At 29.8% G+C, this 71,860-nt stretch overlaps 8 protein-coding genes across 12 annotated transcripts in view; 5 read left to right on the forward strand and 3 right to left on the reverse strand.

Moving 5' to 3' along the window:
• Positions 1-5,177: 5,177 nt before the first annotated feature.
• LOC101503601 (BEL1-like homeodomain protein 1) lies at positions 5,178-10,467 on the forward strand. 2 transcript variants are annotated; one of them, XM_004494194.4, is made up of 6 exons: positions 5,178-5,398; positions 5,886-5,933; positions 6,373-7,217; positions 8,619-8,992; positions 9,088-9,148; positions 9,275-10,467. In XM_004494194.4, the coding sequence occupies exons 3-6, from the start codon at positions 6,417-6,419 to the stop codon at positions 10,097-10,099; spliced, it is 2,061 nt and encodes a 686-aa protein (XP_004494251.1). In that variant the 5' UTR covers positions 5,178-5,398; positions 5,886-5,933; positions 6,373-6,416; the 3' UTR covers positions 10,100-10,467. The 2 variants fall into 2 exon arrangements, with proteins under 2 accessions (XP_004494251.1, XP_012569592.1); XM_012714138.3 differs by lacking the exon at positions 5,178-5,398 and adding an exon at positions 5,487-5,655.
• A 1,028-nt stretch (positions 10,468-11,495) lies between these two features.
• Positions 11,496-13,497, reverse strand: LOC101503925 (BTB/POZ domain-containing protein At3g05675). Of its 2 annotated transcripts, none has more exons than XM_004494195.3 (3): positions 13,431-13,497; positions 13,228-13,279; positions 11,496-13,124 (listed from the first exon to the last, which is right to left on the reverse strand). In XM_004494195.3, the coding sequence occupies exons 2-3, from the start codon at positions 13,237-13,239 to the stop codon at positions 11,811-11,813; spliced, it is 1,326 nt and encodes a 441-aa protein (XP_004494252.1). In that variant the 5' UTR covers positions 13,240-13,279; positions 13,431-13,497; the 3' UTR covers positions 11,496-11,810. The 2 variants fall into 2 exon arrangements, with proteins under 2 accessions (XP_004494252.1, XP_073222306.1); XM_073366205.1 differs by having other exon boundaries at positions 11,496-12,326; positions 12,471-13,124; positions 13,228-13,484.
• A 13,765-nt stretch (positions 13,498-27,262) lies between these two features.
• LOC101504462 (E3 ubiquitin-protein ligase PUB22) lies at positions 27,263-28,854 on the forward strand. The gene has a single exon (XM_004494197.4). The coding sequence runs from the start codon at positions 27,341-27,343 to the stop codon at positions 28,598-28,600; it is 1,260 nt and encodes a 419-aa protein (XP_004494254.1). The 5' UTR covers positions 27,263-27,340; the 3' UTR covers positions 28,601-28,854.
• A 7,414-nt stretch (positions 28,855-36,268) lies between these two features.
• On the forward strand, positions 36,269-55,036 carry LOC101504782 (uncharacterized). Of its 2 annotated transcripts, none has more exons than XM_012714146.3 (27): positions 36,269-36,671; positions 36,748-36,842; positions 36,993-37,092; positions 37,651-37,755; positions 37,917-38,079; positions 38,929-39,052; positions 39,216-39,278; positions 39,376-39,456; positions 39,564-39,658; positions 39,771-39,921; positions 42,112-42,198; positions 42,307-42,426; positions 42,510-42,638; positions 43,165-43,262; positions 43,358-43,481; positions 43,662-43,769; positions 46,884-47,025; positions 48,238-48,348; positions 48,469-48,593; positions 49,383-49,568; positions 49,815-49,925; positions 50,653-50,817; positions 50,906-51,064; positions 51,237-51,470; positions 52,090-52,260; positions 53,440-53,558; positions 53,669-55,036. In XM_012714146.3, exons 1-27 carry the CDS (start codon positions 36,512-36,514, stop codon positions 54,201-54,203), a joined length of 3,861 nt encoding a protein of 1,286 aa, XP_012569600.1. In that variant the 5' UTR covers positions 36,269-36,511; the 3' UTR covers positions 54,204-55,036. The 2 variants fall into 2 exon arrangements, with proteins under 2 accessions (XP_012569600.1, XP_004494255.1); XM_004494198.4 differs by having other exon boundaries at positions 36,270-36,671; positions 38,932-39,052.
• A 2,709-nt stretch (positions 55,037-57,745) lies between these two features.
• On the forward strand, positions 57,746-59,908 carry LOC101505099 (syntaxin-121-like). Its single transcript, XM_004494199.4, has 2 exons — positions 57,746-58,412; positions 59,418-59,908. The coding sequence occupies exons 1-2, from the start codon at positions 57,887-57,889 to the stop codon at positions 59,768-59,770; spliced, it is 879 nt and encodes a 292-aa protein (XP_004494256.1). The 5' UTR covers positions 57,746-57,886; the 3' UTR covers positions 59,771-59,908.
• Positions 59,909-62,124: 2,216 nt separating this feature from the next.
• Positions 62,125-66,051, forward strand: LOC101505421 (uncharacterized). The gene is made up of 12 exons (XM_004494200.4): positions 62,125-62,266; positions 62,355-62,375; positions 62,457-62,557; positions 62,663-62,720; positions 62,869-62,912; positions 63,006-63,086; positions 63,511-63,581; positions 63,710-63,820; positions 64,332-64,414; positions 64,814-65,030; positions 65,231-65,314; positions 65,508-66,051. The coding sequence occupies exons 1-12, from the start codon at positions 62,245-62,247 to the stop codon at positions 65,572-65,574; spliced, it is 960 nt and encodes a 319-aa protein (XP_004494257.1). The 5' UTR covers positions 62,125-62,244; the 3' UTR covers positions 65,575-66,051.
• A 359-nt stretch (positions 66,052-66,410) lies between these two features.
• Positions 66,411-69,354, reverse strand: LOC101505756 (33 kDa ribonucleoprotein, chloroplastic). The gene is made up of 4 exons (XM_004494201.4): positions 68,405-69,354; positions 68,136-68,237; positions 66,907-67,215; positions 66,411-66,799 (listed from the first exon to the last, which is right to left on the reverse strand). Exons 1-4 carry the CDS (start codon positions 68,816-68,818, stop codon positions 66,668-66,670), a joined length of 957 nt encoding a protein of 318 aa, XP_004494258.1. The 5' UTR covers positions 68,819-69,354; the 3' UTR covers positions 66,411-66,667.
• A 213-nt stretch (positions 69,355-69,567) lies between these two features.
• LOC101506076 (nuclear transcription factor Y subunit A-10-like) overlaps positions 69,568-71,860 on the reverse strand; it is a 4,533-nt gene continuing 2,240 nt past the window's right edge. For both annotated transcript variants that reach the window (XM_004494202.4, XM_027333099.2), the window contains exons 4-7: positions 71,341-71,450; positions 71,171-71,239; positions 70,898-71,038; positions 69,568-70,452 (exon numbers count right to left, since the gene is read on the reverse strand). In XM_004494202.4, the coding sequence (XP_004494259.1) occupies positions 70,045-70,452; positions 70,898-71,038; positions 71,171-71,239; positions 71,341-71,450 (728 nt within the window). In that variant the 3' untranslated portion in view covers positions 69,568-70,044. The remainder of the gene's footprint in view (positions 70,453-70,897; positions 71,039-71,170; positions 71,240-71,340; positions 71,451-71,860) is intronic.

Raw genomic sequence — 71,860 nt, forward strand, 5'->3', positions numbered from 1 at the left:
GTAAATAAATGACTTTCTAACTCTTACTGGAAAATGATTATTTTCTATATTAGTTGGATTGATTTAATGTGTCACCATTTTTTTTTCTATGCATGAGAGTATATTTGAAAGAAGAAAAAAATAAAAAGTTACAATATTAAATAAAGCTCATTAAATTTAATATTTTTTTTATTCAAGAGATAAAATGAGTAACATAAACCACCGTCCCTAAATCCAAAAGATAAATTTGAACAATGTACCATTTTTATCCCCTTTACTTTTGTAATAATTAATGAGACACACACTCAATTAAGCTCATGCATATAAGTATGAGGACATTAATTTCCTTGAGAGAATGAAAATTTTATGTGAAAGCGAGAGAGAATCTTATTAGCATTTGAATCAAATATGAGAATAATTAAGAAGATCATTTTAATTAATTAGAAGTGTTACATTCAAGTTAATATCAAAAAAATTATAAATTGATAAAAAAAAAATTAAAAACTATACAAAACAGAATATTATTATATATATTTAGATTTTTTTTGTGAAAATCGTCCAAATCAGATTTCATATTCATTACTAAAAATGGAATCAAACCGCATATAATTTTTTTTATTAATATCAGATATTGTATTAAATTATTATTTATTATTTTTAGTTATTTTTTATTAATACTTATTTGTTTAATTTGATATATTTTTATTATTATTACGTATATTTCAAACACTATTAATAAATATTATTATGTAATATTAATTTTTAATAATATTATATATAATATATTGCTTCAAATTATTAATATTAATACTAAAATAATATATTATATATTGTAATTTAGATTAAATCAAATTTTTATTTAATTGTCGTCTAAATTGAACTACAACTAATTTCATTTTTAGATCGATGAATTTTTTCCTTACAGCGGGTCGAAATTACACCGCAAACAAGGTTAATTTTAATAAGTTCATGTGCCACTGTTTCCTCTTCCTAATTATTATAGAACTTAACAACAATGATATCAACCGCCACCCTTAGCATCGTTAAAGACTGTTTTCCAATCCATTCCTTGTGACCCATTGATGGTTCACAATTACAGTTGCATAGGAACCCTATTGCACACTTCACTGGGATTCCAACCGGATTCTTTCCATTTTTCATCTTTTTTATTTCTTTTTTTTCTCTATAATTTTTATCATATAAGTAAATATAAATGCCTACATTTTGAAAATATATATATAACATTAATTAGATATTCATACATCAAACTTATATTAATGAAGATTATCTCTACTCATCAACCAGCCTTATAGTTGCAACCAACTCCATTCATCTATTTCTGCACTACAGCTGTTTTAATAAATCAGAGTAACATTAGGTTAAACAGGAATAAGAAGAATTGAATTAGTGGTCATGTTATATTTCAAAATTTGTCCCTCATTTTGCCACTAATTCAATTTTTTTTATATATAACATGAGATTAAATTCTATTTTTAGATATGGCAGTGATCTTTGTAAAAAAATCTAACTTTTGATGATATTTAATTTAATTTTTTTTTTTATAATAATATATTTAAATTTTTCAAAAATAATATAAATTAACATGTTTAAATTGTATAAAATAATAATAAAATTTATGACTTAACAGAGAGTGAAAAATGGAATTTAATACTAATATCGCAACAAAATATATATTTAATTGAGTATGCCAATTTAAAAGACTTATAAAATTTATGATGTATCTCCTGCCCATTTAAATTAAATAGGCTTCTAAAGAAAACAAAATCATGTCAGTAAAATAAATAAATAAAAACAACAGGAAAAGAAGTACATTCAAGACGATCCAATTCAACTTGACCAAAGTTTGGTTTGTATTTGCTTATTTTGATCAGAGTCTGAACTAACTCGGCCATATCCAGTGATTTAGTTTAAGTAACAAGTTTATAATTCCAAACTAATCCGACTATATCCAGTTATTTAAATCAAGTAACAAGTTAATGATTTCAAAACCCTATTGACACAAAATTGTAAATTTAATTTGTTATTTCTGTTGATGTTGAAAATTTTTGTGAGCACAATCTAAAAGTTATTTAATTTACTTGAAGTGTTAAAATTTAATCTAAATCTTGAATAATTTTTATGGAGAGTAAATTAAATTTTTGTTATGGTTTAAAATACGTTTGTGTCTTTTTCATTTCCGTCTTTGTAATTTTTTTTCCATTTAAATCATATAAGTTTAATTTAGTTTTAAAATCATTTATGTCGTTAGTTGTTGTGGCAGTCTGACGCTAGTAGAAGAATAAATTAAATTATTAAAAGAATAAAATTAAGTAATTAAATTGATTAGATAATTAAAATGAAATTAAGTGATTCAAAAAAGAAATAAAGGAAAATTGAAGGGATTATATTTTAATCCCTCCATTCAAAATCACAAATAACTAAGTTTTGGGATCAGATTATCTCTTTATTTTTCTATCATTGTATCACTATTATCAAATCACCAACATTGAATCATCATCTTCAAATCAATACTGTTATTGTTGAAGCATTAACATAAACATTTTGCAAAGCTGATTTTGAATTTGTTCTATGTCAGAGTTGAACAAATCTAAGACCAATATCGAGTTCATCATCCCATACAAACAATTGAAAACTATAATGGTCTTCAAACAAAAACAAAAAGTTAAACATTAAACTAAGTTTGTTGCACACGAAGTAACACCATACTTATACGAAGAAGAAGCAGATAAAGATTAGAACATGTATCTAGTCCGCACAGATAAATAAATTAAACAGATAAAGATTACAACCAATAAATAAATAAATTCCTAAAAAAATAATAAGACAACAAAAATGTAATAATACATGACAAACAAATATAAACAACAAATAAATAAACCTTAAAAGAAGAAACGGACACTCGACCCCCCACAAACAAAGACATAAAATGAGGAACAAAAATTATCTTCAGCCTCTCCTTCGCAACCTTCTTTCCTTCAGTCGTATTTAGAATATGGTGATTTGATGTTGATAATATAATAAAGGTGATGCGATGATATAAAAAAGAGAAGAAAACCCTAATTACAAAGCTTATTTTTGAGTTTGAATGAAATAGTAAAACATAACAGCTCAATTTTCCTTAATTTTAATTTTTTAACTATTTAATTTATTGATCTGCTGTGTCACTCATCGATTTACCACATACATTTTTTTTATTAGATTAAATAATTTTAAAACTAAATTGAATTGATTTTGAATTAAAAAATACATAGACAGAAAAAACGTAAATTTACATAAACAAATAAAATATTTAAAGTTTTTTTATTATTTAAAATGTAACATGTCTCATAATCTAATGATTCACCTAGAACCAATCTATTAATCATCAAGTTGGAGTAATTTATGTCATTTTTTTTCTTTATTAAAATGAGTAATTAATCAAAATCGATCCGACTCAATCTGTCTACTCTCTAACTATCAATACTTCATAAACTCACCCTTTTAAAAAAACACATCATAATTCATAGTAAGTATTTTAATAAGTACATTAATAAAATTAATTTAGAAAAAAGTATAATAGTAATATTGTGAACATAAAAAAACAATAGTACACAGTAGTAAGTAGTAACTATCAAAGGGTTCTGACAAATGAATATTCACGAGTAAGTGATGAGCATAACCTTTTACTCTCGTTTTTATAGTGTCAGTTTGTTAGAGATCCAATGTGCTTTTACTAGGTGTGAAAAACTGATTAAGAACAAAAAGTTGAAACAAGTTTTGATGAAAGAATCCAAAGGATAATATATATATATATATGAAAATAAATTGACATTGATCTGAATGAGAATGACAGGTTGAGTATAAAAATCACCATATTAATAGAAACCATCTCACTATACTATATTAAATAGCGCCTACCATTGTATATTGCTTTCTTGATGGATAATAATACCCTAGCTACATGAAGAATGTCCCTCACTTCCAAATTTTTAGTCCTATTAACATCACTCGTCTAAAATTTGTCACTGTTCATTCTTACACAATAATAGTTACTGATGGTGATTGAAAACTTATTTTTTGGATATGTAGAAAATTGTCGTTGCATTTTTCAATTTCTTTTTAATTAATATTAAATTATACTATCACGTCTTTCCATGCAAATGATGGGATTACCTCAAACAACCTTCAAAGGGTTCATTTATTATTATTATTTATTAATTTATTACTTATTCAGTGGGGTATTTCCTTAATTGTATTTTTTTTCCTACTCTATGGTTATTCTATTTTATTTTCACACAAATGATAGTTAAGTAAGTTATCCTTTCGGTGTTGTCAAAAATTAATTAGTAGATAAGATTTTGAAATTAGGAGTTTTTTTAGGATAAGAAAACAAGAGAAAGAATAAGTAGAAATATTAATAATATAAGCAAATTTCTTGACCCACAATTTTTTAATTTTCATTGATCATTATGCTCTGCTGATGTCTGCAAGTATAATAGGTCTGATGCATGAGAGCCAAAGTGGGGACCACTTATTTAGGGGCTCATGAGTCATAATTCATATACACATCATACATGCACTTGCATGATTGGGACCCCTTGCTTTTGAAAAATAAACCCTCTTTTCCTTTTCTCTTTTTGAAATTTCACTTTTAATTCATTTATCTCTTTAATTCTATAGTACCATAGTAAATTTCAGTAAAACAAATATAAAATTAATAAGATTGGTGTACCAAAAAAACAAAAAGAGATAATCATTACAAAAAATATTATATACTTCTTCTATATATAATATTTTTTTTTCTTTCTGGTGGGAGTATATATATATATATAAAAGTGATAATATCAAAGGAAATAATTTGGACAAATATATTTAGAGTTATGAAAGCATTAAAGTTGGTGTTACGGTGGTTGGTTCTGTATTCCTTAGCAATTTAATTGCTTTATCTTCAAACTCAGGCATCCAACCACAAAAAATTCCCAAATAAGTTAATAAAGAAAAAAATAAAATGGAAAATTGAGAAAACGACAAAAAGATATTTAATGGAGAATTGAGCAATGAGATCCCTCCACCCGTTTTCTTGTCTATCATCATCTTAGCTACTTTTTAATTTTTTCTTTCTTTCTTTTTTTCTTATTAAACAAAAATAAATTAATTAAGCATTGTAGAAGGAGACGTTTCCTCGTTTTTCAGCTGTTTGTATCTTCTGACACACTTTGATTGCATTTTTTCATTATATATTTTTATTTTTATAGATTTCTCAGCACAACAAAACCTCTCTCTCTCTCTCTCTCACTCTTTTTCCTTCAAAAGTTCTCTGTTGCTCATCTAAGTTTTCTTATGCTTGGCTTGCATCAAATGATTTGAAAAGAAAAGGGTCAAATCAAATTAAGTTCTTCTCTACTCATCTTATTCACAGGTACAATTTTCTCATTAAAACAAAAAGAAAAAAGATAAATCTCACTCACTGAATCAACTAAACTTCATTGTTTCCACAAAATTCTCCTACCCCATAATTTATATATTTAAAAAATTGTTTTTTTCTTCAAAAAATGTGTAGATAATGAGATGAATAAAGATGGGTTTCTTTTTCCCAACTCTTTCTTTTTTTTCTTTCTGAGTTTGGGTTGAAAATTGCAGAGATTTGAGTCTGACATAGAGGTTTTCTCTTAATTTGTAAGTGGTGAACTTAATTCCAAATATAGTTATATAGATTCCATATACATGTTGACATGTGAGTTTGATTCATCTAATATACATATATCTTCCTTTTGATTTGATGTGTTCTTATTTCTAAGTATATTATTTTGGTAGTTGAGACTAACTGTGCGTGCGTGTGCTTTGTCTATGTTTAATTCTCTGTATCCAAAATCTATTCTAATTGAAAATTCTTCTTTCCTTTGCAGTTACAAAGATCATGATACACGTGCACCCTCCAATATCATTCACACAAGGTATATATACATAATATATCATTTCGTATAAACTATATAATATATAATTATCTCCTTTTCTTTCTTGTCTCAATCTATATCTTTCTTTCCATCACTATTTTTTATATATCTCTTCTCTTTCTTTATTTGTTTCATCTCTTCTTCCAATTTTGAACTTTTCATGAAAAACCATGCACAAAAAAGAAACCAATATATTCAGATTCATCATCAATTATTGGGAGTTTAGTTGTTTAATGAGTTGATCCACAAATTACATACTCAGATTTATCGTACGGTGTTAGTTGTATACACAATTGCATGTGTTTTTGAGCTACTTGTTTTTTTTTTTTTTTTTTTTATGTTGTGTTGGAAACATGTGGTTGTGTTGTGTTGGATGTGAAATATGAAAGGTTATTGTAACTAATTATTAACGTACTTGTTTCTCTTTTCATCTTTTCAGTGAAGTAACAAAAACAAAAACATATTTTTACTCAAAAATAACCGATGGCGACGTACTTTCATGGTAATAATAATTCCGACCAAAGTGGCGGCGCCGACGGACTCCAAACACTTGTTCTAATGAATCCAACCTATATTCAATATTCCGACACTACACAACAACCACCACCACCATCTCACTCCTCCACGGGTAACCTTGTTTTTCTCAACTCCACAACCACCAACAACAACTCCTATTCACCTCACGCGCCGCCTTCTCACACTCAACAATTCGTCGGCATCCCTCTCACAACAAATTCACAAGACATCAACAACCAACACTCTATTCACGCGCACCATGACGTTCCTTCCTTGCATGGCTTCCTCCCCCACATGCAGTACAATCAGTGGAACTCAATTGACACCAACGCGGCGGCGCGTGAAACACCACGCGCTCAGCAAGGATTGTCTTTAACCTTATCTTCACAGCCAGCAAGGTTCGTTTCTTTTCGGGAGGGTGGTGCTATGCCTGGTGGTGGGTCGCCTTCACCGTCGCCGGGTTCGGGTGTTACTAATAATAATAATGGCGGCAGCAATTCAGGGATTCATAGTGTGGTGGTGAGTTCGAAGTATTTGAGAGCTGCACATGAGCTTCTAGAAGAGGTTGTGAATGTGAATAGTGGAATTGAATTGGGAAAGAAGAGTGTTGGTAGAGAGAAGAACAAGGTGATTGGAGAGTCATCGGGAGGAGATGGATCAATTATTGGTGGTGGTGAGGGAAGTGGGAAGCGTAGCATTGAGCTATCAACATCTGAAAGACAAGAAATTCAGATGAAAAAAGCAAAGCTAATCAACATGCTTGATGAGGTATTATAATTAATCTCTTCACTTTACTAACATCATTTTTGTTATTTGCACGAGTTAATAATTAGTTAAGACTATGGCATTATTTCTTTCTTTTGTTTTTGTTTTTGTTTTTATGTCTTATACTATGGCATTATTTCTATGTGGAGCAAGAATGGTTACACGTATCATGCTTTCATTGATTTATCATGCAATGGGATGATTGAAAATTAAGTGCTACTAAAATCATCTCCAATGCAATTTTTCTTATTTGAGTATTTAAGTGGATTTCATCACTTGTCCACACATCACTCTCTCTCTTTTATTTTTCCAATTTCTTTTTCATGGGAAATGTTATTATTTTAATTAGTACTCTTGATGTCTTAATATACTTAAAAAGTTAAATATAAATAATTTTTTACTTATAAATTTTTATGTTGTGATGTGAATAAAACCTTAATCCTTGATTACTCTATTCCTTAACTATGTTATTTCAACTTTAAGCCAATCTTGTATCACATATATAAGGTTATTATATCCCACAAATCAATTCCGTCGATATAACTTTAGTATGATAACTCGATCAACATCTAATTCGGTACCTCAAATGGAGGCTCAATTTGATGGATACATAATTCATACTTAATCTCAAGAATACCTATAGAGATAACATATCTCTTATCTTCATCGAGTATCAACAATGATATTTGTATTTCTATAACTTTTCTATATATTCAACATTTCATTTTCTTTTTCTTTCTAATTCTTTTCACATCACCAACATATTATCACATCACTCTTTTTATTTCTATGTCTCTTAAGGTATACACAAGATGTATGGGTGTACTATCAATATTTTTTCTATAGCATTTATGGATTATAATTGGGACAAAGTCTGAAGGGACCATTAATAGTTAAAAATTGTATAAAATTTCAATGATAACAAACATATTTCATACAAGTAGAAGTTTATGATTCTCTCCATTTTCAAAGTTGAGAAAATGACTTTCGAATATGTATCGATCCATCAAATTAAACTCGTCTTATTGACATCAATTAGGTCATTGTTTCAAATGTAAAGATGGAGATTGTCGTGAACTTCTACTTTTCAAAAATATTGTCAATCGTTGTTAAAATTTCGAGTAATTTTTAAACAATAGTCCATATTAGACCATGTGTAGTGGTTGTCCTCGAAAGAACTCAATTATAAATTATAATTGGATATTGGGTTATTAGTGATATTAATTTAGTATATTTTTTGGAGGTGGTTCTTGATGTTCTCCTGTACTAACATACTTATAGACACTTTTGTTGCTGTGTACTTTGGTTGATGATAATCTCTACATATTGATATAAATTATTGTGTGAATTGAGTGTGATGTAATCTTAGTGGTTAAAGATTTGGAGTAATTGATTTGATTGAAGGTGGAACAAAGGTACAGACAGTACCACCATCAAATGGAGGTTGTGGTTTCATCATTCGAACAAGTTGCAGGGATTGGTTCCGCAAGGACATACACTGCCCTTGCACTACAAACAATCTCCAAGCAATTTAGGTGTTTGAAAGATGCCATAGCTGGACAAATTCGTGCTACAAATAAGAGTTTGGGAGAAGATGATTGCTTTGGAGTTAAAATTGAAGGTTCAAGGCTTAAATATGTAGATCATCAATTACGTCAACAACGTGCTCTTCAACAGTTGGGAATGATCCAGCATAATGCTTGGAGACCCCAAAGAGGATTGCCTGAAAGATCTGTTTCTGTTCTTCGCGCTTGGCTCTTTGAACACTTCCTTCACCCGTAAGGAACACTTGTTTATATTTTGTTATAGAGGGAGTATAATGTATATTTCAATAATGAATTCTATGCTCATATATTACTGAATTTGGTTTCAGTTATCCCAAGGATTCAGATAAGCTCATGCTTGCAAAACAAACAGGACTTACTAGGAGTCAGGTAATCAATAGCTCTTAATGCATTCATCTTATGAACAATTTTTCTTCTTATTTTGGAACTTTTAAAATGTTAATAAAATTTGGTTGAATTAGTTACTTTATGTGACTAATATTGTATCTAATACAGGTTTCAAATTGGTTTATAAATGCTCGAGTTCGGCTTTGGAAGCCCATGGTGGAAGAGATGTACTTAGAGGAGATGAAGGAGAATGAACTAAATGGGTCAGAGGATAAATCAAGCAAGAGCAATGAAGATTCCTCTATGAAAATAGCTTCACCTCAAGACAAAGTTCTTACTTCTGAAACAGATGTTAAAGGTTACAATTCCACACAAGAAGTTTCCATAAGCCAAGACACTAGTCCAATAATTTCAGTTTCTAAAAGACAACAAACATCACCACTTGGTGGAAATGTTAGAAACCAATCAGGATTCAGCTTCATTGGGTCATCAGAACTAGAAGGAATAGCACAAGGAAGTCCTAAAAAATCAAGGAACCATGAACTTATGCATTCTTCAAATAGTTTCCCTTTAGTTAACATGGATGTTAAACACAATGAGGGAAATAATGAGGAAATTTCAATGAAATTTGGTGATGAGAGGCATAGTAGAGATGGTTATTCTTTTATGGGAAACCAAACAAACTTCATTGGTGGATTTGGACAATACCCAATTGGTGATATTGGTAGGTTTGACTCAGAACAATTCACAACACCAAGGTTTTCAAGTAATGGTGTTTCACTCACTCTTGGTCTTGATTCAATACAAGGAACTCATCAAACATTTCTACCAAACCAAAACATTCAACTAGGAAGAAGCCTTGACATAAGTGAACAAAATGAGTTTGGTTCCATAAACACTTCTTCTCCTCATTCTACAGGTCCTTTTGAGAGTATCAACATGCAAAACCCAAAAAGGTTTGCTGCACAGTTGTTACCAGACTTTGTGTCCTAAAAATAAAGACATTTGAAGGGGTGAGCAATGTGGTTGGTTGCACACTAGCAGCACTCACTGTTTCTGGCTTGCTCAAATTTCTTTCTTTTTATCTCTGTATGATGACAGGGAGTATTGAAAAATTGTAGTGTAAAGAGAAAGAAGGAATTTTACTTTAGTATAGGTTTATACCCTACATAGAACCATTTGAATTCTTAGATTTATAGCTTAGGATTTGATGGTATATGGTTGAGGTTGTATATTATTTTTGTAAGTTCTATAGGTGGGATGAGATAGATATGGGTTGATGGTGATGTCATAAATTTTTATTTGGTAAAGATACAAATATATCTTTGAATTGGGAATATATGTTGTGGTGTTGTGCAATATCCTCTGCTGTCTATTGAAGAAATAAGAACCAATTAATTGCCATTTACATTTTTAAGAACTATCAGCCTGTTGTAGTGGCTAATTGGGGATGAAGATACAAGAATATAAATGAAAATAAATAATTGAACTATTTGTATTTACAAGGAGAAGGCTACAAATATATACAGTCGAAGATTACGTTTTGAATAATAGAACTATGAGCCTACAAATTGTCCCATGGCAGTGCTCAGCAGTGCGCCATTTGTTTGAGACATTGCAATGTCCTTCAATTTGGCTCGTTGTTTTGCGACATACCTTCATAAAAACTGATATATTATTGCGGAAACGTTTGTGTCATACAGTTTTACATATACTAAGCTTGCGGTAGTGACATGCATGTTGCAAAAGTGTAGCTCAGTTTTAATCTCACACGAATGGGTTAAGCTATACAATATTCATTATGAGGTTGCAAGTTAAGTTAAGAACATAAAAACATACAAGCTCCACTCAACTGCATTTTGGGGATAGTGAAGAAAGTCGACCTATAGGGGTTAAGTTACTATTTATAAATGAAGGAGTAACACACTTTCTCATACGTACAGCTTCTTAATGTTTTTCTACCAGAAACGTCTTATTGATATCCACCCTCTTTCTCTGCTATATACAGAAGCAATTCAACAACTTTACTAAAGTTCCAAAAAATACTTCGGGTCATGCCAGCTACATAAATTATCTTGCATGTTACTTTACATTGTGACACAAATTTAAACTTCTTTCTTAGCAATTCAAAAACTTTGCACCACTATCTCACACAAGCAAATATCAGCTTCTATTTTATCTTTAACCTTCATATGATGCTCATTAGAACCAAGGAAAGTGTTTCTTTGATTTGTAGTTTCACCTTTCTCCATACCTGTCAAAAGTAAAGTTGAACTGTCTTTTTTAGATGTAAATAATAAACACCATAGGACATCATTCGTATGCATAATTTTGTGTTGGGCAGTTAGCAAACCATGCAACACTCTCCTATTCGAGCGACATCTCCATGTAATTCAAATAGCCCAAGCAAATTCATCAATTAGTATAAGTCAGCTATGCATTCTTTTGCTTACCGCCTTTCTCTGAAATCAATCATTTCAAAAATACATTCTTTACGGTTCACAGTTAGAACTACAATTTTTTGCATACTCTTCAAAGCAATTTACATTGATTTAATGTGAATGGAGAAAATTTAATTTAGACGCCTCTACAAAAATACTCCATTCACGTGCAAAAAAGAGACGCTGTTCTCTTTTAAATGCCTTCACTAGGCAGGAATTTTAGATTGCTACTCTAATCTTAAGGAACAGAATTTGGGAATGCATCAAATTGAGTGTGTGATGACATCCTCTTCCTCTAGCAATGATAGTCTTCTCCTAGCAACCTTTGACCTGTAACACCATACTTCAAATGCCTCGGTTAGGTCTGGATACCGGATATGCTCATTTCCTAACCATTCTGTCAAAAGCTCTGCCTGATCCCCTGATGGCAACGCAAGAATGATAGAGACAAACGAGGATTCAAGGGATTGCCACATTTCACCGTCCATTTTAAGCAACACAGCACTCTCACAGTTCATCATGGTGGAATCAATCATTGGTTTTGCAACCCTCACAAATGGAAGCCACATTTTCAAAACCTGAAGACGTTTTGCAGTTGGTAATATAACAGTACCATAAGCAATTGCCTCTAAAACCTTTGATGCTACCTCAATGGCTCTCAACTTTATCTCAACGACTTCAGTTGTAGAACCTCCTTGTTCAAGTACTTTGACAATCTTTTCTGATGCATCAAACCAACATTCAACAAAATCTCTCATTATTTCCAACTTACTCAATATCTGACAAACCCAAGACAAATCAGTCAAATAGGATTGAAACAGCGGGATGTTCCCTGCCTCAGAAAGTGATTCTGTGGAACCACAGAATAAATGTATCAATGAGTTGTTAAACCCGGAAAATAGTCTGTTTACACATTGTTTTACCTCAAGTTTAATTTCATCATCAGCGATCAACAAAGGGGCATCATCGTCCTCAGTTAGCATGTACTCAAGTTGCTCTTGTGCAGAAGATTTGAGATCATTCATCGACGGTGGAGGGGACGAAGTAGCAAAGCGGATGGCTGAGAGAAAGATGTTTTTGATAGCGGACTGGTTAACGGGTTGAAGTCTAGCTAGGATAGGCTCTGCTTGTAAACCCATGGGAGGTACAATTTTCAATATCTCCTCCTCTTCAGTCTCTTCCCATGTAACTGCTTCTAAGTAATTGACAGAAGCAGCAACAATTTTGGGGCATTGGAGGTGAACAGCGACTTGGAGAATGCCCAAGGCATTTGTAACACCATGCCAGAAATCATCGAGCGAAGCATCAATGACAATGTAGAGAAGGCGAATAAAATTAACATGGTAATCAAAATCTGATTCTTGGCAATAAATATCAACACAGTTGCGTGAACCTAGGATCTGACATGTTGGCCAGTTATCAGAAAGACGGTCAGCAAAATACTTGCAATTTTTCACAAGTATCTCGGAGTGACAGTAAAGCCAATCATCTCGACCTTCCTGAGTGCGTAGCCTCACCACAACATCGCTACTTGATCGATCACCAATTACACAGGTAACATCCTTATCTTCTTTATCCTTGATTAAAAAGGATAATAATATAATTACTAATTACTAATTACTAATTACTAATTAGAGAGAGTCTAAGACCATAAATATAGGAGTGGAAAAGGAAACTTACAGTAGGGTCCATTGAAATCAAGATGAAGCAAAAGTAGTAGACATGAGAAAACCTGAAATTAGAAAAGAAGAATTAGAGTTAGTTGAAGAGAAAGGGAAAAGCGAATGGATCTTGGAGAGGTTAGGTTAGATGGAAGTATGAAATGCAGTTGAAGGAAAGATGGTTAGAGAATAGAGTGAGTGGAAGAAGAAGAAAGAGGAAACCCTGAGACTGAGGGAGTCACTGAGGATGAAAGGTAGCTAACCGATCCTATATTGGAAACCCATTTGCTATTTATATTTATTATTATTTATTATTATTATTTGCCAACTTGTTGCCATACATAATCCTAGATAATCCCTCAATTCATTACCACCTCGACTTGTTTCGTTGCACTCAATTTCTTTTTTTTTAATTCAAAGATAACATTTATTATTGTGTGAGATAAAATTAACTAAAACACCTGCACTCAAATGCTATTATATTTAAAAATAATAATTAAAACAATATTTGTAATTTTAATTACTCGTTAAATCAAATATATATATAATTTTCAAACTATACAAAACTCACATATAAATAAAATTAATCTATATATTTTAAATTATTTTTAACATCAAATTAATTCTTTTAAATCTTACTTGATTAATAAAATAATTTATTACAAAATTTAAAATTTTGTATTATATTTTTCTTTAAACTTCTTACTTTAATGTCGAATCATATATTTAGACATGTCAACTGAATGATGATTATTTTAATATTTAGATTAGATATATATACTTCATAATTATTTAAATTGCACCACAAACATCATTCCTATTTGATACTAGATTGTATTGAAGACAAAGTTACTTCAAACACCGTGGAACTTTTTATAGTATTGTCATTGAACTTGAATTTAAAGATCTATTACTTTAGTCTTTTTTTAAGAATTGAAAAAGTGACACGATTAATATCGCTTTGATAAAAACAACAAAAAAATAAATATGGATCTTTTAAAATTAAATTTGTCAAATCGACACTAACTAGATCACAATCTAAATCATAAGAACAAGGAGGATCGTAAACTTTTATTTTTCAAAAATATTATCACTCGTTGATAGAATTTTAAATAATTTTTAAATACTAATTCAGAATGAATCATATTATGTTGTGTGTGTCTACCAAAATACTCGTTAGAGATTAGTTAAAAGATAAAGGATAAAAATTTAATTGTTGGATAAAAATAAAGAAACTTTTATGATACATTCACAATTAAAAGGATTTTGGTATATTCGCTCTATAAATTAATAAATAAAAGACAATTTTTATGAATTAAAGATTTATTTGTTGACTTTTCTATCTTAAAAATATTATTTCGTAAGAAAACACATTTTATTATTTATATAATTTTATGGTAAAAATATTCAATATTTACTATTAAGAATAATAAAAATTAAAAAAAAAATATTACATTGATACTTTAATAAATAATATTTAATTATTATAATTATAAATTAATAAAAAATATAATTAAAAATTTATTTAACTTTTAATTTAAAAATTAAATATATAAATATATGTCGATTGGACTCTAAAGGAGGGGTGCGCAATCGGAATAGGTGTATGTGCTATAAATTCTGCAAGGGAGAGCCCAAAGCAGGGGGCGTATGTGAAGAAGCTACCCACTATAAATCTTCAAACAAATACACTTATTATAATGTTATTCCCTTTTGACCAAAAAATATATTATAATGTTGTTCCTTAGAAGGTGGGATTGGAAATGTAATATTTCTATTACTATATGTTAGCTTCAAGTTTTGAAAAATTATTCATAGGTAGGTATTCTTTATTCTAAGGAATGTTAGTTACACAAATTTTTGTATCTTGTTATTCCCCGATTAGAGTGTGGAAACTAACATTCCCATGAGAATAAAACTTAAATAACTATAAGTTTCCACTACCACTCACTTTTTAAATAAATTTCTTTATAATTTACCAAGTTTTAAAAACATTATTAAGAAATCAAAATTCTTACCAAACACATAAATTGGAATGTTGTTCCTAAAATAACCGTTGTAAGGAATATATATCTGAAAAAATCTTTGACGTTAACACACCGACTATACATCTTAAAAAGAAAAAGAAAAAAATAGATATAATCATATAATAGATTTTATATATTAATAATGTGACAAAAAAATAGAAAAAATAAAATATTAAATAATTATATACAAAATTAAATATACAAGTATCATTACTCTATAATTTGATACCTTGAAACAACCACACCATGTGAAAGTGCATAAATTTATAGTAACTTAAAGTTTTTGTTTTTATATTTTGACTAGAAAGTAGGCTTCTAATATTTGTATGCAATGTCAAAACTAAACTTCTAATTGAGTTTTTTTGTGTGGATGGGCTATAGTACCCCTTTTCTTAAATGGTTATGACGATCTCGAGATGAGTGCATAGCAAGCTAACTTGTATCATATAAATTATTGATTACTTCATTTTTAAGTGTAAAGTGAGCTATAGAGTATTATCTACCTTAAATTGATATATCATCCTTTTGTTTTAAATTTATCATAACAAAAAAAAATTGTGGATTAAGTATGTCACTCTAACATACTACATTAAAGATGATCTTAAATCGACGTTGAACATTCCATACTAAAATCTGTTACTGTGAGATGATCACGAGAACTGATTACTTTTCATCATATGCATATTTTTCCTTTACTTTTAGTCTTATTTATCTTTAATCATTAGTTAATTTGAAGAGTTATTTGATATATTTTGTTGATTTTAGTTCTTGAATTTAATGAAATGTTTATGTTCTTATTTACTTGATTAAGTAGAGATTTTTTCGTAGTTTTGTGTTGTTTATTTGTTTTAATGCAATGATGAATTTTGATGAGAAATCAACATGACCTATATGAAATATTTCAGCCATGTCTCGAGTTGTAGATGTTCAATTGGAGTCAAATCAAATACAAATGAAAGTTAATATTTATAGCTACAACTTTAATAAAGACACCAGAATCTAATTTGGACTCAAAAGAGGAGAAAAATGCCGTATGCGTAAGACAAAATAGATTTTGCATTTTGCGTCTGAAGCGCAAAATGTACACCTATGGTGCATTTCCGCATCACTAACTCTGTCAAATTGCACGTCAAGCACAAATCTCGTACCTGGAGCGTGTGGCACGCGACTTAATGTATAAAAATACGTTTTTTTCTCTTCGCTTTTTAGGTATCTTTTGACTATTGGGAAGTTGGAAACTTGTATTCTAACAGAGAAACTTATATACGACTTTTTCTAACACAATTCGAGAAGTTTTATCAAGAATCATTCATGAATCTTTCTTATAATTCTTCTTTAATGTCTATCTTTTGTATCTTTGTCTTGAGTAACCAAACCTTATTTGTTAGGGATGAGTGAAACAAGATGAAACCCTTCGAGTTATATGAACAAGTTTTATTGAATTGTTTTTCTCATATATGTGCTTAATGTTTTTTCTTGTTTGATCACCTTTAAAATGTTTTACGATTCGTATTTTGAAACAGAAGTGGACTTTACGAATGCTTGAGATGAGAAATTCATGATATTGTATTATAGGGATAGATGCATGTCATGAAACCAAGTGAATTAATTGCAGATGCAATAGTTTAATAAGAGAATTTTTGTAGTGTAAAACTTAATTTTGATCTTAAATTCACTAAGAAATTAAGGGTTACTTTGGAATTAAAGGTTCTGTCACTAAGACATTAGAGTTACAATAATAAAGAGAATTCCATAATAGTTCAATAAAGGAATTTAGTAACTATGATCAAATTAGAAACCAATGTTGGATTCGAAGTGAAACTTACCCATAACATTTTTGTTATTATAAAACTTCAATTATATTACTCTTGTTAATTTTAAATATTATTTCAATCAATTCAAAAACTTTTTGTTCAATTTTAGTAATTAAAAATGGCTCGATAGTAAAATGTAATCATTGAATTCGACACTCAGTACTATCGTTTTATTATTAATTGTAATGATTGAGTAAACATATTGAAACACTCTTAAGAACGAACAAGACAATAATGTTGGAAAAAATTATACTTCGAGAACACCACAATATTGTGATAGACTCCCTTTGGTATCAAACTTATTTGACACATTGGCCCTAGTTACTCTTACCTAATGAATACAAATTCAGAATATCCCATTAGGTTAGATTAACTTTGGCCACCACTTCACCCGGTAGATGACAATAATCTTTCTGCAGTATTTTCTCAACCATAAAGGTTATGGACACTGGCAACCATGAAAGGTACACAATCATTAATTTTCGTGTCAAATACTATGAACAATACCTTCAATTTTATCAAATCCCACAAAATATAAAAAAAAAACACAAAAAATAAATAAATAAATAAATAAATAAATAGACACAACTAAAATTGAGTATATATCTAAACATTTTAAGATTTACTATTTGTAAGCATCAAGCCATAAGATTGCATTTAGAATCCTTAAAATATGAGGAATTTTATTGTCTATGTTATGAAAATTTATTCGAAGAATTAAAAGTTATAAAATTGTTTTTAATCGTTGAATCAAAATCAAGTTTTATAATACTTAGGATTTCGTACTTTGTAGACAACAACAAATTTTATCCCACTAAATAGAGTGGACTAAGTGAGTCAAACAACAACATAACGTTTTATCATATACTAGCAAGAAACTCATGATATTGCACGGATGACACATTGTTGATATTTTACATGTGTATCGTGTAGATTTAAACAAAAAATCTTATTTTATTTATGAATGACAAATATTTATTCAATATTTTATATATTAGAGAAAAATATTTATTATTGGCAATATTTTTTTTGTGTATTAGAGAAAAATATTTATCCAATATTTTGATTGTATTTATCAATGACAACGATTTATCCCGTACTTTTTTAATATTTGTCTCGTACTTTTTTAGGTATTAGTAGCAAATACTTAAACTAAAATTTTTATATTTAACACTCACTATATTTGTTTTGTGTAATTTTTTATAGCTATCACTAACAAATATTTGTTTCATGTTTTTTTAATAGTGTTTGAAATTGAAAGAAAGAAGAAGAAAAAAAACCAACAAACATTTATCATGTCATTTTTTATACTTATTAGTCATGTAATTTTATTAAAAATACAATATTTTTTTATATTTATTATTAATAAATATTTATCCTATATTTTTTAATAGCGTGCAAAATTGAAAGAATGAGGAAAAAAATAAAAAATAAAAGATTATTAAATATTTTTCTCGCGAAACTATTATCATTTTTTTGTGTAATTATGTTATTGTCCTGTTATTTTGTAGCAGTTTTATATTTTTTTTTTCAGCTTTTTTGTGCAGTTTTTTTTTATGTGTGCTAGATTTGTTTTACAGTTTTATTTTTGCAGTTACTTACATGCAGTTTTTTTTTTAACAGTAACCCTTAAAATATATTATTATTTAATACTTAAATAAAACAAAAAGACCAAAATTTGAATATACAACATTCTATAAGTTTATTTATTTTCAGCTCATTAATCTATAAGTTTTTTTTAATAGTTTCTTTTATATCGTTCTAAATCTTCTTCTACCTCTAGCAATTTTAGCAATTTGACTATCTTCATAATTTACAAATCTCCTCTCCAATTACATAAACATATTAAATTGAATTTCTTCCATCTTTTTTATATAAGTGTTATCTTAACTCTCTCTCTCTCAAGTGATCATGAAATATTTTATCTTGTCTAATTTTTCAATACATCAAATACAACATTTATCTCTACTACCTTTATTTTATCTTTATGTTGATTTTTACGGTGGAACACTATCTCATATAACATTGTGGATCTTAAAGATATGTTGTAAGTTCCCTATCTCATATAACATTGTGTATCTTTTATAGTTGTGTTGGAAGTTCCCTGACAATTGATACTACATACTTTGCAGACATTTACTTATTTTTCTTATGTATAGCTTATAGAATAACAATACTATTAACTACTTTTGGTATTGTCGTATACGTAGAGATGTGTTTTCTAAATTAAAATTAATGAAATTTTATTTGCCTATTTGTTAAAAAAAATTATTTTGATTTTTATCGAGAATGATTATTTTATTGATTTTTATAGATTACTTATTAATGATTAAAAGGCCATGGGCATAATTTATTATATATAAAAAAGACAGTATCATTTTTCTCATTTACACACACGAGACATCTTAGAGACCACCCTCCTTCTCATAGACCTCTAATTGTCCAGCACCACCATGCTACTTTTAGAAAAAGGGCGTTGCTAATATATGTTTTAAATCAAAGAATTTAAAAATAAATAAAATTATTTTTTTTTAATATATTCTTAGAGCAAATGTTAGCAATTTACCTGAAAAGAATACCAAGAGTAGACTTTGCAAAAGGATTAAACCGGACAGTAAAATTGTTTGTTGGAATTATAAATTGTCTGTTTTTTTTTTTTTTTTTTTGAGAGAGAGGAATTATAGATTGTCTTTGAGAAAAGTACAAACTCATACCAAAATTTGACTCTTTATGATTTAATAGCGCTTTATCACAATCTAAGGCCTGCACTTGTTAGTTTTTGGGTTTATATTTTAAAATTTTAAAGAATGAAATTTGGTTTTGAGTTTTGTGTTTCATTTTTCAATTGAGTTTTAATACTTTTGGTTAAACCACTATTTTTTTATCTAGTGTTGTTATAAACTCATCCAATTTAAAAAATTATTAGCATAATAAAAATTACAACAAAAATAATAATTAAACCTAAACATATAATAAAAATATCAATTTTGATGTCACATACTTATGAGCTTATTCATAATTTTAATTGTTGACAAATGTTGTCCATTAGTTCCATAAACTACAGACAATTAAGATCTCCATAAACTCGTCATGTACCATTATTTAAGTATCACAAATTGAGTCATGGACTATCATCTATCACACTAATGAACTTAGAAAATGCAACGAAATATCAAAGAATAAATAAAATAAAGACAGATTTAAAACGTAAGAAGATATGTTGTCCTTAATTATTTATTTACCAAAGATAAAAATATAATTATTCAACAAGCTCTTTCAAAATAATTTTATATTACGTAACTATGAGAATATTATTATTGTTAACCCGTTAAAATAAATAAAAAAGGAAAAAGATAATTTGTTTATAAAAATCGATTAACATTGTTTTTAGAATCAAAACCGAGTTCTTATTTCTCACTATGTAACATGGTACAACCACTAATATATATATATATATATATATATATATATATATATATATATATATATATATTAGTGGTTATAAGGGGGTTGAGATGAGCAATCGACTAAAATTCTAATTTTTTTACGGCACTAAATCTTTTAACTTTAGTAATGATAGTTAAAACATATATAGATATTAAAGTACAATAAAATACTTAATTAAAATTATATTCAAATAATTTCTTTTACAATATCTCCTTGAATTAAAATAAAATAATATAATACTGAGTCAGTTGAAGATATTTATTTATTTTTTAATGTATTTACATCTTATAGAATAATATAAAAGTTTATTTAAATTAAAATTATTAAAATATTATTTGAAATCTAATAATTCATATGATAAATTAAATAGTCTTGTTTTAATTTTTATTTTTTTAGTAAAAAGATTGAAATAATTTTTCTAGAAAAATCTTAATTACAATTGAATTATTAATAATTTTTAAAAAAATAATATTTAAATAATTACAAAAGCATAATTTTTTTATTCTATAAAAATACTTAAATAGGAGATCGAAATTATGATCAACTATTAGATGGAATTAAAGTAGTGCTGATCTACAATGTCAAATTAGTGATCGATGACCTTCAAAAATATGTGTTAGTTTGAAAAAAAATATAAGTTTATTTTTGTGATTTTGACTTTTTAAAACTTAAGTAAAAATATATTTTAAAAATAAATAAATAAACAATTTATAATCTTTATTTTACTTCGAAAAAAGTTTTATTCTCAAATGATAACTTTTATAATTGAAAACCAAAATTTTCAACCTTTTCCAAAAAGTACCTATGTGCATTAAATGTAGACACGACGGTCAACAAAAAGTGCCTATGTGCATTGAATGTGCATTAAAAGTGCCAATATTTTGATCATTTTGAATTATTAAATAAAGTAAAATCTACTAGATATCATATTTATTAAAGATTTAGAAGTTAGATAATATGTATTTCATTTTTGGATTCAAATACCTTTTTATTTTTATTTAAAGTGATAATAAATATTACAATTATTAAACATAATTAATTTTATATTTTTTATTAAAATTATTTTTATATGGAGATAAAATAGTAAAGAAATTTATACATAATTAACTATAAAAAATGTTATTAAGTTATAGCTTAACAATGTCGGCATTCGGGTAAAGTTAGATCTTACAAATATCTCTATTAAAATTCTACTCTTTTTTCTTTCAACAAAATGCAAAAGATTTAAAAAATGTGAGTTCCTAAGATGCATTCACAAATTCACAAATTTAAAGATTTTAGTACGTTGTTTCTTAAATGAATAAATTTTTGATTATTTTTATAAATCAAAACCTATTTATCAACTTTTTTATTTAAAAAAATATAATTTCATAAGAAAAAATAATGTTTTATCGTCAAATTTTAACATAAAAATATTTAATATTAACTATTATAAATATAAAAAAGTTAAATTTTATTTATCCGAGTTTTGTAAAATAATATTTAGTTATTATAAATTTTTAAATAATAGAAACTCTTAAAAAAATTATTTAATTGCTAATTAAAGGAAAATTGTAACAATTGTCTCAAAGCACTTATTAAGAGTTTAAATGTAGAAAAAATATATTAAAAATTGTATAATTTATATTTTAAAATTATAAAAAGTGTAATTTTTTTTTTTAGTTTCCTTAACAAAAAACTAATTAACATTACCTATATTATAAAAACCAAATATATTCGCGTATATATGAATTTCGAATGTAAAACAGAATTTGTTTAAAAAAATTATCTCCCCTTTCCTTTCATTTATTAAATTCTCTCTATTTTCTCGATAGTAACAAATTAACCCTTAATTAAATACACCTCTCTTATGCTCTTTGTACAGAATATAGTTTCTTCTTAAGAAAAAAGCAATTATTATTTTGACACAAATTTGTATAAACAAACGATTTTTAATTTTATTTAGTTTTCCTTTTTTCACATATCAAAAACGAGTTTTAAAAGTAATATATCTTTAAGTTTTTCTAGGGAGATAAGTCAATTATATATCTAAATTTATCTTTTTCAGCTCTTACATTAAATAAATCATTTCACACAAATTTTATTTTTTTTATATTTATAATTTTGCTGTCTCAAATTAACGTTTTTTATTTTATATTTTGATATAATATTTATTGAATTTTTTTATTTTATTGTAATATTCGTTTTATTTAAATTGATAAATTAATTTTAATTAATTATTAATTTAATCAATGACTAAATTGTTAACATTATATATCTAACAGTATAAATATTTTAATTATTTTGATTTTATTAAATTATTTATAAGTATTGTACGATTTATATTATTAATTTAGATTATATAAATATTCTTGTAGATTCATATTTTTTCAATTTTAGTGATATTAAACTTGTATATGATGTACTATGTGAATTTGAATGAATTAATATGTATATATCATAGTCCAACATTACAATATTGATTTTTTTTTATAAAAGAAAACCCTGTTAAAATAAAAACCAATTAAGCAATTTGGATAAGTATGAATTCCCCAGTATTGTATTGTAGCTGTAAGTTTTTTTTTATATAGTTACAACGTGCTATATTTCGTAGCCGACAATCACCAGCTGCGTGCGTCATTGTATTCATCATCACCGGTTTTCTTTTTATCTTCACTGCTTTTTTTTTTGTTCTTTCTATAAAGCAGTTTTATCTCCTTTTTGTTTCACACTCGTTTTCTATTAAATTATTTGCCACTCATTTTTTTCGTGTTAATTGTGCCATAAAATAAAAATAAAACACCAGCGTGTTCAAATTTAAGTTTTTATCTGTTTGATTATTATATATTCTCAATATAAAAGTACACCTTATGTAACACCGATCTAAGAATATTTCATATATTATTTGCTCAAATTCGAATTTTTAATACTCTTTCTCTATATTAATGTGTATTTCTTTTAAAATTAAAAAAGTTTAAGTTGTTCATACGTCCCAATCAAACACATGTCTGATTTAAAATAAGTCATAATAAAAAATATTTTTTTTATAATAAAACATGTAATTAATTTATAATATAAAAATTATTTATATTAAATATGTATACATACGCATTAAATATAACAAGTAACACACATCACTAATAAAATTAAAAGGATATATTTGTTCATAAATATAAGATTATATTTAAAAAAATTATCTATTTTCTTTTTATATGATGATGTTTGAATTAATTGCATTAATTATTTTTTGTTAAATGTTAAAAATAATGGTTAAATTCAAGAAAGAGATAAATTATTAGAGATAAAAATAAAATTTGAAATAATTATCGAAAGAATGTTACACAATTAGAATATGATGCGCTTTTAAATAGTGTTATTAATGTAACTTATCTAACAAATTTCACCTAACCATAAGGATCTTTTAACTACTTATAATAGTCTCCTGCAAGTTGAAAGTATGTAACAACATTTTCAATTTGGGATGAACAATACAAGAAAAAGTTAAATACAATAAAACTAATGAAAAAAAATTACAAGAAAAATAATACAAGTTGTAATCATATTGGCTAAACTACAAAATTAATTTAGAAAGTGGTAGCAGCCGAGATGCATAACTTTCGTCGAAAATTTCCGGTGTCTCTATGGCACTCACTCCAATATAAAATCTAGAATTCTAATATTAGATCTTCAAATGTCAAATTTGACCAACAAAGTTTAACAATCATATAATGGAAGCACAAGAAAAATTAGAAATATCTAATACCACATATAGGATAAATGAACAAAGAAAATTATATGATAATTAATTTACTACCATATGGTAGAAGCATAAAGAAAAAGCTAACAATGGTTAAAGATAATGAAATCATAGTAAAATATATCAATAAAGAAGAATGATTAATTAACAATTAAACTTTCAAATAATTGTTTCATAAATTACAAAACATCTTCAATCATGAATCTACAAATATTATACAACCAAATTGAGAAATAATAAAGAATCACAAATTTGTATTCAAAAGGAAGAAGAAAGCATAAAGAAAAATTGAAAAAAGAATATAACAAAATAATTATTATTGTTCCGATACCATGTTAAGAATTATGGTTGAATCTAAAAAAGAGATAAATAATTAAAGATAAAAGTAAAACTTGAAATAATTATTTGAAAAAACGTTACACAATTAAAGTATGATGCACTTTTATATAATACTATTGATATAATTAATCTAACAAATTTTACCTAATAAATATCTTTTAACTACCTCTAATATTAAATTCCCTTAATTTATATATTTTTCTACAATCAATAATAAATAATATAATACATAAATTAATTAATTATTTCTTTTTAAAAAATTGTAAAAATAATATTATTTATCAATAAATATAATATTACTATTAACTTTTATTAATTATCATAATGTGTATATATGAACATAAATAATATTAAATTACTCAATTTCAATTACTTATGTTACAGGAAATTATATATATTTTTTGAAAATTGTGAATAATATTTATATTAAAACAACATTTTTAAAATGAGATAAAAAGAGTAAATTAAATGTAATATATTTTTCACGTATTATTATTAATAAGAGGTTCGCATTATAACTTGAAATATTTAGATTATGTTTATCTTCTGAGCTGTTTGTGACGTATATTTATCTTTTGTCATCCCAACCAAATAGACTTTAAGAGGGCACATGACAGGACACGAAAGTGAGACAACTTGAGGCTCTAGGCGGCCTTTACCTTTGCGCAACATTAAAATTGAACCTTCTTCATCTTCCACATCCGATTTTGTTTCTATCTTCACACTTTACAGTTTACACACACATACATTAGTTACACAACACGGTCGAAATATTTTAGTCAATAAACATTTCACTTTGTCGACCAGCCGCCAAATACAAATACTACTACTATTTTAGATAAACTGCAACTTTTTCTAGTTAATGCTGGGATACAACTATTACTTACGGAAAAGTCAATTATTTTATTTTTCAAATATTTATTTTTTGTATTTAGTCTGATATGTACAAATAATTGGTGCACAAGCACAATAGAATATTTAAGGGGAAGCAAGGATGGTATTAGTGGCAGCGTTGAGAAGAGTGACGCTATTTCGATTCGGTGATGGTGGTGGTTGATTTTCTTGCATGTGTCATTTTGAGAGTGAATGAGGATAAATTCAATGCAAGAGGGTTTGTTTTAAAACTAGTGTAACTCTACTATCTAAAGGTGAAAAAAAAATGTTACTTACCCTACGCAATCTAGTTGACTTGTAGCTAGTAGTCACCGCCTTCTTTGGAGGCATTTTTCAACTATTTATTACATTTACACAAATATTATTAATGACTGCCACTCCACTTGATTTGTTTGGATCAATAGATTTGGAATGTGATTTTTGAAAAACGATAATTGTTTTTAATATTTATTTTATTATTAAATATAATTGATGATCAATGAAATTAAAAACCTAAATATATTTTTTGTCTTCTCGTAACTAATTTAAAATGGTAAGTGTAATCAAATTTACCTTTCAATTTATGTATGTTAATATAAGTTGGTCTTTTTCATTAATAGAATATTAATATCGTTAATAATCATATTTTTTTGTCCGAAAAAATTTAACTATCAAAATTCAGAAAAATCTAAAATTTCTATAAAAAATTCAATCTCAAACACAGAAAAATTCAAAATTATTTCAAAGTTAATTATTAAAGTTAATTATTTCAAAACACTCAAATATCCCATCTAAAAAATCAGGCTTATATTTCATTAATACCAAGTTGGTCTTTTATTATAGTTGTGAAAATCAAGGTTTTAAAGTTAATTTTCGTTGCCTAGTAAATTTGTATTTTTATTATCAAACAACTATATACTTTCATCATTAACTGTAGAATACAAGAAAAATACCAATAAATTTGTGTTTATTTTAAATTAGACTTAATTTTTTTTTATTATTATTCTTAGTGTGGTTGAACTGTGAATTTTTGTATTTGTTGATTATTGTTTCTCTATGTAATAAGTTTATTTGAGTAAAAAAAAACTATATATTAAGTTTATTAAATTGATTAGATATGAATTATAGCATGCAAGTTATAAACATTGGGCGAATGTTTAGAGTTTTTTGGAATAGCGATATTAGTGTTATATTGACGAAAATAACCAATATGTATTAGTAGTATATATAAATAAAAATTATAAGACAAACTGAACTTCTAAAATAAGATAAATAAGACTTCTTTAAATTATTCCTCATAAAAAATCTCTTTAAAGGAATATTTTTAAGCCTTCTTTACTTTTGAAGTGTGCCAAAACAATATATTTGTATAAAATTGCACAATTATCTTAAGTTAAAATGTGGAGCATCTTTTAATTAAAAAAAAAAAAAAAAAAAAGAAGAAGAAGTCATCTTTGGTAAAAAAAGGGAAAAAAAAAACACCAACGAAACAGTTGCATGTAAAAAGAACCATATAGAAGCTGTCAAACAGCATATCCCACATGTGCCTATTAATGAATGTTTGGTGTTTTTTCTTCGTTTTTGTTCTAGTTGGCGTTGACGAGCTAGTAAATGAATTAATTAAAGTTGTTATTAATTGAGCCATTCCAATATTTCAATCACCATGTTATGTTGAATAGTCATCGTGCACACTCTCTCTCTCTCTATTGAATGGAGGCTATCCAATAGTATCATTTTTCGCGTCTTTTGACTATATCCCATATGATCAATATTCCCACATTTATCACACGCTTTTTTCTATATATAACACCTTCACCCCCCTCTCTCATCTCTTCATTGCTAAACTATCAAACCATCTCATATTCATCATTCTATATTTTCCTTTCTCTTCAACACATGGATCAAGATCACGAGATTGAAGTTCCATCTTTCTTTGTCTGCCCAATATCATTAGAAATCATGAAGGATCCAGTCACTGTCTCCACAGGCATAACCTACGACAGAGAAAGCATCGAAAAATGGCTCTTTTCAAAGAAAAACATTACATGTCCTGTTACAAAACAACAACTACAAGATTCAACTGATCTAACACCAAATCACACACTTCGAAGATTAATCCAAGCATGGTGTACATTAAATGCTTCACAAGGCATTGAAAGGATTCCAACTCCAAAACCACCAATCAACAAAACACAAATCACAAAACTCATCAATGAAGCTTCTTCTCATAATTCATCACCTCTCATGCAAATTAAATCCCTCAAAAGACTTCGATCCATTGCTTCTGGCAGTGAAACAAATAAACGCATCATGGAAGATGCAGGTGTTGTTGAATTCTTAGCATCGGTTGTAATAGACAACATTGATCACAATTCTGCATCTTTATTAACAGAGAATAACCCTGTTGATGAATCATTAAGCATACTTCATAATCTTCATGTTTCTGAATCTGGGTTGAAAACTCTGTTATGTTTCAGAAACGGTGAATTCATTGAATCATTAACAAAAGTTATGCAGAAGGGTTTCTTTGAATCAAGAGCTTATGCAGTATTTTTACTGAAATCTATGACAGAAGTTGCAGAACCAGTGCAGTTACTACATCAAAAAACAGAACTTTTTATGGAATTAGTGCAAGTTTTGAAGGATCAAATATCAATCAAAGTATCAAAAGCAACACTTCAAACTTTGATTGTGCTTTGTCCATGGGGAAGAAACAGAATCAAAGGTGTTGAAGCAGGAACAGTTTCTGTTCTGATAGAACTTCTGTTAGATAACTGCAAAGACAGAAAACCAAATGAAATGATGTTGGTTTTGTTGGAGAATCTTTGTCAGTGTGCTGAAGGAAGAGCTGAACTTTTGAGACATGGAGCAGGGCTAGCTGTAGTATCGAAGAAGATTCTAAGGGTTTCGAGCGTGGCGAATGATCGAGGTGTGAGGATTCTGTTATCTGTTTCAAGGTTCTCTGCAACTCCAAATGTTGTTCAAGAAATGCTTAAACTTGGTGTTGTGGCTAAACTTTGTTTGGTTCTTCAAGTTGATTGTGGAAGTAAGACTAAAGAGAAAGCAAGTGAGATACTTAAGATGCATGCTAGGGTTTGGAGGAATTCTCCATGCATACCTAGTAATCTTCTTTCTTCATATCCCAATTATATATGAGATTAATTAATTAATTACTAGAATTTTCATAGATTCATTGGGCTAATTAGCTGGTTGTTCTCGATCTTAGACAAATTTAAATGATGTACAAAATTAGTTGAAAATTAAGACAATTAGGAGTGAGTTAGAGAGGCATCAACTATTGGCCATAAAAGGTATAGGTAATTTGGATAGGAATTTAATTTAATTCTGATGAATGCTTCTTGATAATTGAGTACACTATGCAACAAATTATTGACACAAGTTTTTGTTTTTAATAATTATTGTTATTAATATTATTATTATATGATTTTAAAGGTATATCAAACAATGTAAAATTGTTTTATAACATCATTCAATCATAATCATTCAATTAGCCACATTATATCGAACGATTTTTAAATTAAAAACAGGTTTTGAATATTTTGTCGACGTGACAAGTTATTTTTAGTTGTCAGTATAAAACAAGTTTACAGTGAGAATGTATGTCTTTTAAAGGTTCCACCATACTATATATGTTAGTTTTCATGCCAATTCATTTCTAAGGTGGGTCACTTTTATAAGTTGTTCATCGTTAATCTATACTTTGAATTTATTAAGATCTTTATCGGCTACTAACATTGTTTTATTGAAGTAAAAATTCATGTTTTTTATTTTTATTTTTAGAACAAGAAAGTGATCACTTGAACAATATTCATTATATATAGAAATAGGAGAACACGAATATATGTCATTTAAAATTGAACTTGTTTAAGGTCGTGAATTTCCCCTTTCAAATAGTATCTTTGATTTTCATTAAAATTGTCAACATTGATCCTAGTCCATATATTATGTTGGTTGACCAAATCACTTACACTTTATATGCTCATTTTACATTTAACTCTCAAATCCACTTAAGTTTATTTGATGAAATATTTTATAATTTTATTAATTTGAAAAAGAAAAACCAGTGATTCCTTCGTTTCTCCTCAAACATATCTTAAATTTAGTTAAATATATAATATTCAACATATGATTATTTAATATCATGTAATTTTTTTATATTTATTTAAACCTCCAAAGTACAAATAATTTACACGAAGTGTTTGTAGCGTACACTGTCGAGTGATTTTATTTTTCTTTAAAAAAATGCATAAATTATGCATGCATCTAGAAAATGAACTTTGTAGGTACGTAAGGAGCATAGCTGTTAATATAATATGATGTTCAAAGTCATAGACCAAACTAACTAGTCACTATACGAGACGCTGTTCAACCAGATTTTTTCATATAAATATTGAACTAAAATGAATCAATGCGGCATCCGAAAAATAATGGCGTAGAAATAAATGAGTTACGAACCCGCGCGGGACCTTGATAATTAAATGACCAACTTAGATTCTCTAGTGCAAAATACTTATCTCACCAAACTATGCAGGTTCACTTTCCAACACACAATAAATTTCTAATAGATTAAAATTCAATTTATTCATTTAATTAATAAGGGTGGTAAGTGAATCGTCCAAGATTCTTTTTGAAAATTCATTGGATGGTTTTTTTAATGAAATCCAGTCACTCATTGTTTTTTTTTAAATTGACGAATATTACATAACTATAAATTATTATAATTAATTTAAAATTCAGATATTTTTATTAATTTAAATATAAAATATGAGTAAGGTTAATGAAATATGTTTGATATAAAATAAAACACAAATATAATACTTTAATATCTTATAAAAAACAAAGCATAGTTCTTTTGTATTATTTGTTTTTTATTTTTTTTATCAAATTATGTATTCCAATAATATTACTCATAAAATATAATAGACTACCACAAACTTTAACAATCGACATGACTATCATTGGTTTTTATATGTTGTCTATTATTGTCGACCGTTAGTCATCGCCCCGACCACTAATTCCAATAATATTTATTGAAATTATTAATAAAATAATTATAATATTTTAAATATTTGTATTATTAAATAATAAAAGTATTTTTAGAAATAATAAAAATATTTTTAGAAATAATAAAAATTTGTTATTAATATCATTTTATTGATGGATTTGATTAATATATCCGTTGAATAAATGAGGGTGGATGGATGAAATGAATTTTATGAGTGGTAGATGTCTCGAATTGAATATTTTTAAATAGATTAGTATATTGTTTTCATTCATCCATTATAATTCAATCCATATATAATTAATTCATCCATTTTGTGATCACATTTGTGAAATAAAGTAGTTGAACTCAATATAAACTCAAATTCAAATTCTAACTAAAATAACTATTAATTAATATTTATTTATTTTTCTATAAAACTGAGTTGCTAAAATTTTGCTCAAGACAAGAAAAAAATTACCATATGCTATAGTATTAGTTAATGCATATCAATGTGCACATGCACAATCCCTCTAAGCTTCACAGTTTACAACCTTTGTACAACATGATTACAACAATCTCATAACGTGTGTAAGTAATTATTTTTCTCTTCTAATAATAAGACCAATTATGTTAGTATTGTTTCCTAGTAATCCATTTTTATTAAATTAAATTACACGTTTGTTGTGAGATCATGTGTTACAAATTTTTTTGTCGGTAACTGCTATCTTTCCAAATAGTTCGAGTTTGTCTTGTCTAAATTTTCAAACTTTGAATACACCCCCCTTTTCACCCCTCACCCCCTGCCCCCACCCAAAGTAAAATAATTGAGGAGTATGGTGCGGGTGCGGCCTGGTAGCTAGCTGCTATAAAACGTGTGGCTCATGAGTAATATTAAGTATTTGTTCGCTCAAGGTCAATATATTTTTTCTGTTGACATAAAATAATATACATTTGAATATAATTTTCTGACCGTATTAAGAGGAGAGACCATTCTGAGCACATGAATCGGCCATTGATCTCTGACTTTCTGCAACTTGGGTTAGGTCCAACCAGCTACTTCTGGATTTTAATTAATAATTTTGACAATTTAATTTGTTTGTACCCTTATGCTGACCTTTTGTATAAGTCTCATCTCAATAAAATAAACAAAAATATTTCATGGATCTATGCAACAATCAAAGAGAAAAAAAATATATAAAAAGAATAATGGGATATATGTAATATATTGGTGATATAATGAGCTGATATAAATAGTGAATAAATAAAATGTATAATTAACATAAAAATATTAAAGGTGTACAAATATCATAGTTAAAACATAAAATATAATTCTTTTTTCTAATAAGACTCACAATCTAGTTAATACTAAAAAAATCCAGCCGCCCTTCTCTCTCAATATTTCATATTGGTCTCTCTTCCTTCTTCATCTAACAAAGAAAGATTTATAGTCATTATTTCATTCGGAATGACATATATGCATAGTTTTAATCTTACTTTATCTAAATAAATTACTTTTTATATAGATGTGATTTTTCTTTTATATTTTTTATGATTGCTTTGTATGTGACGATGTTTTGTTTATTGTTTGATGTGATATTGTTTGATTAGTTTCTTGTCTTATTATAATGTTAATTTAATATATTAATTTTCATCTATTATAAATTTATTCAATTGTTTGATCACCAATGCTATAAATCTTAATATATGAGTATTAAGATTAATTTTATTTGATCATATTTATAGATATTTTATTATTTTATATATTATTAAGTTGAATATTATTAATTTCTTTGTATATTATTACTTTTCATTGTATTTTATCAATTTAAATGAATTAATCTTCTTTTTAGTAGTTAACATAAAGCCAATGATAGATCCAATACATTAAGAAATTGTAGGTTGTACGTCACATCTTTAATAACTAAGACTAAATTAACATAATTAATATACTTTATAGAATATTTATATGCTTTAAGAACTAACTTAAATAAAGTGTGATAATTTATGGACTAAGATAACGGTTTTATGTCTATATATTAGTTTAAAAAATTGTGAATTTGATTTTAAATTGGTTTTTAAAAATCAAACACAAAGATAATTTTGGTCTTTTATTTTTTATATTATATTTATTTTAATTATTTATCTTTTATAAATAGTGTAATTTGGTCTTTGTCACAGTCACAACAAAATTTATAGTAACGTCAGATCATCGAAATCTATTCTAATAATTATCAATATGTATCTAATATAATTTTTTTATAAATATAATTCAATAATAGGCTTGCACTTTAAGTTTTTTTTTTCCGCATGTTTTTAAATTTATGTAAACTATTTGAAACGAACGATATTTATCAGAGTTTACTGTAATTTCACCCAATCTTTATTAATATTATACATTTAACTTTATAACTGATCCAATATTTGATCTCAATAGTTCATGACAATAAATATACAGTTGTTTAAAAGAGTTATGATGAAAAAACAAAAATACACTATTTATAAAAGATAAAAGACAAAAAAAATGACCGAAATGAACAAAAACAAATATAAATGACAAAAATGAATATTACATAAAAGATAAATGATCAAAAGTATATTTAAGCCTACAAATTTAAAAATCGGCTATAAAATTCAAAACAAGTTATAAAATCAAAACTAATTATAAAACGGGTTATAGATATATCATATTTTATAATCAGTTTTGTGAAATTAAATCCAGTTATATGAACTAGTTATAAAAATTGAATACGACAAATGATATTTATATGGATGTTGATTATGTGGATAGAGTGTAGATGAACAACTCTAATCCAAAATATTAACGAATCTAAAGTTTAAGTCGAGGGCATATCAAAGCATCATGATCCTGAAGATTTTTAGAAAGAAAGGAGGAAGATGATGGATTATTAGATTTATGGTTTATTAGGGTAATGGTTTAACATCCTCTAGTTTTTATGTTTGTTTTTATTTTTATTTTTATTTTTATCTAGATTAATTTGTTTATCCCTTAAATAATTTAATAAATCATTAAGTTGAAGTGAGTTTCCATGTGGATGCCACACGATTTAAAAAGTCTACATGATATGTTCTAGTCAAACTTCTATTATCCTATTCAACAAAATGACGATAAATACGAATTTTAAAAATTATTATAATACGAATGACTTAAACACCAATTTAAATTTAATAGAGACTAAACTTAGACAATTATAATTTTATAAAGACTTCACATTTATTCAATCTTTCACACAAAAATACAGTTTAGTCACTCTATCTTATATGTCATAAAGAATGAGATTCCACTCTTCATGTATTTACTTTTACTTGTTTGCATGTGAATCTAAAATAAGTAAAATCTACATAAATAGATATGGAACCACCAAAAGCTAGTAAAAAAGTGACTACATTAAAACTTAATTTATTACTCCTTCCATCATAAAATAATTGACTCATTTGTAATAATTTGTCTCAAAATAATTGATCATTTTAATTTTCAATGCATTTCTCCCAATTATATTTTTTAATTAATATTACTTGTATCATTTTTAATGTAATATTTTCCACTATATATTTATGACATCGATAATGCATCAATACATAACAATTATAATCTGATAAAATCATATTTTTTTTCTTTCATTTATATACTTTTCTTACTATGTATAAAATGATCAAGTGACTTAATTATTATGAGACGAAGAAAATATTTTCCAACATCTTATGCTAATTATGTTGTGACATCTTATTTATATCCATCTTACATCAATTAATTAATTATAATTTACAAAATATCTCTAACCTTTTATTTATTTTTCAAAGTTCATATTTTGTTTTCCCAAATTATATTCTTTACTAACAAAATAACTGCCTCAAACTATTAATGAGCTTCAATTGAAGACAAATTATTTAGGATAACTCATATTTAAATTATAGCCGAAATAATTATTAGTTATATTTTATTTTTCTTTCAATTATACTTTAGATTATTAAACTATGTTTTCCGAGAAAGAAATGGTTTAAACCCCACAAAAAAATCTCATGTACTATATCTCTCTCGTACCATCTTTAAGTAAGAAAACTTTATCAAAAGTTATTTGTATTTGCAATCATTCTTTTGAGTGTTTTTTTTTATATTTTTATTTTTCTCTTGCTCGTGAAAATTATGCATAAATGTAGACTAAATACACGAACTAGTTTGACATACTCACAAAAACTCAATTTACCTAAAAGTACTTAGAACCAACTAATATATATGTTAGTTTTTATTTGGGTGTTACTGTGAGTAATTATTTTGTTAATTAATAATAATATATTTTAAATGTCAAAATGTGTGTAGCAATAAATTAAGGGGGTGTAAGTAGCAAATTTCTTCCCAACTCGTCGCATAACAAACCCAACACTATACATTTTTTTTGTTAAACCCAACACCATACTTTATTTTTTGAAAAGAAAACCCAATACATACGGCATCTTCAAACCCATGCTACGATACCTTTTAGTTGTATTTTATGTTACATGTTTTTTTTTTATCGACACAATTTTATACCAGACGTTAGATCTATATTTAACCACACTAGTCTTGAAAATGTATTTGTTAGGGCTCGATCTGAAAGTTTTTTTGGCTTTAAATCGTTTTGAATTTCACTTCTACTATCACATTATATTTAAAAATATAACACATTAATTACAAAATTAATTAATATTAATGATAAAATTATAAATGATAATATTAGAAAGAATTGAGGTAACACCTATGAATAATAAGTTTGAGCATATGAGAATGAAACGTGGATATTTTGTAGTGAAAATAGTAAATTATATTGAGAATAATCAAATAGTTAAAAGCATAAAAAAAATTACTAAAATTATAAAAGAAATTATTAGAAAAGAATCTAAAAGTTAACGAGCTGAAATAAAATATATTATATAATTCTAACGCTATGAGATTAAACGTTGTTTAATTTATATAGTTGTCATGTGAGGATTTAATCATCTAGTTGATAAATAATAATAAACATTCTTTAAATATTTTTTCTTTGGAGATTTTATCTAGACTTATTTGTAAAAGCCTCGTATATGCACCGTAGTTGGAAAATGCAAGTATACGTAGGGATACGTGCTTGAACGATGGATTCTTCACTTATAAATAATTAATTTAAAGTGTGAGAGTTTACTTACGATACTATTGAAAAAAATTGTAATTTTTTTTTTTATAATAAAATAAAGTTAAATTTTGAAATAGAATTTGACCAAAAACTATATAAGTTAATTTATTATATTTTTTTTAACTATCTTATTCTCAATCATTATATTATTATTTTATTTAAATAAGTAATTTTTATATAAATTTATATTTTTTTTTGTAATTTTTTTTGTTATTTCGTCAATTAAGTGCGACGTTTAGTTTTTTCGTGTAGTTATAATTTTAACAGGTAGATATATTTAATCAATAATTTAAATGTCTTTAACATTGTAGATCCAATGACACGGTTATTTCATTCAGATTAATTTATCAACTTTGTAGCTATGTTGTCATTTAATGTTATTAACTTAAATGCTATGAACTTGTTCGCATTTTACTTTTGATTGTTGATGAATTTATATATTTGTGTTATTTGTATATTTGTATTGTTAAGTATTCTAAAGTTGAATGAATGAACATTTTTAATAAAAAAAGTTAAATTTTAAAATAATATTTTACAACAGAAAATACAAAATCTTTTTGTTACTTGAAAATAAAAATAAAACATACAATATTTTGTCAAAAAAATGGAATATTTCATAGAAAAATTCGAAATCCTAAAAAAAAAAGTCTTTTGTGCAGCAACCATTGCAAATTTGCACTACATAGAACATTTGTTCAATCTGTTTCATCCAATAGCCTGGAACTCAAAAACGACGTCGTAGAAGGCAAAGTGAACCGGTTCCCTCTTTCTGGCGACTGGTTCCCAAATCTCAATCTTCTTTCAGACGCCAGAGATCCGATCTGATAGCCACCTCATCACAGAATCAACCGCTTAGCTGCGAGTAACAACCGAAGAACACATCACAAAACAACGACGATGGATCCGGCGAGAACGCCACTAGGACAAATGCTATTGGAGGAAATCACTCCGGTTGTAATGGTCCTTTCTACTCCCTCCGTCGAAGAAGCTTGCTTAAAAAACGGTCTCTCATTCCTCCAGATGCTCACACCTTTCTGCTCATTCAACAACATCGACGGTATTTCTCTACTCATCTTCGTCGATTGAGGTTTTTTGAATCGTGATTTATGGTTTGCATTGTTCATTTATTGTAGTTCCAGTGAGAACCGCTAGTGATCAGCCTTATCGCATTCATAAATTCAAATTGCGTCTCTTCTATGGTTCCGGTGTTAGGAAGCCCGATTTGAAGGTAAACTCACTGTTTCCACCGTTTTTTGTGAATCGTATGATTATTGATCGCTTGATTCGAGGATTTTTGAGTTTATATATAACAAATGTGTTCATATTTTAGGATTTATGATAATGTGGTTCTATTTGTGTATCTACTTTTCCTCACTAGGTTGCTGAAGAGCAATTGAAGCAAGTTATTACAGATTCAGGGGAGAAAGTGTTTTCTGAGCTGTGCACAGATGTGCCGGAAATCAATCATGAACTTGCTAGTAAGTGGAGTTCATTGTTTAGAATCTGTTTTCAACAATGCTTTGTTTTAATTGACTAAAATCTGTTGTTTGTGGTTTAAACGTATTTATCCACTTGCGTATTGTGTATAATTTAAACTGCAACCACAGATGAATACATGCATATTATAAGTTTGTGAGTAACTTAGGGGTTTAATATATAGTTTTGTAATTTTTTTTATGTACATGCTCTTACATTGCTAAATAACTTAATTTAATTTAATTTCTACAAATGCCCAGCTGTACAACTTACAACTATAGATTATATAAAGAATACTCTTTTTGAATTGCTCTGGCTCGGAATTGATATGAGCTCGAGCTCAGATCTTTAGTTTGTTGAATAAACCTTGGATTTGATGATATGTATTTTAATAATTTAATCGAACAAGCTTGAGCACATGCCAGTGCTCTGTTAGGGTTCATTTGTTTTGGCCCTTGGACGAGCTCTGAAACTTGTGTTAGTACTTAGTATGATGAAAAGGCAGTTGTTGTTCTGTCATTGTCTGAGACTTGCTTTGATTGACAAAAGTACTTTTGTAGGTTCTGAAGACAGAAATACACCATCCTGGTTTCAGTTTTTCAATAAAGAGCTTGTCCGCGTGGCTTCCTTTTCAGACCATGAAGCTTTTGATCATCCTGTGGCTTGTATGATTTTTGGATTAGTTATTTCTTTGTCATTCCTTTTAATTTTCTCTTACAAAATTTGCAGTATCCGTTCTTCAGATACTCTGGCTTTTGACATTTTCATCTATTTTCCTTGCATCCTTTCAGATATAATTGCCTTTTCTCCTGAATGCAACTTGCAGGTCTTTTAGCTGTTTCTTCAAAAGATGAACAGCCAATTAACAGATTTGTTGACCTTTTCAATACCAACAAGCTTCCTTCCCTTCTTAATGACGGTACAATGGATCCAAAGATTTCAAAGCATTACTTGTTAGTGCATGACAATCAAGATGGTCCCACAGAAAGGTATGGATATACACCATCCTGATGCTTCTTCTATTCTTGTTCAGAGAAGCTATTTATACATAGGCACATCACACATGTGAGTCTGTGACATCATACTGGTTTCCATTAACATTAACATATTACATATACTCTTATTATTAGTGACTTCATCATATTCCCAAGAAAGATATTGCCATTTTTAACTTTATTACTTGATGACTTTTTGGAGATTTATCTCATACATGTGAGGATGGGAGAGCTATGTTTTGGTGTTTACTGAAGATTGGTTAGGCCTGGCATGCTTTTCCGGAAAAGTCCTTTTATTGGAAATGAATGGGCATATTTTAGGAGAGGGAATGGGGAACATTGCGGTGATCTATAAATGCATGTGAAGTTTCAACTTAACATACTTATTGAAAGTTTTCTTGTAAATATTTCTTCCATATTCTTATGCCATTCTTCTAAGAATTAGATATTCCTTTTAGATAAACCAATGTAGAAATAGAAAGCTGCCTCTGAATGTTTTTATATGGACACTAGTATTAATAGGATACCAATGTCTTGTTTCAACTTCACATGCTTCATATTGCTAACTTTTATGTGTTTTCTCAACTATGTGCTGCTCTTGCTCTGCAAGGCAGCCAACTTTTTTGTAGAATAATTTGTTTGGGGTTCTTGAAAAATAGTCAGTGTGTCCTACTCAAGAAAATTTTCTGTAGGCAATATTTGAAAGAGTATAGAGAATGAGAGTATGACAGTTGTTTTCCGCAACCCAATGCAACCTTGGGCATTATTAATTGTTTTTCCATGGAGATAGATTTTTTTTTTTCTGTAGTGTTGAACTTGTTTGAGTTCCTTCTTCTTCTTTAGCAGAGCAAGTAAAATATTGACAGAAATGAGGAGTACATTTGGAACTAGTGACTGTTTGATGCTTTGCATTAATTCTTCCCCAGATGCTCCAATCAAGCATCAAGTTAATCCTTGGGCTTCACAAGTAAGTTTGTTTGGAGGACTTGTAACTTGTTCTTTTTCTTTCTTTTTCCTTATTAAATGAAAAATTGATTATTTGCTTCATTTTCCTGTGGCGATGCAAACTTTTGGTCTAATTCATGTGAAAATATGCAATTTATGCTTTTGTCTCCTGGAATTTGTGACAGATATCCGATACCTCACCTAATCAAGATCTTGACTGCTTTCTTAACATTGATGATATCAATGAGGTATTTTGCTGTTTTCCACCCTCTACAACAGTTAGATTGAATATGTAGGGTTTAAGTTTAAATTATAGTTTGCTACCTCATTTTTCTTGCCCTGCAGATCAAAGATTTAATGCAAGATTTAACATCTAAGCACATCATTCCTAACATGGAGCAAAAAATTCGTGTGCTTAATCAACAGGTCATTTTTCTTAGTTTGTATTTGTTATCTGAGATCCATGATTTCTTATTTTGACCTATATATTCTGATGTCCTTTGCCTTGTTTCTTTAATATTGTGTTTTTTTAGGTTTCTGCAACACGAAAAGGTTTTAAAAACCAAATAAAGAATTTATGGTGGAGAAAAGGAAAAGAAGATGGTGCAGATTCTCTCAATGGTCCTACGTATGTCACCCACATAAATTCCTCTCGTATGATGGAAAGTACATGTATACTATGTATGTAGCATTCAAATATCTTGAATTTTTCTAATATGTTTTTGGTTTCATTGTTGAAGGTATAACTTTAACTCCATTGAATCCCAGATTCGAGTTTTGGGTGACTATGCTTTCATGTTACGAGATTATGAACTTGCCTTGTCAAATTATCGCCTAATTTCCACAGATTACAAGATTGATAAAGCCTGGAAGCGTTATGCTGGTGTGCAGGTAACTTTTTGTTTTCATTTCCAAAGTATAGAGAGAGGGCCTTCATATATTTATTCATGTTATGTCCTGATTGTTTTCACGGTAGCATGATATCAAACGCGTGGCAAATCCAAAGCTACAAATTGTAGCTTCTTAAAAACCACGGTGATTTTGTATCGGGAAGTGGTGTGAAAGTGTTTTCAAATATGCTTAGTTAGATTAGTATTTTCTGTAAAGAAGTAGTGGAAGGATGCTAAGTTGTATTTTTTCCCCCCCAAAATAAGAAATAATTTCCCTTGATAAATAGAGCTATTTGGGAAAATTGGTTTTGTCAGAAGATATGAAAATATCTTATAAGATTTCAATTTAATCCTAAAGTATGTTAGATTATCTAGCTCATAGGATTAATTTCTTATCTTAGAGTATCTCTTAAGAATTAGTTTATATATTTATTTGTTATTATCATGATTTGTTTCTCTCAGGATAAACAATGGGGAGTTAGTTTTGTTAGGGATTAGTTGGATGTTGGTTAGTTAGAGGGGATACTCTCTAGGTTCCTAACAATTAGTCTGACTTGTTTAAATATTCATGGGGGAAGCAATGGCGAAGGCAACCATGCCATCGAATCAGACCAAGGGTCATGGATTACAATTTTATCTATGGGGTTCTAACATTTCTAAAATCAAGATTCTGCAGCGGTTCATTAAGTTGCAAGAAATCAACTGTGATAAAGGAAAGGTGGAGGCTCTGCTCTTTAAGTTCAAGAGAAGTGTCGAAGGAATTGAAGAGCTTAAAAAGATGCTGAAAAATGTGTTGGAGCTTGAAGGGGTGGGAACCGGGAATTATTAAAGAAGATAGGATTAGCTAGGGTAGTTGGTTGTCTATTGGGGACAATATGCGACACCACCCCAAAATAGCTATTAATTAGTATAATATTTAAAATTAAAGGTTTTAAACACTGAAAACTGAAAAGACTATTTTTTCATGAACCTTTCCATATGTATCAAAGATCCCATGTTGACGTGTAGAAACCAACATTTGTAATGTCCCAAACTGCTGTAAGGATTTTTATCTCTCCCCACAAACTGACACAGATCTTTTCAGCATATTTTGTCATCACTCGCACGCTTTTTGAGAAACTTCTTAGAAGGTCATTTGTTAGGATAAAGAGGAGTTTGTTGGGATATAGGATAAGGCGGAGTTTATTAGGATTTAATTAAGGAAGTTACTTCTTGTGGTCCTAATTATAGGAGAACATATTTCAAACATCGGCGAGACATGCTCACCAGCTTCCATTGGTTTGTCCCCAAACCACGCTGTACTGGGGGAAGTTTGCTCTGATGCTTTAGGAGCAATAAGGATAGACGAGGGAGTTATATACAATTGATAGTTTATATGTGAAAAGAGAACTTCTCTGTGAAGGGGAAACTCAGCACTCCTCCATGTCATCTTTTTGAGTGTTTAAAATCTCTTCCTTCGTGCAATTCATTCAGGAATGTTCCTCAGTTTTCGACTCCCATCGCTAGCCACCATTTCTGAAAGAAAATTTCAGCCGGTTTTCAGCAAAACCACCACTGTTCAAAACACCATTTGCCAATCTACCCGGACCCAAAACCTAAGCCTAACTGACTAATAATTCACAGTCTTCATTCTTACTCTTCTTCCCTTGTTATTGAAAACAATGTATCTTCAATAGGTTTTATTCTATCATTTATTTCCACACCCGTAGAATCTTTCTTATCCTTTTGCATTGCGTTTCATTCTTACTTAGGGATCTGTTTATTCTCTTAAGAATGAAAACTTTGAAAGCCTGGAAAAATTGTAGATGAGATATTATCACAGTCTTTTCTTGTCATCTTAGGGTAAAAATGATTTGACTGTGGGTACTGGGTAGTAAAGTTACATTGCATTCAGAATTTGAAATGCACATGAAGACCTTGGTATAAGCCATTCCTAATGTGTGATTGTCAAACACGTTCTTCAACATTGCGGCTTTATTCCATTACTTCCTAATTGACACCTGCCATATCAGCCCCTACCTCAAGAGAAAAGTAAAATAATTTTAAGAAGAAACCCTTTGTTGGAGTATTTTTTGTTTTCCCAGCAGTGCAGTGCTTTACATTTTTTTTTCCAAGGCAAAGTTTATAAACTTTCTGATGGTGAAATATTCCGAAAATGCATCAATATTGGCTTCCCTTATTTATTTTTCAGGAAATGATGGGGCTTACGTACTTCATGTTGGATCAATCAAGAAAAGAAGCTGAATATTGCATGGAGAATGCTTTTAACACATATTTAGTATGTATGGTTTAATTTGGCCACGAGAAAATTAATATGTTTTTCAAGATGTTCTCTTATTGCTACATTCCTTTCCACATTTTTTATTAATAAACTTGATGTGTCCAGAAACTAGGGTCATTGGGTCAGCAAAATGCTACACGATGTGGTCTGTGGTGGACAGAAATGTTGAAAGCACGAGACCTATATAAAGAGGCAGCTACAGTTTACTTTCGTATTTGTGGTGAGGTAGTGCTTTTTTTTTTAAAGTACAATAAAATAATACCAATTTGGAATATTATGTTCTTTTGTTGACCAATTCCTTGTCTTAGGATATCCTACATTCTGCTGTAATGCTTGAGCAAGCATCATACTGTTACTTGCTGTCTAAACCCTCCATGTCACGCAAATATGGATTTCATCTAGTGCTTTCTGGGGAGCAGTATAAAAAGTGTGATCAGGTATCGAGCAGTATAATGTGTTGTTTTTTCATTAGGATAAATGATATTTTTGCACAAATTTGAAATAAAAAATTGACAACAATTTAAATGGTTAATAGTGTTAAAATATGTGGTCATTTACGTAATGAATGTAATGATGTGTCACAACACATTAACCATCAACTAAACATAATTAACCATAAATTTTAGGTGTTCAAATATACATGATATTCATTATAATCCTCCAAATCGTGTTCAAATATAGACTTTTATGTTTTCAAATATACATATCTATTAACCAAAATTTGTGTTCAAATATACATTTAAAAATTGCGGTTAATGACATTGACATTCAATATCGTGGTTAATTGTGTTGTGTAGATGGTTAATGAATTCCGACTCCTTGTTATATTCGTTAACCATCTACTAAACGTAATTTAACCATGTATTTGAATTGCATTAATCATCAAAATCGTTGCCCAATTTTGTGTCAAAATAACACAACTCTTTCTTATTAATTTTCTGACCTTGACTTTGTTATGTTTAGATCAAGCATGCAATTCGAACATACAGATGTGCTCTTTCTGTTTTTAGAGGAACTACTTGGAGTTATATTAATGATCATGTTCATTTCCATATAGGACAGTAAGTTAGACTTGGTTCAGCAATAATATATTGTGATTTTTATATCAAAAGCATTGCAATTCATTGAAGTTTGTTAATTAAGATGGTTTTTTTAGGTGGTATGCTTCTCTTGGGATGTATGATGTGGCTGTCAAGCATATGACGGAAATCTTGGCTTGTAGTCACCAGTCCAAGACGACACAAGAATTATTCCTGGGTGACTTTCTTCAAATTGTGGAGGTGATGGTCCCTCTATTTGGTTTTCAGATTTCATATGTTTAGAACCTGTTTATTTGAAATAAATGTTTCTGAACTAGCATTAACTTTGATTTGTTTTAATTCCTGAAATAGTTTTAAGTGTTAATATGTATGTTGATGCTGACTTCGACAGTACATAATTAATTTGAAACCTATCTACAGAAAACCGGGCGGACATTCGAGGTAACAAAACTTCAATTGCCTGTGATCAACATCTCTTCACTCAAGATCATTTTTGAAGATCACCGAACTTTTGGATCACCTTCAGCTGTAAGTTGAACTCGATGCTATGCTTCCCCAATTTTCTGGGTGTTTTGGATTTTAGTCTTCAAACAATTTTCCTCTTCCTATTTAGGTAGCCCTGGTTACTGTTTAGCAGACTCATTATTTGCCAAGTAGGGGACTGGGGACATATTATACTTTTCTGATAATATGCATAGGTTTGGTTGGCACTTAAGTATTAGAGGAGATTAAAGAAGGCAAAACACCGGGCAAATAATTTGCTTGAGGCAAAACACAGACTCAGCAGACTGATGTGTGTACTTTGTATACACCGGGAGTATAAAGATAAAAAATTCTGAATGCAATTTAGAAGACCAAGAATTAGGCTAATTCTATTTCTTAAGATAAGATGAATATATTCTACATTTATACAATGAACCTATGCTACTTGCAAAGTTGAAGAATTATTAACCATTAATTAATAAGAGATGTTATTGCGAACATTGGAATATTATACATCATCCGATAGGAACTTTCTTTTCCTCTACCCAATCACTTCAAGCCTGTAACTCTCTCTTTGAGAGGTCTGTAACCCTTACTCTAAATATCGAATGGCCTATACATGATACATGTTAACACCTTGAATTTATGTGGGTATTTGGGGATAGCCCTTTCAATGTAATTGCAAACTGGCAAAATATTTGATGTACTCAAATCGAATGGGTGTTCAGTGTTGGCTCTGATATCATATTAGTGTAGAAGAGAATTGAGAGAAAGGTAATCTAACAGTGAGAAAGCAGAGAAAATTATATGTTTCGCAGTTCTATGTTTTCTGTTACAATCACCAATATTCATATTTATAGGCAGTTATCAGTTACAACAATAGGATTCTAACTACCATAGGAAATCAGGAATATTCTAGATTATCAATGACTAGCCACTAGCTAGAGAAAATGCGAGCCGTATACTCCATTATCATGCAACATGTTGACAAACATATCAAGCAGGGTGATATATTGTAAGAGATGAGAATTTACTCACTTTTTAACTTCCGCACTCATTTACTTCCTGCTTTTTTTAATCTTGAACTCTTTCACTTGTCCCTCTTTCTAATTAATTATTTTTGGTAGCTGATAGCCTGATACCGACAAATCAAATAAATGACAATAACAATGTAATAATACAATATACCACAAAAATAACCATTACGTGAAATTGAATGAGTTCCAAAATCAATGGGAACACTGACAACAAGGTCAACATTGACGCATTGATATGAATATCATGTTAATTCAATTCCATTTTTTGATTTTTATAGTCTACCCTAGAATTTCGCCAAGTGAAGTTGTGAATGGCTTTTGTAAATGACCTTTCTCTAACATTACATTAGCTCTTTTGTGAACAACCTATCTATAACATGGGTAGCCTCTTTGCTGTGTGGATTTTATTTTTACATTTACTATGTTTCCGTATTTTGTGGAAGAAAGAGTTTCCATCCATGGCTGCACTCTCTTACAAAATGGTGGTGTCTCATCTTAAAATGTTTTTTTTTTGACAAAAAAATGTTGGTAACTATTGGTTAATAAAATAAAACGAAATATTTATTTGCAAAGAGGGGTGAAGAACTGAGAGGTTATAAGGTACTAATCAGCTACCTTCCCCAAGGAAGGAAGTGAAAAAGGGAAGTGGCGGTGAGCAAGGTTGTTAGGAGTGAGACCTAAAGCGTAACATCTTAAGATGTCACACGTTTGTGTGTGTACAGTGTTAGAGTAAGGCGAAATCGTTGGAGAACCCAGATCGTTGAACGCGCAGAGGAAGAGCATGACAACATGGGATCGGCGCGCCATGTCGCGCAGAGGAAGACCCGTGTTGCGAAGAGGAAGACCCATTTCACAAAGCTTCGACCAGTTTAGCGCCGTTTCGATCCGTTTCAACCCGATTCTAATACGCATGCTTTGGCCCAGTTTTGCACCTCTTCAGCTTCAAATTCTGCTCGTTTCCCATAGAGAAAAGGTATGCACATGAAGACTGAATTAACTTGGGACTTGGTTTTTTTTCAATGATTAATTGCTTTCCAACTTGGGAATTTCTATTCCTTAAGTGATTCAATTTCAGATTCCCTCCTTCTATAAATTCTTCTCATCTCTACAACTCTGCTCAATCTCATATATGAAACTCTCTTCAATCCTCTTCGCATGCTTTGTCTATTTTGTGGGATCTTAAGATCCGTGTTACAATCCCACGAACTACGCTTTTTCTATATCCCAAAGATCTTTGATCGGATCTCGAGTTTGACAACCTTGGCGATGAAAGCAGAAAAGAGATCAGGGCGAGGAAAATATGCTTTAGATGTAAGAGATGCATTACATGACTCATTAAGTCCACCCCTCTCATGACATGCTCCCATAGAGGTGATATTACAAGAAAGGAATTTCTGCATAACAACCTTTCCAGTTTGGAACAATTAACCACTTGACTAGTTAAAAGATCAAAGAATCGTTAATATGTGACCATTTAATGAATGATTAGCCATTTGAATATATATAAATTTAGACTTTTCTGAAACACCTTTTCCTTTCCCCTGTCATGAACAAGTTGTGTTCTTAGATTTTGGATTGGGCACTCATCCTTACAAACGAGACTTATAACGTCAGGGGTAGGGATGTCTTCTCTTTATTAACTATTTTCAATTTGAATCTTGAGTTTTTTCAGTAAACCTCGTCATGCCCAACACTATTAGGCTTGATCGGTGGATAATATGGTGAGTGGTCCGAATAGATAGGCTATGATACCAACTTAAGTTTTGGATTTGGCCATACTCATCCTTACAAAACCAGTTTATAAGGTGACAAATGCCTTCTCTTTTATGATGCACAAATACTCCACTTTCCTCGCCGTATCTGATGACAATATATTATTATTTAACATGAATGCTTAAGCTGTTGCACATGATGAGTTTTGATTATCTAACACGTCCCTTAACTCTCAAACCTCAAGCCATTACGCTTGAAAAATCCACCGTACTGATTTTTATTGTGAAGGACTGTACCTAGGAACTCTAAGTCATGCAGGCTAAAGAATCATCTTGTTTGAAAGGCTCTTGGCTCCTGGTAATCTTAGCTGCTTACTATGGTCTATGCTTGATTTACTGTGTCACTTCAGGTTAACACTAAAGAAGGCTTGTGGCATTCTTTGGAGGAAGAAATGATACCGTCATTTACTGCTGCCAAGGCTAATTGGTTGGAGTTGCAATCAAAGCTTATTCCAAAAAAGCTCAGTCAATCAAATGTTTGTGTTGCTGGAGGTATGTTGTAGAATTTCGTCTGAAGTTGGTAATAACTTATTATATATCTTTTTGTTTCACCTTAGTATCATTCCTATATTTTTACTCCTGGTTATTGGATGTTAATTTAATTTTGTGCTTTACATTTTACGTTGTAGTAACACTTTTTTTTTCTTTAAACAAAAACACTTGCTTTTTTTAATTAAAGGGTTAATGGAAGAATGTTGGTTTGATTCAAAATGCTAGTAATTTGTAAGTGCATGCTTATAGATGTTATTGAGTTACTTTAAAAGTGCTTTCTGTTTTCTTATCATGAGAGATGCCTTAAAATTGTGTTTTCTCTTGAATTGTGAGTTATCATCTAATAATGCAAGTTGAATAAGTGATAAGTGATCTTTGTCTGTTTTGAAGTTGATAGTGTTTAATATTTCAATTTTATTGTGGAGACACGTGGTTGATTGTAGTATGAAACAAATTTGAGGCAGTAAAAGTCTAACAAGATAGTAAACTTTGTGCTTAGAGATGAGAGAATGTTATGGTGGATGAGCGGTTATACAACAAGAGAAGATATAATAAAAAATACAATTAGAGAGAAAAGTGGGGTAGCCCCCATTGTGGAGATGGTAGTCTCGTTCTAGTTAGAGGGAAATCAAGGAAAATTATAGGCCAAACCATACTGATAGGACGTTATGGCGTCATTGGTCTATGCAATCAACTCCACCTAGTCCAAAAATACTTCTTGTTGTTGTATGATTAAGGACACATGGTTTTTGCAACTTTGTGATCTGCACTAAAGCATCAGTAGTGTTCTTCTGGAGTGGAAATGATACTCTGGAACTTTTGGCATGCACTTATGGTAATTACATAGTATAAAAGCTTAGAATATTTCACATAGAAGAGGGATGGGCTGGAGCTCATTGATGCCATTCATTAAGGGAATTAAATTGCACTTGTCAGTTTATGATCTGACCTATTTCACTCAAAAGTACTTAGAAAATTTAATAACAATTGCATTTTCTTGTGGAAATTTTGTTGATATTTGTGTGAATTATGAAAATATGAAACAATGTCTGGCCAAATGAATTTTGACCTGACGACGGATACATTCATTATAATATCATTACAAATTACTTTATAAAATAATTTTGGTGTAATGAATCAGCTCAAGAAACTTACTTTTTTTTCCCTGTTATGCATCACTGGTGCATTGTCTATTCATTGCACCATTTGCAGAAGCTGTGAAGGTTAATATTGAGTTCAGAAACCCTCTGCAAATCACAGTTCCCGTATCTGGTGTTACACTTATATGCAAATATTCTACTAGTACGGAAGAACTTACATCAAGTAAGCTACGAGTTTCTGTTTATGCCTTCTACCCTTTTTTATTGCTTTCTTTATTTTTTTGCAATAATTTATACTAGTAGCCTTCTTTTAGTTAGTGATAGTTTGTCATGCATACTACAGATGAAAATGAATTAAGCTTGAAGACCGATAATGAAGTTGACCACTTCAGGGATATGAGCTCAGGCAATTCCTCGTTTTTGGTTTCTGAGGTTGATTTCTCACTAGGAGGTGGTGAAACTACCATGGTGAGTTTGTTTTAGAGCTAAATTTCAGTACAAGAGATCTTGTTCTGGCTAAAATATGCAAATTGAGTTTCATTGTATTTGTGGGTAAACAAGAACATCTATCTATGCCTACATCTTAATTTTGACTAGCAATACACAGATTGCGTTGCTCTTGTGAAAATTCTAGAAATATCACATTTCCATCTTAACTATATTGGAGCTTGAAGTATTAGATTGACATTGGGCTAGAGTTCTGGAAGATGTAGACAATATGCCTTTCTAGGAAATTGAAAATGGAGCACCTGTATATGGACCATATAGTTTCTCATTTGTTCAGATCCTCTCTCTTATGAATAAGGCAGGCTAAGAAATAAATTTGGAGAAAAATAAAATTGTTGATTTTTGTGTGTATGATAAAAGTTTAATTTAGACAGAAAATTAAATTTTTAGAATTTAGATTTGACCCAACTCAACCACAAACACTAACTCAAGGGGTGAGGATTCGTCTTGCTTTAGAAGGACTACTTTGGCCATATCTTTAGTTGTTGTGGAGTCTCAACATGTCCCCCTTATGTCTAGGACTGAACATATAAAGTTTAAACTTTGTAGGACTTGATATACGCAGGTAGCTCAGTGTTGGGACCTCAAATGGGAATGTCAGCCCAAATATTGGGAGCTGTATTACAGTAGGACATTATAGCTTCATTCACTCCATGTATTTGTGCACAACTTATGAGAAAAGACTTTTGTTGTCGTAGTTTCAAATTATCATCTTTGCAAAACTGATATTGTCTAGTACATGTTTGCCAGGTACAACTATCAGTTACTCCTAAGGCAGTTGGTACTCTTGAAATTCTTGGTGTTCGATGGAAACTATCAGGTGCAATAGTTGGATTTCACAACTTTGAGTTGAGCCACCCAAAGAAGAATATTGTAAAAGGAAGAAGGAAGCCAAAGCACCCACCTAATGAGAAGTTTAAATTTATGGTGATCAAGGTGTGTTTTCCTCTTCTTTTTCATTTTTCTTTCTATCCTCTCTCTCTCTCTTGTATTCTGTGGAAAAATCTTTTGAAGTATTATTCAATTGTGTAAAGAGTACTAGCACTAATCTGAATATATAACAAAGCTCTAACTAATGAGTTTGATTAGTTAGCCTAATACAAAAATTCCTAATAATTACATAATAAGAGTCCCAACATATTCTCTTATTTATTTACTAAAGCATCTTTTTAAAAATCCCAGAGCATACCCAAGATTCAGGGTTCCATTCACTCTTTACCTCGAAAGGCATATGCTGGAGATTTACGGCAACTTATGCTGGAGTTGAGGAATCCTTCAGAGTTTCCTGTTAAGGTACCATTTCTGGAGTTAAGTTGCATTTTTTTCCTTTTATGTGCACGTCTTTTGATGTCAACTTGCATAGATGCCAGGCAGTCAAAATAGTTTTCTACAACAGCGAAGTCTAGAGAATTATTTTGGCAGAAGATGAGCTAGGGAAATAAGATGGACACTGCTGGCAGATTTTGGTAAACCAGTAACATGGACACTGTTGGCTAACCACTTTCAACCTTGAGAACAATGTTGCACTCGAAGGGGTAAAAGGATAGAATGGACTGTTTGTTACATATTCCTCAAAATCAATTTTAGTGGATGCAAGACATCTCTTGGAAAGGGTTGTTTATCGGTTTGCGGTGGAAAGTATCTGAAACAAACACACGCTGAAGTAGTTAGGGTAGTTAGTTAGAGGGGATATCATTTAAGATAAATAGGGGAAATTAGGATAGATAGATTCATTATGTGAATTTGATGGCTTGTGAAAAGTTAAAACATTTGTTAAAGGGGAATGTGTGCACCTCTCCCCTTTTTAATCAATCATATAAATTTGATTATTTTTTGTCATGTTTACTTATCAAAATACCGTCTCTCCTCTCTGGGCTCATACCAGGAGTTGAGGGTTTAGTTGCATACAGCGATTGGAAGATAGGTGTAATCTGTTACCTGACATTCTTGTATCGGGTGGAACTTGCTTTCTTCCTGCTCTTTCTTGCATGCTAACACTTGTTAATTTTTGTGTGTGCAGAATCTGAAGATGAAGATAAGTCACCCTAGATTCCTGATTATTGGGAGTCAAGAAAATGCAAAATTAGAGTTTCCTGGTTGCTTAACAAAGAATATAGATTCAGTGCAAAGTGTTACACATGCTAATCCTAATATTATGTCTGACACTGTATTTTCGTTTCCGGTGGTTAGTATTGAATCTTTCCGATGAAGTTGTGTATTACTACTTTGGGATCTGCTGACGTCTTTGTCACGTGAATTGCGCTTTGTTTCAGGACACGTCAGTTCAAGGTGAAACACCCTTATTGTGGCCTCTTTGGTTTAGGGCTGCTGTTCCTGGTGATATTTCTCTTTATATGAGCATTTATTATGAGGTTGCAGATATATCAAGTGTCATTAGATATCGCACTCTTCGCTTGCATTACAATGTGCAGGTTAGTATAATGTGTACTTAAAGTGAATGTTTTGGGCTTCACTGGCTTTATTTTCTCTCTTTATGCTGTAATTTTTAACTATAAGGTGCTATAAAAAAATTTAGTCATTATGTTTAATGATTCCAAGTCATAGACCTTGTTAATTTTCAAGTGCCAAATTCGGTGGTCGCAGGTATTACCATCATTAGATGTCTCATTTCAAATTAGTCCTTCCCGATTAAGAATACAAGATTTTCTTGTTCGATTGGATGTTGTTAACAAGACAAGCTCAGAAAGCTTCCAAGTTTATCAGTTGTCATCTATTGGGCATCACTGGGAAATATCATTACTTCAACCTCCTGATGCTATTTTTCCTTCGCAAACTTTGATGGCTGGTCAAGCAATATCCTGTTTCTTCACGTTGAAGGTTGGTACTATAGTTTTTAATCTTGTGAAAAGGCTTTATTTGATCCATGTAGCCTAGCCCACCTAATGGGAAAAGGCTTCGGTAGTTGTTCATCTTCTGTGTGATAATTTTCTTTTTTATTGTAAGAAATTCTTTAAAAGATTGTGCAAGTCAATCATATGTTTTTGTATTGTTTGTACTTCAAACAAATCCAAACCTCATGAAATTATTTGAGCTTGTCTGGTTTTATTTAGTAACATAACCTTGTATGCTTATTTATATATATTTCTTTATGACTTTGTTCTACCTGGAACTGTTTCTATTTTTTTTTCCTTCCCAAACAACCCAAAAAGAATACAAATTGAAAAGGTGAAATTCTTTGGTGCAGAAAATTAGGAATGAACTAGATATTAGTGTTTCAGAATCTGTATCTTCAAATGCTTAGTTATCTGAGGTTGTTTGTTTTCTGTTGACTCTATTTTTTGGTTAAACCATTTAGTATCATTCAATTATATATCCACCATTTATGTGTATTTTTATTCCTGATGTGCTTGTCACCTAAAATTTGATATCAAGTTTGTGTGTCTGCTTTGCACATGACAATTACGGTGGGATAAATTAAGATATTGTTTGCTCTCAGAAATCGAGGAGATTACCGACATTGGAATACAACATATCTACCACCCATGACAGAAGTGATGATGTACTATTGGTTCCTCAATGCAGTCAGGATTTAGTTTACAATACTAATAATGTACCTTTGGTAAATTTCCACCATTATGAAAGATTGCAGCAGAAAGTGTCACTTGAGGTAGACATTTATTTAGTTTTGTTAATGTCCAACCAACCAACCTGTTTCTTCTGAATTTTATATCATCATTTAGAGTATGCCTGTTAGAGTAGAACTGATTGAAAATGAATTTTACGGACACCAGAATGTCAATCAAATTTTATTTTATTTTTCACCTCATACTCCTTTTGGGTATTAAGAAAGTGTATGCGATGGTCACTTTAAACTGAACATCACCAAAGACCGGTTTACCATTACCATTATCCTTCATAGTTGGAATGCACGCGCATCTTTAAAGGATTACCCTTGTGCAAAACTTTGGTTTGGAACAAGATTGTATTTTTAACTTCTCTTTGGTTCTGTGCCCATGGCTGCTCCAAGGGTATTAACATAATTGCAAAGGGATTGGGTTGATCTGGTTTCTCTATTTTCTGCACTGTCTTGTCATGTATTATGTTTTTCTCTGCCCATGGTTGTACCTCTTCTTTTTAATACTTTTTTCCAATCAAAAGAAAGTTATTCTTTTACAGTCTGTAATTTAGTAATTTTATATTTAATGAGTGCAATATAAAAGCTTAAATGTGATACCGAATTGCATCCTGTTAAACTAATGATGAATTGTGTGATAAGTTTTGGGATTCCAAAACTAGTTAGAAAATAAAATACACGATTTAACTTTAGCATATTTCTCATAATCAATTTCTCCATAGAATTTTAGCATTTGAAAAACTTGATCCTTAAAAACTTCAATGCTTTCTTGTCTATATTTCCATTTATTGAGCTTTCTTTTCTCTTTAGTTCTTATTTAGCCTACTACATTTCTTTTAGAAAATTTGTTAGTTATCATATTATGAACAAGAACATTTATAATCACAGTTGAAGCTTCAATTGGGCAAAAATAGTATCTAAGTTTTGATTTGCAGTAAGTATAATTTTTTTCTAAACTGATTTATTATAACTTCACCCGTTTTCTTGCCAACTAGTCAGCTAGATAATGAGAAGATTTAAGTTTTGGATGTATAATGAAACTGTCACAATTTTTAAATTTTCCCAACACCAACTGGCTTAGTTTCTAGGTTTAAGGAATTCCAAAGGGCAAATTTGTTTTCCTGTGTCATGGTAGAACATTTGGGATTAACTAAAATACTTATACTTTATTGTTTTTCTTTCCTATTACTGACATGAATTTAATGTTTGTAGAATCTGGGTGACTTGAATACTGTTGATTTTGTGTTGATCTCTCGGCCTCTCAACAGTACCATCAATCATGGTTTATCTGATTCTCCTCATGTTATGTCTCACCATTCGTGTCACTTAAGGCATGCTTCCTCTTCTGATTTTGATTTTCTTATAGATTTTACATATTTATGTGTTTGTCATTACATGGCTTTATGGGGGTTTATGTTAATCTTTTTCTTTCTTTTGACAGTACCTCTAGCACGGGTCCCATTTCATGGCTAGTGGATGGACCTCAAACCTTGCATCATGACTTCTCTGCATCCTTCTGTGAAATAAATTTGAAGATGCATCTTTACAATTCATCTGGTGTCACTGTTTTTGTGCGCATCGACACATCAGATTTTGATGGTAGTGGTGGACATCTGAACAGTGTAAACGCAGTTCAATCAGCAACTCCTGATAATCCAGCAGGTTGGCATGATGTTACACCAGTGAATGAACTCAAAGTAACATCAAATGCTCTCGAAACCCAACCAGGAAAAGCACTATCATTGGAAAGTGTTTCCCCATACATTTGGTCTGGGTCAAGCTCAACCAATCTCCACCTTGAGCCCATGTCCTCAGCAGAAGTTCCTCTTCAGATCTGTGTATTCTCTCCAGGGACATATGACCTGTCAAATTATGTTTTGAATTGGAATCTTCTGGGAGACAGCGACGAAATGAGTAAGCCTTCGGGCAAGTGCCAGGGCTATAAATACTATTTGACAGTGCTCCAATCCACTTGAGAAGTTGGTAAAAAATTTCATGCTAGAATTTTTGATTTGATTGTATCTGGGGGCTGTATATATATATACGTTTCCATGAATTGTCAAATGAGAACAGGAACGAGGAACCATGTAAAAGTTCAGGGGAAAAGTTGTAGAATACCAGTTTTTTGTCCAAACAATAATGACAGTGAAAATACACAATTCATCGAACTGGTCAGTGTATTTGGACTGGCCAAGTTTGAGAGAGGAAGTTATGAGCAAGAAATTTATGTATAGCCCGCCATTAACCAAAGACTGAATGTCAGAGTTTAGCACTGGCGATGGAATCATTTTTTACCTCATTGGTGGGATGCACGACTGAGCATTGCAAGAGTTAATTATGCCAATGTTTTGGGCGTAATTCAAAGGGTGATTGGTTGTTTCTGATTTTTCATGTATGATGGATAGCAGTTCAGAGTGGTATAGTTTTAAGATTGTTACAGGGTTATTGAAAGACAGAAATGGATATGGTGTATAAAGTGTACTTGAGAACGATATGGTATAATTTGATAAAACATTGCAAATTGCTAGTTACAATAATGTTAACTTTTTAATTTGGTGTTGATGTAAAGAATGACATTAGGTATGGGTTAGTTGCACTATTCGTGTGCGCTGAAAATGAGACAGATTTACGATGATGGTTGTAGGTGGGATTGTTGCATAAAAAGAAAAGATTAACTGTAAGCACTGAGTTTGCATAAATTAAGTTGCTTTGTTCATTGGAAGTATAGTATTAGTGTTAATAACATTTAGGATTTTTTGTCTTAAGATTTTCGTTAAATAAATGAAACTTATGTTTCACCTTTCACGTACCCATTATTATGGTTGATTGTTTCCATTGCATGAATGTTAGCTACATGCCTAAATGGTATGAGATTGTACAAAAAGAAATTGTAAATGTTCTGTGATTGTGTTAAAGAAAGATAGTATAGTATTATAGTATTAAAGTAAGGGTGGGGTTCAAGGTCCAAAAAGTAAGATAGTAGTATAGTATTAAATAACAATAAGAGGAGACACGATGTTTTAAAAAAGAACAATAAGACGAGCAAAATCACAATTTTCTACTAATTGATGATGCCATTGTTTTACAAGGAGGCTCTAATATTCGTAAGCTTTTTATTTTTTTTTTGGACTAAACTAATAATCGTAAGATAAAACTACGATAAGTCTCATCCGGTCTTTTATTCTTTACGTCCTACTCCAATGCCTTTTATCATATTATCAACCGCTCATGAGATAGTAGTATTTACTATTTAGATGTGAAATCACCATACTCCATTAGTATAAAAATCTACACTTGTATCAACAAAGTATTTTTTTTTATTTTTGAAAGAAAACTTAAATCGATAAAATTGAGGTCTATTTATTGATTTAGATAATTCCTGTTTTTTATAATAATCTTTTGCTTTTGATTTAGTTTATAAATTTTTATTTCAAGCATCCGTAGTAAGCTATTTTTTCTTCGGGCCGTATACACTTTAGGCCGAACTAAACAAGACCTCTCAACCATCGATTGAGTTTAAGAGTAGTGTGCAGGTAATTAAGAGCTAAATCCTGTCAAAAAAATTAATTAAGTACTAAAATGAAAAGTATAAGTCATTATCTCACGTAAGTAGTTTTTTTAATCCATCTGTTTCGCGGGTGCTTCCTCAATCTTCAGTACCTTTTTTCCTTAGCTTAGAAGAATAAAGGGAAACAGAGGGGTAAAATACATTTCCTTTTTTTACTTACAAAGCTACGCTTTATTTAAATGAATGTTTGTTACAATTTTTTATATATAAAAATAGGATTATATATTGATAACTGCTTTTTTACACAATCATTTAATCAAATTTTATCATAATGTCATTTTGTAAAATATATCTCAATAAAATTTTACGAATTATATCTAAATAAGTTTACAGTGTCCCATGTAGAAACATTATCTTTTGATTAAATGATTGTGTAAAAAAAAATACAATATCAATCTTTTTCTATTGAGAAAATATATAATCATTAAACTCTTAAATATTTTAAGATAAAAAATAAAATAAAATTAATGTTGAAAACAACTCATTTTAAATTTTAACGCAATTAAATACATATCACTTGTTAATAATATTTTCTAAAATGAACATCTTTCTTTAAAATATATAATAGTAAATAATGTTAACCATCAATGAGTGAAATTATATATAGCAAACAAAACAAATTTATAAGTGGTTGAAATATCGATTATTGATTTTAACACTTGAGATAAAATAAATTTGCTTTTCTAATGACAGTGAGTATCTCTTAACGAGTCTTTCAACCAATTTTAGTAATTATTTTTAACTAACCTTTTTTTGTCTATCACTATTAATGCCACCAACTTTTAAATATTTTATAATATAATTGAAATTTAAGATTTTATAATGATAAAATAATTTTGTACTCACTTTTGCCGACTTCCAAAGTCCGGCCAAAATATTTATTTGATTATTTTTTTATAAAAAAAATTAAAAAAAATGTACACATAATTATAAAGTATCAAATTTAAACTTGAAATTATAATATTCAACTTAATAATACTAACATTTATTAGTTGAACTAAATCTTACAAATTTATTTAATTTTTAATTTTATTATTTTAATAATTTATAACAGACATTTAAAATTGTATATTAATAATGATAATAATACTTAAAAATCACATATAAAAAATATCTAAAACATATGTTCTTAGTAATGTATTTATAAATCAGAGCAAATTTAAAAATTTATTATAAAAATATAAAAATGTAAGAAGATAATCTTTATTTTTGTCATGTGGTTAAACTAAATTAAATAATTAAGTTGAAGAAAACATAAAGTACTAGATAAAAATAATCATATAAATTAAATAAATGAAAAAAAATCACATTCGGTGAAAACCATGAAACCATATATTTCTCTTAAAATCATTATAACAATAAGTTCAAAAATTACTGCAAATCAATATATTTAAGTTCAAAATGAATATATTTTATTTGTAATACCTCAATATAAAATTATTAAATATTTATTATTTTTAAAATTACATATTATCTCAGCAGAAAAATTATGTATTGTTGATTACTTTTAAAAAATAACAAATTAAATCAAGATAGTATCAAGAAATTATTCGTTAGTTGGTTGAATATAAGTTTGCATATTAATTTGAAATTTAATTAAATGACTTTTATATTATGTATTTGAAAATAAAATTTAGTTTGATGAAAAACTAAATATGTAAAACTCTTAGATTATTAATTCAAAAAAAAAAACTTTATTAATAACTATTTTTAAAGTGATGTGAATATTTGATTAGTTATGAATTGGTTACATAAAAAAAGTGTATAGAATTTGGTAATATATTTAAGACACATGAGTTCATAATTATCTGCATTCTGGACGTACAATTTATTAAAAGTACCTTATCCCCGAAATTTGAACACGTTTTAAAATTTTAATTATCTCATCCTTTAAATTAATATAAAGTTTATTAAATACACAAAAAAGAATTTATTTTATCGTTGTTTTAAAAAAGTACCTGCAACTTAAGAACGAAAAATCAGTAGAAACACAGCCTATAAAAAGCAAGAGCCCCCTAACAAATTCAACTTCATTGCATAGTCGAATCAAATACTCAAAACGCAAACGGAAGATAGAAAATAAAAAAAAAAATGAACGATTTGCTATCCGCTGACAACAACCACCGCCACGTCATCCAGATGGCTGAGAACTCCACCGGCACGGCGATAAGCCTAGAAAAATTCTTCGAAGAAATTGAAGCGGTGAAAGAAGAATTGAACGAATTAGAAAAGCTCCACGTAAGGCTCCGAAAGTCGCACGAAAAAAGCAAAAGGCTTCACAGCGCAAAGGAAGTGAAAGAGCTTCGTTGTAGAATGGATTCTGACGTTAGTCTCTCTCTAAAGAAAGCGAAATTCGTGAAGGGTAGTTTGGAGTCACTTGAGCGGTCTAATGAAGCAAGCCGGGGTTTAAAGGATTGTGGACCGGGTTCGTCTTCTGATAGAACCCGGTCGGGTGTGGTGAGTGGGTTGAGGAAAAAATTGAAAGAGTCGATGGAAAGTTTTAATGAACTTAGAGAAGAAATATCGTTGGAGTATAGACAAACCGTGAAACGGAGATATTTTACTGTCACCGGAGAGAACCCTACTGATAAAACTGTTGACCTCCTCATCTCTACTGGTATTCATTCATTCATTCAATTATTTTATGTATTGTAAATTTTAAATATTATAAGATTTTTTTCTACTAAAATTTATAATATTTTAATGATACTAAATTAAATATAATTTTTTAAGACTTCAAATTTTATATTTAATTTACTTTTTATTTAAAAAATTTAAATTTTTATAAAAAATATTTTTATAATGTTTGAAACATATATTAAAAAATTTAAATGGTATACATTAGTTGAATTAAAAGTATAAATTAAAATTGTTGATAGAAAATATTTAAGTAACATTGTTTAAAAAAGAAATTTAAAAGATTAAAAATATAATATGATATATTTATAAAGAACAAAAACTTATTTAACTCATTCAATAATATATTTTGTTTTTCTTAATTTTTTATTATTAATTACAGTAATGATATTTATTCATACGTCTAATTTTCTTTTTAAAATTATAGTTAATTCAATTGTATAATTAAATACTATTTTAAAATGTGATTTAAATTAACTATTTATTCAACTTAATTAACTACAACTTTTCTTGTGATTAATCAGGAATAGAAAACATTTGATGTACATGAAATATTTTGTATTAATTAATGGAAATTTTTAATATATGCTTATTTTATATATACTAAAATTAAAAAATAACGGAGACAATCCTAGAGATTGAGCTAAGCTCACAATAAAATTTTAATTTTTTTTCTTCTTGTACTCAAGATTAGAAAAATGTGCATAATTACAAATTAAAAAAAATATAAAGAATTTATCCATCAATCTTCGACTTCACTAACAAGTTTATAAAAAAAAAGAAAGTTAAGCCCAAACTTTCAGTTGGAACTCGTTTAAATAAATGAGCTAAACTTACATCCTAAACCAAACTCAAACTTTAAGTATTCAATATGGCTCACTCGTTTACGATCTACCTCTTAGTTGATTTTAGAATATGTGAAATGTTGTAGGCGATAAAAAGAAATAATGATTGAGTTATAATGTATGATGCATGGTGGATCCAGGTGAGAGCGAAACATTCTTAAAAAAGGCAATCGAAGAGCAAGGTAGAGCAACAGTAATGGAGACAATCCAAGAGATTGAGGAGAGGCATGGTGCAGTGAAAGAGATTGAGAGAAATCTAAAAGAGTTGCACCAAGTGTTTTTGGACATGGCTGTTTTGGTTGAAGCACAAGGTGAAGATTTGAATGACATTGAGAGCCAAATGATGAGAGCTAATTCTTATGTTACCAGTGGGGTTCAACAATTTCATGTTGCTAACACCCATCAAAAGAATACCCGTAAATGCACCTTTTTTGCCATGTTACTCCTCCTCATTATTGCTTTGGTTATTATTCTCCCTATTGTTTTTAAATAATATTTCATCAATTCTGCCACTAATTTGTAACTAGTAATTAACACATTTTAAATAATTGGTTAATTATGAGAAAATGTCTTTCGATCTTTTATGTATTGTATATTGTTTTATTATATATAGTTTTGGTCACTTGATGTAGACTTGTCTTGGTTTCTAGAATCAACTGACGGGACCTCAATTAGGACGTATGGTTAATTAAACAACTTTCGTCTTTCAATTATTTCTAAATGAGACCTGTTAATTTGTTGTAATATGGGAGTTCTCAAAGTTCTTTTTATCTTTTTATTTAATTTTTAATTAATTAAAAATAAAGTGTGATTGAAAAGGGATATATTATTAGAATGGAGTTAGCAACTGATTTGTTTCACAAATATGCGATTAAGTCAACAGATCATACCATTAGACGTACGTAAACTACACTTGGCAAAAAATACCTCTAGTTTCAAAACCGTAATTGAGTTCTGAAAACTAATTTTCAAAGCGCAATTAAAGTACTCTGAAAAATAAGTCTTAGAATTTTCTAATTAATTACCTACCAAAATTATTTTGTAAATCAATTTTTATATTTCATTAACGTCTATTTAAAAAAAAACGTAAAGAAGTCGGCAAAATTAATGTTCAGAACAGAAACCTGAAAGAAAAAAAGAAGTTTGGGTGAGTTGGGTAAATATTTTCAGTCTACTTAATTAATCAATGGTCTGATACACTGTGCTCAAATTCGAAAAACTAACGTATATTTAGTTACTAACATTCTTTGTAATAAAAATAATAGATATTAATTTAAGTAGTGAAAATTTAAGAGACACTCACTTTATCTATGTGATTCAATACAATTAAAAATGAATGAAAAAGAACAACATTTTTAGTGAATAAAATTTATTTAATATTGATAAGTTTATTATTATCATAATACAAAGTGAAAGATAATTATCTTATAGTAATGCACATATATTAGTTGGATTTTTTAAAAGAAAAAACTAGTAAATTACATTGGATACTTCAAAATAAATCGTTTTAAAATATTTTCTCTTTACAAATATATCACCTATAATAGAATAGAGAGAATACACATACAAAAAAAAATATTGAGAGAATATTTTTCAAGAGATATCTAGATTTATAAAACTATGTAATGCAATATTGATTCTAATCACTATTGTAAGCAAAAATAGTCTTAAATTTTGATCATTATTATAAAATAAAATTAATTACTTTTGACTTATTTAATGTTATTATTTTTAATACATCACTTATTTTATTCAAAATATTTAATGTTGATAGTTAAATGTTGACAATAAAAAAAAAATAATTTAGTAAATTTAATTTGTGTTATACATTAAAATAAAAAAAAAGTAATTGCATTTGACTAATTTTTTTCTTCTTATAACAACACGGGAGGGAGTATTTATAAATCGAAGGCATTTCATTATCCACCAAGTAGACGGTGTTATGAAGAGTTATAACATCTCAAGTCAATACTGAAAGAATAATGTACCAGTTTGTTTATCATTATTTGTCACTCTGTTGAGTATGATGCAGTGATTTGTAAGATTTGAAGGGTGATATACAATTTTGATGTTGTGTTCCAAGACTAAAAAGTAATTTATTATAAATAACATATAACTCTAAATCTTCAATTTACATATGCGTTTTTTGGTAAGGAAAAAACTATGAGACTTTGTGTACAAGATTTAAAGCAAACAATACACTAGACATGTGGCTCGAGGTCAAAATAAATGTGTTGTAATTTTGTAATGTGATTTGGGATTCTTTAAATTAATTCAAAGTTTTTATTAAATAAAAAATTATTTCAAAGTTTCAAACAAAGATTTTATCTTTTTTTTTTTCGTGTCACGTTAATAATTTATCTAATTGTGATCTTGTTTTTTATGAAAGATTGTAACGTTATCTTTGTCAATGAAAATCTAATTGATATGCCAACGTAACATTTTATATAAACTTTTTATGAGTAAACCATTTTTATAATATACCGTTAAATGTTAATTTACACAAATTTATTCAATATTTTTAATGTAAAAAACTAATTTAATATAAAAAAATAAATGAGATGAACTTTAAATTAAATTAAAAGAAGTGATGTAATTTTCCCTTTATATATCTAGTTGAGACATTTTGGAGACATAGAAAATTATTTATAGATGTCAAATAATCTAAAAGAATCTGTATTCTCTTATTATTTTATTATTTTTTTGAAAATAATGTAAAATAGTACAAAAATATTTTTCACCCACAATTAATAATAACTCGTAATGATGATGGTAAGATGAGAAAGTAACATTGATATATGAAATGTATATCTTTTGATGTCTTGTTTTTGTAGTGTTCTGAACAGGGGTGTGGTTAGTAAAATAGGTAGGGTGCTGGTAGCAATATCTCGAAAGTTTAGCATATCTTAAGTCGTGCATTATTCACTTCTTCTCTGTATTGAGGTGTGGCAAGGCAACGAAGCAGACATGGCAGCTCTTCGGATGATAGGTAAGCTATATAAAAGTAACAAGACACATTAAATTCACAATATTAAGCTTGATTCTCTGTTATTAACTCATAATTTCAACATATGCAGATATAGCTGTTAACTTCACAGGTCAGGCATTTTATCAAACACTTTGTTTGTGTTTCAATAAAAATAACAATTATCTCTCTCTAATATTCAAAATCAGTGCAGATGGAATGTTTAAGGGAATCTACAATGGAAAGCAATGTCACGTCGCAGATATACCAACTGTTTTGAACAGGGCTTGGGCTGCTGGCGTTCACCGAATCATTGTATTAAATACCTTTATCACTTTTCATGTCTGATTTAATCATTCATTCATTAAGTTTATTCAGGCATAGATGATTAATTGCGTGTTCTCTTTGTGTTGTATGTAGGTAACTGGTGGATCACTTGAAGAATCAAGGGAAGCTCTTGCAATTGCTGAAACAGATGGTTTGTCATTTTGACACATTCAATGATTATTGGGACAATGCCTCGCACATTTGAGCACCAAAATTAATGTTTACTCTTTTACCCATTTATGGCTTTCTAGTTTCCACTGATTTTGATGATAACTTGAAGTTTTATTGATTGATCATAGGAAGACTTTTCTGCACTGTTGGTGTGCATCCAACACGTTGCAAGGTTGATCTCCTTTTTTCTCCTTTTGTTTTTTAACTGCAGTTTTTCTTTTTTTCATCGAAGAGTTTGTAAATGTGACTTGGTGTTTTGATTTAGGAATTTGAGGAGAGTGGAGATCCAGAACAGCATTTTCAGGATCTTTTGTCATTGGCTCAAGAGGGAATTCAGAAAGGGAAGGTATGGTTAAACCATTTTGTCAATCGCTGATCATGACAAATAGTGATTTTTCAAATTCTATTTGATTACAATGTCATAGCATCGCTATAGCCGCTATTTTACACTTTGTATTAAATAACATACTGCGGAAAAATAACTATTTGTTCAAATTCCACTTTGTTATAACTGCTGTTTGACAACATTGTGCTTAAACTCTAACAAGCAAGACAATTACTAAACATATCATAATTTTAACTAGCTGTGCATGTCTGATCCACCTAGTTCTGAATCTTGAATTCTTAATTGTATTATTCACTTCTAAACATGTCACCATGTATGTTGTTATTCATATAGTTCCAGAACTTTTTCTCTAGGTCTGAAACTACTGTCCAAGTAAGCATTTATTAATAACTTTGCATTCTTCTTTCTCTTTTTCATATGGAAGGTGGTTGCGGTTGGAGAATGTGGATTAGACTATGACCGGCTTCATTTTTGCCCAGCGGAGATTCAAAAGAAGTATGCACAGTTTATCTATTGCTATATGTCACTTTAGTAATTTTTCCCCCTCACTTCCTGTTTTTTGATTTTATAATATATTAAAATCAAATTATTAATGAATTATCTTCTTTTTTTGTGAATGCTAGGTATTTTGAGAAGCAGTTTGAATTGGCATACATCACAAAATTGCCTATGTTTTTGCACATGCGAGCAGCAGCTGCAGATTTCTGTGAATTAGTTGAGAAAAATAAGGACAGGTGTGTGATTGCTGGATCTCACAATTTTGAAATCGTAAATATTCAAATAATATTGTTTGATGTGCCTCTTTTTTAGCCTATCATTTTATTAATTTCGAGAAATGAACTTAATCATAAGGGTTAGAAAGTATTGTTGCCAACCTTAACTATGCTGTTTACGCTTTCAAGTTTGGGGATTGAGGTAAAAATGATATAAAATGTTCAACATCCTTTGGAACAAGTTGCACTGGGTAGGTTTGTTTGAAGATACTTGTGATTCTTTTCAAACTCTTAACCCATCCTTTGAAGGGTTACAAAAATTACCTTGAGGCCTTGTCGGCGCATAAAATACAAAATTACTTGCAAATAAGAAATAAATAGCCTTGAGATCATTGGGATCTCATTTCTCCTCATGTCTGATAGACACACCCATAAATATTAACATAAGATTGCATTTGTTTTATTGCTTGTTATTGATGGCATTACCACTTTGGGATGTGAAATGGACTAATTGTTTCTACTTTTATAACAGGTTCTCTGCTGGAGTCACCCATTCATTTACTGGTAGTATGGATGATTGCACTAAGCTTCTCTCTTTTGATAAAATGTACATTGGTAAATCCATCTTTTCAAGCATTACTATATTTTCTAACCTCGTTTAAGGCACCCTGGTATGTCTAATTTTAGGCTTTGCCTTCTAGAAAATATAACCACAAAGTGAACTTTTATTGTGCTAATTGCAAGCTCCTTGAGATAAAAAGATGTACATACTTTAGGAAAGCTTTGAGTTCATAGTTGTTTTTGGTGTTTTAATATCAAAAGATAGACATATGAATGGTGTGTTCGTATGCATGGACTAACTGTGTATTTGAGGATCTAGGTGCTTTTGAATATCTATTCCCTTGTTAGTTGACTTGCATAATTTTTTACTTCTGATTATCGGATTATCATGATTGAATACTAACATTCCATTTAAATCCCATGAATGATATACATTGTTTGGTACTCTGGCAGGTATAAATGGGTGCTCTCTGAAGACAACTGAGAACCTTGATGTTGTCAAGGGTATTCCTGTTGAGAGAATGATGATTGAGACAGACTCGCCATACTGTGAAATCAAGAATACTCATGCCGGAGTTGGTTTTGTTAACTCTAAATGGCCTTCTAAGAAGAAAGAGAAGTATGATCAAGAGAACATTGTCAAAGGCCGCAATGAACCTTGTTTAGTTAGGTAATTGGGGTGGTTTTGCACTTTTGCTTATCAATTTGGTACTATTGCTTCAAGAAATATCTTCTTATTTGATATTAATGTAGTCAGGAGTATTCAAGTTTGCACAAATTTAAAGCCTGGATACGATTGTTAATCTTATGCTTCCATTTTCTTCTAAAAGACTATCCTAGAAATATTTCTGATTGACTGTAATATTCCAGGCAAGTTCTTGAGGTGGTTGCTGGCTGTAAAGGAATCAATGACATGGGTAACCTAAGTAGAACATTGTACAACAACACTTGCAGGTAACATAGCTTGTCTCTTGAGTTGTCCATTACTGATGGAAGTGATCACTTGTAGAAACCCTATTTTTTTGTTGGGAAAATAGAAAGGTAAACCCGGTTAATAAAAACGATAAATAGGAATACTCAATCCCATCTTATGTGTTGGTTATTTATTATATATTCTGAAACTCCAAGGAAAATATTCACTTTGCAGGGTGTTTTTCCCGCATGACTTGGATTCTGCAGCTGATTCTCTTCTAGCTGGCAATAATTCTTCATAAACAGATTACAGACATGTTGATGACTTGGCTCTACTCTTTGCATTTATTCAAAGCTGTTCAGTTGCTTCGTTCCCCATTTTCTTGGCAGAGCTTAGCAGTGTCCTTGAAGTGAAACTGAAATTGTTTGTACTGCGATATATCAAGAAGTGGTTTTTGGCAGTCTGGCGAGTATGTGAGTGATAGATTGTTGTATTAACATATAATTTAAAAAACTACATGATACTAAAGAAGCCAAAAGGTTCCATAGGCAGTTACGATTTTGCATACCATGCCATGCCTTGGAAAATTGTACCTTTTTTTCCTTCATTTTTTTGAATTAATCTGCATGAGTTCTAGCCCAGTGTAATTTTAATGCCTATGTTACTTTTTGTCTAAGATCGTTCTTTGTTTGAAAATGTTGTTCAATTATCGCAGTGTGTTGTAGAACCCATTTGTTGATGATAATGAATATTCATAGACATTGATCTATTGTGGTGATTTGATTTTCACCTCCTTTTCTTACTCCTTTTTTCAGTAAAAAGAAATTCTCCATATCAAAGTTTACTCGAAAAATGTTGCCATCATTTGGCTAACTTGGATCAATTATAAAAGTGGGCGATGTCAAAATTTAATGCAAACTATTCACTACAAAATAATGACTTGATAAGCTACTTTTGCATGAAATGGAAGTAAGCTGTGATGTCCAAATGGATTTGTGGTGCTAAAGTAAGTTCCCTCTTATGAGTTTTAAATTGGGGAGTCTCAGCTAATAAGTGAGGCTTTTGCATTGATGAACCCTCCCTTTGAGATTATGCTCATAACATTCACTTTACATATATTTCAAGTTTTCAACACTATTTTATACCCTCAAGTGAAGGTTATCATTTCAATAAATCTTCTATTGAATAAGTTATATTATCCCATCAAACTCTGGAGCTTGTTCTTCACAATTACAAACCATATAATGACATCGACCCCTTATAGATACATCTCACAACTGCCTGAAAATCTAGTTAGTGTATACCAGTCTAACTAGTTCGACAGAAAATATTAATTGGGCGAAAAGCTAAATGATGTATATTTTGCGGGCAAAACTTTGATCAATCATATTTCCTCAAGTGCTGGCACTAGACACCAATTCTGAGCTATCAACATTGCTTTTTGTATTTTCCTCAACTACCGGAGGAGGAGATGAGGTTGTCCTCTCTGAAGCCAAATTCAATCGCAAGGGCCGGCCTTGAACTTCCTGAAAACATTGCATTACATTTGCAAGAAATGTGGCTATATAGTTAGATTGAGATATCACAAGCATAACTTGAAATGGCAAAACAAATCTGTCAAAATTGTTCTTACCACGCCATTCATTGCGTTCAAAGCAGCCTCTAAATTCTCGGCAGTTTCAAAAGTGACGAATCCAAAACCTCGAGATCTTCCATTGTCCCTCTCATAAATGACCTTGGCACCCAATAAGCCTGGCTGTTCAGCAAAGGCATCTCTAAGTTCCTGAGAGTTCAGTCCCCAGCCAAGGTTTCCAGCATAAATCTTGTGAGGACTATCAACAAAGCCTTTGTAGGCGCTCCTTACTTTTTTCCCCATTACCAACCTTTCACCTCCTTTGGGCACTTCTGGAAAGTTTACCTTAGCACTCCTACCACCAATTTGCTGCAAATCATTACAATCAATCACATTAACGTTGAACTTTTCATAAAACCAACTATAAATTGTCATGATAAATTGATTATTAAGATTATAAAGTTCAGCTATAATCAATGCTTTGATTAGAGTATAGCTTTTTATAAGATATATCTCCTAGATCACAGGACCAACAAAAAAAGAAAATAATTAAAAGATATATTATTTTCTGGATTAGTACTTCATCATCCAAAATTATCATAGGCATTGCAAACTGAAATTGGACCCCAACTACTTTTATAACCAACATTTTTTTGCCAAGTTACACTAGTAAGAACTTGTGTTCTATAAATTTTAAGAATAAACAGAAGCAAATAAAAGAACACCCCCTGTGCAACCTGGATTTTTCTTTTAATCTCATAACTCTTAAGGAAAGGATTATTTACAATCCATTGATAACTCAGGAATAGACACACAACAAACTATAGGCGAAGAGCTTTAATTTGCAACCGAAGCAGAGATTAGTCCCGTAACCAAACCAAATGACTGATGCTTGTGGGAATAATCTATGGAGCCAGTGTCTCTCCACTAAGTTCAAACTTGACCACAAAGTTGGCCTGCCATACGTTACTCATTATCTTGTCACCCCATGTGAGTTTTTGCATTTCGTGGGATTTGATTAATTTGAACCATGTACTTGACGCTTAAGTACATTGATTCTTAGACTAGCACTACTAATTGAGTAGGGTGAGAAGACCATGAGTAACAATTATGGTAGTCCTTGGTTTCCTACCATAAAAAAAAAAGAATAATAGAAAGAATGCATCATAAATGTATCAATCAAACTAGTACCACCTAAGGACTAGAATTTAAACCCGATGTGAAAGAGAAAATACTGACATAATAACTAATATACTAATATTTGTTTTAAAAAAAAGTAAAAAACTTACAGAACCATCAAACATTCGAATTGCTTCTTTAGCTTCTTCAACACTCTTCATTGTAACAAATGCAAATCCTCTGCTCCTGTCAGTGACTCGATCATACACAATCTATATAATTCAATCAAACAAAACACAAAGAAACGAGTATTACATATTACAATAAAATCCACTTTTTTTTTTTTTAATTTTCCAATCAAACAGATAAAGAAGTTTTTTTTTATATAAAAAAAAACAATAACAAACAAATTATGTAAAATAAAAGAAAAGAAAAAAACCTCAACAGACACGACAGTACCAGCTTCTGCAAAGATCTCAGCCAACTGAGAAGAAGTAATTGAAAATGGCAAGTTTCCAACATAGAGTCTCCCAGCATCGTCTGAGATTGTTACTTTCTGCTCTTCTTCTTGCTGTGGTTTTTCAAATGTTTCTGTTTGTGGTTCTGATTCTGAGTTCTCTTGTTGAGAAACTTGGAATTCATCTAAGGAAGCGAACGGGGGGTGAAGAATTTGAAGTGGGATAGGGCAAAGATTGAAACTTTGAGAGTTGAGGTTGAGATTGAAGGGTTTATGGGAAATGGGTCTTTGAGGGAAGTTGGTGGTGGTGAGTGAAATGGAAGAATGGGTGAATGAGAGGTTGTAGATTCTATTGTTGTAGATAGATGAGGAAATAGAAGATGTTGCAGAAGCCATTTAGTTTTTCAAAGTTTCAGAGTTGAGAAGTGAATTGGAGATACAACAATATAACTGTATCCATTTGGGCTTTGCATTTCACACAACACAAGGATAAGGTTTGCTTTCAAACTCCAATTCTTGTTAGTTACTCTCTCTTTATTCAATAAAAAATATCCTCCAAATTTATTTTGTCTCAAAGTTTATGAGATAAGTAATTTTAGGAGATTTATTATTTACTCGTGAAGGAAAAAAAAATTAATTGAAAAACAGTTACTTGACTTTATTAAAGAATATTATACCCAACTAAACTAAGTATTAAAAATTTGTCACATTGATTTTATTAAAGTTGTCATTATGATTTTATTTAATGTTACAATCATTATATCATTAAAAATATTATAGTTTTGGACAATTTTACACTGACCGTCCACATAAACTATTAATTTACGGTATCTCTGTAAGCTTTTTTTTTTTCTTCACTTTTTTGTCAAATCTTTGCACTTTCACCACATCTAGTCTTCGAATTTCAAGTACTCTAAAATAGGAAAGATACTGTTGTTGGCTAGAATATGAATTGTGATATCCCAAAATATTGAATGAAATTTTGTTGGTGGTTGTTAGCATTTTGCTTCCATGAATAACCCTTCTCACAAAAGGCCATGAACCACCCCCAAACTAGTCTTATATCCATTCATCTGAGTATTTTGAACTAGTAACCACCAAAATGGTGGGCATGCAATTGTTTGCTGCACTTGCAAATTTCCAAATGCAAAAAAGATGATAAAATTTGACATTGCTATATTGGAGAAATCCACACCAATACATTTATTTTTCCAACAAAATACACATACCAAAGTTCTATAATACATTCCTCCCCAAAGTCAGAAATACATCATAAAAAACCACATTTAGACATTACTCAAAACACGCATAACATAACTTGAATTAGATTTCAGTGCCTTTATTTCCACACTGAAGATTAGTAAAATATTCGTGCATATGTCTTCTGTATCGGGATAATCGTACCAAGATTGTCCTGTGCAGAAAGACAAAGATAGTTACCATAGGTACATTGAGCCAAGGATGCATTGCCAAAGATTGAGCCAAGGATGATTTGCCAAAGATTGAGCCAAGGATGGATTGCCTTAAGACCAGATGTCAGGACGATCCTATAATCATCTGGTCTTATCAAGGACAAGGTTCGGTGCAATATTGCACCAAACCTGACTTGATTCTTTCTGGAATCAAGCTTTAAGGTTACAGCAGTTGCCAGCTGCTGTAACCCATTTGGTGGGCATGATAACGCCACGCCCACCATCAATCATGTCTGCCAGAGAGTGGACGGAAGATCCAAGGTGATTGACCGCAAAGCCATCAAAATTTCCCCTTGAATACAAGCTTGTCACCTCTGACCCGGAAATATTCGGACTGCTACCATTAGTTTCTTTTGAAGAGTTTAAAGTTCCAACATCAGATTCAAGGACTTCAGAACTCTGAGAACCACTGCACTGCAATTGTTGACCACCAAATTTATGCACTTTACTTCCACTTTTACCATCTCCATTTGCAGATTTCTTTGTGTTCAAGAAACGACCGCCGCATCCTCTTGGTCGCCGCATTGCATGGAGATGGCGTGACTCATGCATGTAGGGCTGTAAGCCAAAACAAAACTCAGTTAGCTTAAAAAAAGCAAAACTATCTCACTAATCAAATTTTGTAATTAGTAAAGAAAGTGATCTTTTGAGTCATCAAAAGAAAGTACATTTTGATGTTTGTTATTAACACTATTCTTAGTTACCTTCTTAATCAAAGTACAAGAACTTCTGTTTGTAAATAACTTCATATCATTTTTATTATATAATAATCCTCTAATTTTATTCCTTTCAAATCTCTTCATAAGTAATGTCTCGAGTTCAAGTCTTGCAAATGAAGAAAAAAAACACAAGAAAGCCTTGTTTGATGAGTAAATGCATCCTATTCTACTTAGATGGCGCGTGACTGCCGACGCCTAATGATTCCATGGTCAAAAAAAAATTCAAGACCAAAAAAAATTCAACGAACACAAAGAATCTAGGAATACTATACATCGAATCATACCTTACGACGTTTAATCAATTTGTGACCAAGCACCGCTTTGGCGCGTGACTGCCGACGCCTAATGATTCCATGGTACTGCTTAGCATTTACATAAATCGGTCCATCATCAGATGTCATGTTAAGTGGCAGCATTACACGCCCCTACATTGTTACATATGAATATACATGAATAAATAAAGATTTATAAATCATCAATTGATAGGAAAAAGCGTGTTGAAAGCATAACATAGTTTATACGGATTAAGAAGCTTGCGAGCGAAGTAAAAGGCGCACCGGAATTTGAGGTCCATAAGTTGAGATGAGTCCATAAAATTGATCTGCATAAGGATATTTTGTACAGATCTACAAGGGAAAAAGATTCCAAGAAACATAAGTAAAACATGTCTAAAACTAAAATACTAAAACATCAAAATGTGGTTAGTTTTTTAGAGAACAAGTGTTACCATAGGCTGAGTAAATCCTAGCTCGTAACGAGTCGCAGTATCAGGGAATGATGACTGCAGTGATATGGTTGTATGAGGCTTTTGTGCATCAGCTGACATTTTAAAATCATCTGAGGAAGAAACATCTGAATGGTTAGCTTCAAGTTGGCATGGCAAGTGCATTGTACAGAAAATACATTTTCTCTGATAATTCAAAAACAACCAGCAATTCTACTAGACTTTGTGTCATAATAATTTTAGATTCAGAACTCATGCTAAGAAATATTCAATCTCCTATTTCTATTTCACTAATCATCATTCTAAATAACAAGTTCCATAATTTCTATGTCTCTCTTCTCTCGACCAAGATCATGTATTAAAATAGAAATAGGCCCTTCTGGTTCATGAAAGCAAAATTAATCTAAGAGTTGACCATAGCATGATATGTTGTAAAATTGGTTTCTAACCATCCAAAGTTTAATAAAAAATAATAGGCAAAAATACATCTATGATCCTTTAAGTTGGTACCAATTCTCGCTTT

This window comes from Cicer arietinum, chromosome 3 (assembly GCF_000331145.2).
Source record: "Cicer arietinum cultivar CDC Frontier isolate Library 1 chromosome 3, Cicar.CDCFrontier_v2.0, whole genome shotgun sequence".
Taxonomy (NCBI): Eukaryota; Viridiplantae; Streptophyta; class Magnoliopsida; order Fabales; family Fabaceae; genus Cicer; species Cicer arietinum.

Bases quoted from the DNA above. Each gene is read 5' to 3' on its own strand.
- LOC101505756 (XM_004494201.4), bottom strand. From the start codon at position 68,818: ATGGCTTCTGCAACATCTTCTATTTCCTCATCTATCTACAACAATAGA. The intron at 68,238-68,404 runs GTTTTTTTCTTT...TGAATTATATAG, and splicing joins GTACTGTCGTGTCTGTTGAG to ATTGTGTATGATCGAGTCAC. The intron at 67,216-68,135 runs GTAAGTTTTTTA...AATGATTTGCAG, and splicing joins TTCGAATGTTTGATGGTTCT to CAAATTGGTGGTAGGAGTGC.
- LOC101504782 (XM_012714146.3), top strand. From the start codon at position 36,512: ATGGATCCGGCGAGAACGCCACTAGGACAAATGCTATTGGAGGAAATC. The intron at 51,471-52,089 runs GTTGGTACTATA...GTTTGCTCTCAG, and splicing joins CCTGTTTCTTCACGTTGAAG to AAATCGAGGAGATTACCGAC. The intron at 52,261-53,439 runs GTAGACATTTAT...TAATGTTTGTAG, and splicing joins AGCAGAAAGTGTCACTTGAG to AATCTGGGTGACTTGAATAC.
- LOC101505099 (XM_004494199.4), top strand. From the start codon at position 57,887: ATGAACGATTTGCTATCCGCTGACAACAACCACCGCCACGTCATCCAG. The intron at 58,413-59,417 runs GTATTCATTCAT...TGGTGGATCCAG, and splicing joins TGACCTCCTCATCTCTACTG to GTGAGAGCGAAACATTCTTA.
- LOC101503601 (XM_004494194.4), top strand. From the start codon at position 6,417: ATGGCGACGTACTTTCATGGTAATAATAATTCCGACCAAAGTGGCGGC. The intron at 7,218-8,618 runs GTATTATAATTA...ATTTGATTGAAG, and splicing joins TAATCAACATGCTTGATGAG to GTGGAACAAAGGTACAGACA. The intron at 9,149-9,274 runs GTAATCAATAGC...TATCTAATACAG, and splicing joins CAGGACTTACTAGGAGTCAG to GTTTCAAATTGGTTTATAAA.
- LOC101505421 (XM_004494200.4), top strand. From the start codon at position 62,245: ATGGCAGCTCTTCGGATGATAG. The intron at 62,913-63,005 runs GTTGATCTCCTT...GTTTTGATTTAG, and splicing joins TGCATCCAACACGTTGCAAG to GAATTTGAGGAGAGTGGAGA. The intron at 65,031-65,230 runs GTAATTGGGGTG...GTAATATTCCAG, and splicing joins AATGAACCTTGTTTAGTTAG to GCAAGTTCTTGAGGTGGTTG.
- LOC101504462 (XM_004494197.4), top strand. From the start codon at position 27,341: ATGGATCAAGATCACGAGATTGAAGTTCCATCTTTCTTTGTCTGCCCA.